Source organism: Camellia sinensis, chromosome 1 (genome assembly GCF_055761805.1).
Source record: "Camellia sinensis isolate YWXY chromosome 1, ASM5576180v1, whole genome shotgun sequence".
Taxonomy (NCBI): Eukaryota; Viridiplantae; Streptophyta; class Magnoliopsida; order Ericales; family Theaceae; genus Camellia; species Camellia sinensis.
Window position 1 is genome coordinate 97,004,528 of NC_138961.1, and position 64,701 is coordinate 97,069,228.

Here is a 64,701-nt window from a genome sequence, read left to right on the forward strand (position 1 = left end):
GAAATCTAGGCATAATTTCAAATTCAAACCCACATGTTCAAACACTTGTATCTTTCTCGTCGTAGCTCCGTTTCGCCTCATTTTTGAGTCGTTGGATTCACCTCATGGCTTAATTTTCATTTCACTCTTCATACGTCTCGTTCCATATCTTTTTACTTGTCATCAGAACTTTGAAAGTTGGCCAAAAATAAGATTTTTCTCTCTTTGGGCAAAATTTTCATATTCAAATCAACATATTCAAACACTTGCATTTCCCTCGTCGCAACTCCGTTTCACCTCATTTTTACGTCGTTAGATTCAACTCGTGGCCTAATTTTTATTTCACCCCTCATATGCCTTGTTCCACCTCTTTTTACATGCCGTCGGATCTCCGAAAGTTGACCAAAAATAAGCATTTTTCCTCCTTTTTTTTTCCTTCTTCCTCATCCTCCGCGACTCCTCATCTTGCCTTACTACTACTGTTTCATCATCATTATTGAAAGATTAGTCACTTTGACTCACTCTCTCTGTGTCTCTTTGTCTCTACACATACACACACGTATATATATTCATTGTGTGGTTGTTTTTCATTTTCAATTGAATTCCAGACAAGCAAGTGAAGAGACAAAGCTTGTTCTCGATCTTCTTGCTTGTTCTTGCTCTCTCAAGAACTATATATATATATATATATAGAGAGAGAGAGAGAGAGATATTTGGCATTGTGGGTAGAGGAAGATGGAGAAGATAGTGAACACTATACATGGGTTGAAGCCAGCGATGATGATAGTGGTGGTTTAGGCTGCATTGACAGGAAACAGTGTATTCTACAAACTGGTTTCGAGTATTGGAATGAGCATAAGGGTCTTGATTGCCTATCGTTTTGTCTTTGCTACTGCCTTGATTGTCCCTCTCACTTTACTTCTTGAAAGGTCCTCCATCTATACATATATATGCACTTCTGGGTTTTGATTTTTTTTTTTTTAGATAACGGGTTTTGATCATTTGAATATATATATATATAAATATATAAAGAACTGGGCAAATTAACAAACTGAAAGTTCAAAAAAATGCTTTTGAAGCAGTCGCAGTAAGGCAGGAGAAGGAGCTGTGAAGGAAGAGAGAGAAGGAAGAGAGAGAGAGAGAGAGAGAGAGCCTATTTTTGGCCAACTTTTGGAGATTTGACAGCATACAAAAAGAGGTGGAACAAGGCATATGAGGGATGGAATAAAAACTAGGCCATGAGTTGAATCTAAGGACGTGAAAATGAGTTACGACAAGGGAGATACAAGTGCTTGAACATATGGATTTGAATCAGAAAATTGTCCAAAGAGAGAAAAATCTTATTTTTGGCCAACTTTTAGAACTGCGACGTCAAGTAAAAAGATGCGGAACAAGTCATAAGAAGAGTGGAATGAAAACTAGGCCATGAGGTGAATCCAACGATGCAAAAATAAGACGAAATGGAATTACAACGAGTGAGATACATGTGTTTGAATATGTGGGTTTGAATCTGAAATTTTGCCCAGATTTCTGTGAGTTTAATATGACAGAGATGGACAGATGAGTCAGATTGAAATACGAATGAAACTCTAAGGTTTAATTTGTCGAAATTAAAATTCTAAAGTTTAAATTGAAAAATGCGCAAAATTCAGGATTTTTTTTTTTTTAATTAATCCTAAGAATTTTATATTACTTATCAACATAATTAAGCCTCCGTTTGGGAAGTGGGTTGACTTTTTGACTTTTTGGCTATTTTAACCTGAGACTAAAAAGCCTAGTTTGGGAATAACTTTTTGGCTTTTTGACTTTTTTAACCTTTTTTTTGTAAAAGAAGAATGTAATAATTATGAATTGGATTTGATTTTTTTTTTGTGACTAAAATAACCTATTTTGTTTTTTGTGACTATTTTAGCCCCTAACCCACCAAAACCAACTTTCCAAACTATGCCTAAATTTAATATATATATATATATATATATTTTTTTTTTTTTATTTATATAACAATAATTTATGTGGATGTGTGATCATGAGCCAAAGAGCATTGAAAGAAGGAAGGAGGGACGGTAGAGAGACACAAAGTCAAAAGAGATCTAATCTGAGATGAAGAAAGCAGAGCTTGTGTTCATCCCAAGCCCAGCGATCGGTCACCTTGTATCAATTGTAGAGTTCGCGAAGCGCCTTATCGATCGAGATGATCGATTCTCTATCACCATCCTTGTCATCAAATTCAAATCCTCCACCCGGTCAAACATTGACTCCTACACCAACTCACTCTCCGCCTCCGAACCACTCATCCGACTCATTGAGCTCCCTCAACTCAATCCACCCAAATCACCTGAACTCGCCAAAACCCCTGCAAACTATATCACTCTTTACATAGAAAGTTTCAAACCCCACATCAAACACGTCCTCGGTAACCTCATCGGGTCGACTCACTCTCACCCTAACTCGCCCCGACTCGTTGGGTTAGTCCTCGACTTGTTTTGCATTTCCATGATTGACGTTGGCAACGAACTTGGTCTTCCTTCTTATCTATTCTTGACCTCCGGTGCTGCGTTTCTTGGCCTCATGCTATACATCCCAACTCGCCACGACCGGGTCAGCACCGAGTTCAGCGAATCGGATCCGGAGTTTTTGATTCCGGGTTTTATCAACCCAGTTCCTCCACGAGTTTTGCCCTCCGCAGTGTTCAACAAGGACGGTGGTTATGCTGCTTATCTCAAGCTTGCAAAAGGGTTTAGGGACGCCAAGGGCATTATAGTAAATACATTACTGGAGTTGGAATCCCATGCTATTAGCTCATTTTGCGATGATCAAACCCCTCCAATCTACACCGTAGGACCGGTGATTGATGCGAAGGGTGAGGCCCAGAACAAACTAGGTTCCCCAGGGTCCCACAGTAAGAACGACAACATAATGAAATGGCTTGATGATAAAGATCCATCGTCGGTGGTGTTCCTGTGCTTCGGGAGCATGGGGACATTCGGTGCACCCCAACTGAGAGAGATAGCTCAAGCGCTGGAGCGCAGCGGGCATGGGTTCTTGTGGTCCATTCGTCTACCACCAACAACAACACCACAAGGAAAAGCTGGGAATCCGGAGGAGGAGATGTTGCCAGATGGGTTCATCGAACGGACCAGAGGGAAGGGGATGGTGTGTGGGTGGGCCCCACAGGCGGAGGTACTGGCCCACAAAGCGATCGGAGCGTTCGTATCGCACTGCGGTTGGAACTCGATCATGGAGAGCTTGTGGAACGGTGTTCCTTTGGTGACGTGGCCAATGTACGGTGAACAACAGCTCAACGCGTTCACGATGGTGAGGGAGTTGGGAGTGGCGGTGGAGATGAGGTTGGGCTATCGCGGCGGTGGATTTGGCGGTGACGGTGGTGACCTTGTAATGGCCGATGAGATAGAAAGAGCGGTGAGGTGTGTGATGGTAAGTGACAGTGAAGTGAGAGAGAAGGTGAAAGAGATTGGAGAGAAGAGCAAGAAGGCGTTGGTGGAGGGTGGATCTTCATTCAACATGATCGGAAGGCTGATGGAGGATATGTTAGTGAATGTTTGATTGCCATTAATACAATTTGAGAGCTCTAATGCGATTTTAATGATATTATAAAGAGTATTTATGTAAAAGTAAGATTCACATTTCTTTTTCTATCTCTTTATTCTCTCTTTTTCATCAAATTAAAATTATATATCATTATTTCACTCATACATACATTAATTAATAAATATAGTATTACTCTCGTCGATTTCACGATAAAGTACAGGTATGATTAGAAAATATAAATAATATGATAAATTGTAATGGGTGTAAAAACCGATAAATTTTCTTGAGGTGGAGGTGTGTTGCTTTTGCTGGCTGTCTTTGTCAATGGCGGGCCTAGTGGCGCTTGTATGTTCCACTCATTTTTCTTTTAAATTACGTAATTTATTACTTCAAGTAGTATTTAGCTGGTAAAGAAAAAATGAAGTTAAAAAACAAGATTATGTTAGAAATTTTAAATAATTTATTAAATTTTTTATATGAGTGTTAAATTTTCATAAATTTATATGTAAATTTAGGTGGACTCACATATATGTGAATTTGTATGAGTCTCACACTCATGTAAAATATTTGATAAAAAATTTAATAGATTATTTTGAATCAATAACATTTTTTTTTTAAAACATGAGTAATGTCACAATTACATCTATTTATACTTCTAAACACATTCCTTGGAGAGTGTGAATGTGTGAAATCCATGTGTATATGTGTACATACTACAACTATAAAAAAAAATGGATAATGTTAAATATTAATTTTTTACTAAATAAATGATCAAATATATCACATAAGTGTAGAAATATTTAATCATTTATTTGGTAAAAAATTTGAAACCTATAATATTTTTTATAAAAATCTCTTCCATTTTGAAATAGTGAAATTGCTCATTTTTTATTGTACCTAAATTGTCCTCAATAATGACCGTATGTTAGCTTTTTTTAAATTAGATTTTTGTCCTTTTATATTGGGAAAAATAGAAATTGGTTGCATTTAGATGAAAAGATTACAAACAATAGTTTCACTTTCTTTCTAATCTGAAGAACCAAACAAAGCACTTGGGGCTGCTATCATCGTGAATTTTTGCTTCATCATTTTTCTATCCATTTGAATAATACAACCTACCACATGGCACAAAATATATATATATATATATATATATGTGTGTGTGTCTCAAAGCCATAGATTTGATTCGCTTTTGCAAACCTATCCTCTAGCCTTTTCATAACCAGCATTATACCTTGTCGGATATCAAAAATGAGTAATGCTACGCATCATGAAATAATTATTATAAAAAATTTCATGAAACTAATTAAAAGGTGATTGCATATCATATAATAAAATACTACATACACTATAAACTAATATAATGATGGAAAATTCTCATGAAAACTTTTCATGATACTTTAACTACTACTGATGTTTCGTAGAAGCTCGTTATTTCTAAAAAGCTGGAAAAAAACCATTTCCCTCGTCTAATTACCAATAAACCAAGTCAAGCACCGCTACAAATTTCTGATGCTCAAAACAAGAAGTGGGAAATTCCGTGCTATGTTATAAGACATAATGTCCACAAACATTAGACCTTAACGTTCTAACTTATTCAATTAATGCATTTTCGTCATTTGAACATCCTTTTTGGACTAATTTTAAAGTGTTTTGGACTTTGACTCTCAATTTATGTGTGCTAAATACATTATGTTTATCCTCACAAGTCCTATTTATCACAAAAAAGCTACTCATGACATCCATAGAGTAGTTCAGGAGCTATCACTACAAGAATTTTCACTTTTGGCAACTAAATTTTTAGTCGCCAAAAATTAATTTTTTGTCGCCGAATGATTTTAGCAACTAAATTATTTGGTCGCAAAAGTAGTCACCAAAAACTTGTCGGTAAAGGTAATTAGCGACTAAAATTATTTTAGTCGCAAAATGTATACAATTCCCGACTAAAATTTTAGTCGCCAAAAGGTTAGACATTAAATTAAATTAGACCCTTTTCGATGACCAAACTTTTAGTCGCCTAAAATCTCATATTTTTAGCTACTAAAATTTTAATCGGCAAAAAGTTCATCTTTTGGCTTCTAAAAATTTTATCGCCGAAAGTCCCACATCTTAGGCTACTAAATTTTTAGTCGACAAAGAGTTTCCTTTTTAGCTACTAAATATTTGATTGCCTAAAGTTCTACATTTTTTGCTACTGAAACTTTAGTCGATAAAAGTGTTTTTATCCTTTATTTCTTTATTTTTAGCTACGAAATATTTTAATCGCCAAATGTTTAATTTTCTTTTGACTACTAAACTTTTAGTCACCAAATGTCTTTTTTTTTTTTTTTTTTTTTACTACAAAACTTTTAGTTGCCAAATGTCTTTTTTTTTTTGTTACAAAACTTTTAGTCGCCAAATGTCTTTTCCAATTTCTTTTTAGCTACAAATTGTTTAGTCGCCAAAAACATGATATTATGTTTTATCGCAAAATTATAATTTCTCCACAACATGTCTATATTCAATGCAACCTGTAATACGTATATAAACAAAATGATACATACTATCAATCATTCCACAATCTGCATCCATATACCAAAAATAAATAATTTTAAATGTCAAAGTCCATACAAATCAACTATTGTCCAAACTAAAATAATAATTCCATGCAAAATATATCATACAAAAATCAAAGCACTCCGTATACAAAAAATATATTTACTACCAAACGAAATTACATTTGGCATGGTACATATTACCATTGAAATCTGTACAAATTACCATCGAAATTCTTCTCCATACACCAATATGGATTATCCACAAGTCCATGCAACAAAGCCATCTATAAAGAAAAACAAAAAACGAAACATTAGAATTGGTTACAAAATATCAATTCAGTCAGCCATATGGAACATGTTCTAATATGCATTTAAGGTAGAACAATCGAGAAATGTCTTCTTGAAAATAAAAGAAAGTATATATATACATATATATGTATCATGCAATATTTATTCCAACCAACTGTATAAACAATGTAATATGTAATTTCTTCGTCCTATAAATATATAAAGGCAATTATTAGAATATGTAGATGTTATTTTCATAAAGTTGTTGCTTTTTAAACTAAGTGTTGCGAGTTTTTCGACTAAATGTAACGCGTATTCGAGGGCTGTTATGAATTTTTGCCCTCGGAAAGCTCTTTTTCGAGTAAGTTTAGGGCGTATTCGGCTCTAACGCCCAACCTACGGATCTGAATTACGTTCCGTCAGTTCTCACAAGTTCTATTTGTCATGGCGAAGCTATCTATGTGAGCCACATGATCGTTCGGGGGCTGTTTCGAATTTTTGCCCCTGAAACGCCATTTTTCGACTAAGTTTAGGGCGTATTCAACTCTAACTCCCAACCTACGGGTCCGGATTACATTCCGTCAGTTGTCACAACTCCTATTTGTCATGGAGGAACTGTCCGTGTGAGTCACACAGTGGTTTAGGGGTTGTTTAGAATTTTTGCCTCCGAAATGACCTTTTTCGACTAAGTTTAGGCCGTATTCAGCTCTAACTCCCAACCTACGGGTCCGAATTACGTTCCGTTAATTCTCACAAGTTCTATTTGTCATGGAGAAGCTATCCGTGTGAGCTACACGGTCGTTCGGGGGCTGTTTTGAATTTTCGCCCCCGAAACGCTCCTTTTCGACTAAGTTTAGGGCGTATTCGGCTCTAACTCCCAACCTACAGGTCTGGATTGCATTCTGTCAGTTGTCACAAGTCTTATTTGTCATGGGAGAACTGTCCGTGTGAGCCACACAGTGGTTCGGGTGCTGTTTTGAATTTTCACCCCCGAAACGCCCTTTTTTTACTAAGTTTAAGGCGCATTCAGCTCTAACTCCCAACCTACGGGTCTGAATTACGTTCCGTCAGTTCTCACAAGTCTTATTTGCCATGGAGAAGCTATCCATGAGTGCCACACGGTTATTCGGAGAATGTTTTGAATTTCCGCCCCCGAAACGCCCTTTTTCGACTAAGTTTAGGGCGTATTTGGCTCTCCCAACCTACGGGTCTGGATTACATTCCGTAGTTGTCACAAGTCCCATTTATCATGGGGGAACTATCCGTGTGAGTCACACGGTGGTTCGGGCACTATTTAGAATTTTCACCCCCAAAACACCCTTTTTCGACCAAGTTTAGGGCATATTCGGCTCTAACTTCCAACCTACGAGTCTGAATTACGTTCCGTCAGTTCTTAAAAGTCCTATTTGTCATGGCGAAGCTATACGTGTGAGCCACACGATCATTCGGGACTGTTTTGAATTTTCGCTCCCAAAACGCCCTTTTTCGACTACATTTAGGGCGTATTCGGCTCTAACTCCCAACTTAGGGGTCCGAATTACGTTCTGTCAGTTCTCACAAGTCCTATTTGTCATGGCAAAGCTATCCGTATGAGCCCCACGGTCGTTCGGGGGCTGTTATGAATTTTTGCCCCTAGAAAGCTCTCTTTCCAGTAAGTTTAAGGCATATTCCGCTCTAACTCGCTACTTACAGGTCCGAATTACGTTCCGTCAGTTGTCACAAGTCTTATTTGTCACGGGAAATCTGTCCATGAGAGTCACACGGTCGTTCGGGGGCTGTTTAGAATTTTCGCCTTTGAAATGCCCTCTTTCGACTAAGTTTAGGACGTATTCGGCTCTAAATCTCTACCTATGGGTCCGAATTACGTTCCGTCAGTTTTCACAAGTCCTATTTGTCATGGGGAAGCTGTCTGTGACAGTCACACAGTTGTTTGGGTGCTGTTTAGATTTTTCACCCCCGAAACACCCTTTTTTGACTAAGTTGAGGACATATTCAGCTCTAACTCTCTACCTATGGGTCCGAATTGCGTTCTGTCAGTTGTCACAAATCTTATTTGTCATGGGAAAGCTGTCCGTGACAGTCATATGGTCGTTCGGGGGCTGTTTAGAATTTTCACCCCCGAAACGGCATTTTTCGACTAAGTTTAGGGCATATTCGCCTATAACTCTCTACCTATGGGTCCGAATTACGTTCCGTCAGTTGTCACAAGTCCTATTTGTCATGGAGAAGTTGTCCGTGAGAGTGACACAGTGGTTCGGGGGCTGTTTAGAATTTTTTCCCCCTTTAATGCCCTTTTTCGGTTAAGTTTAAGGCGTTTTCGGCTCTAACTCCCAACCTACACATGCTAATTACATTCCGTCTCCTGTCACAGCTCCTATTTGTCATGAGAAAGCTGGTTGTGACATCCGTACGGTGGTTCGGAGGCTGTTTTGCATTTTCGCCTCCATAACGCCTTTGTTTGAATAAATTTTAATAAAGAAAGCTACATAAGTTTGTCTCTAGGTATCCAATTCCTTTAATTTAACCTGATATCCAAGTGCATTACAAAATATTCATATTTCCGAACAAATTTCATTTATTTTCTAGAATAGAATAGTGTGCACAATATGCCATAAAGCATTTTATTCATATTTCCTGTATAGTTCTACCGGAAAGATAGAAAAACGTCTCAACTAGTCCGAGAAAATCCTACAAGACCAAATGCCACATATATAAGGAAACTACTACATCTAACCATCACTAACAGGTAACTATCTTGTTGAATTCATAATTAATTTTCTTTTAAGGTTAGTACATCAGACTAGATTGCATTGCAACATATCAATAAACCCACGCTGAAGTCTTGTTACAAAGTTCTATAGATCTGTGAGTTGCTATATTGATTAACTTTTGTAGATCGTAACAAGGAGGAAATGAAATTTAAGATTTGATTGATCAGAGGAACTTACTAGTGTTATCTCAAACAGTTCACCAGAGTTCCCCAAGACAAAGATGTGCTCAACTTTGGTCTCATGTGTCAACTTGAGAAAAGCCTGCAGGCAAACAAAGTTATCAACAACCTTGATATAAGAAGGAACATTATTAAAGAGACAAACCAAAATCAAAATACAAACGTGAAGTGGTTTAAATGGATGTCCAAGTGGAGTGGTCAATTGAAATGATAAACGCAGAGCAGTCTCTCCAGCTAAATCTAGCCTGAAGAAAAAGCATAGCATGATGCAAATTTTAATTTGCTGAAGTAAAAAATATAATGAATAACAACATTAAGACAGAAAAATAACACATGAAGATCAATAAGTCATATTTATTTTGATTGTAATAGAAGGATTTTTCTCACACCAAATATCACATTCGAAGTATGAAAAGTCTTAATCACAAACCTCAAAAAAAATCAATAGGGAGAGGAAAAACATGGGGATCTTTAGATTAGTAGGAAATGACAATAATAAATACAATTACCTAAAATACAAAAACAAAATTGCCTACGTTAACACTCTTTGGCTATGCATCCAAGAAATGGACATCATTTTCTTGATCAAACTTGAGTTCTTGCATGAAGGCAATTGACAAGATCATTAGGATACAAGTTAGGCAAATTATGGTAATGAGCATCTGATAACGCCCTTTTTCAGTTAAGTTTAATGCATTTTTGGCTCTGACGCCCAAACTACGTGTGCTAATTACACTTTGTCTGTTGTCACAGGTCGGAATTACATTCCGTCAGTTGTCACAAGTCCTATTTGTCGTGGAGAAACTATTCGTGTGAGCCACACGGTGATTCGGGGGCTGTTATGAATTTTTGCCCCCGGAAAGCTCTTTTTCGACTAAGTTTAGGGCGTATTCAGCTCTAACTCTCTACCTACGAGTCCGAATTACATTTCGTCAATTGTCACAAGTCCTATTTTTCATAGGAAAACTGTCCGTGTGAGCCACACGGTAGTTCGGGGGCTGTTTAGAATTTTCGCCCCCGAAACGCCCTTTTTCGACTAAGTTTAGGGCGTATTCGGGTCTAACTCTCTACCTACCTATCCGAATTATAGTCCGTCAGTTGTCACAAGTCCTATTTGTCATGGGGAAACTGTCCGTGAGAGCCACATGGTGGTTTGGAGGCTATTTTGCATTTTCGCCCTCGGAATGCCCTTTTTCGAGTAAGTTTAGGACGTATTCGGCTCTAACTCCCTACCTACAGGTCCAAATTAAATTATATGACCCGAGTTTTTCTTAACCGCGAGAATATTAATAGTTCCATTATTTTAATATAAGAACTCAATGCCTTCTCTCTTTTCTTTTCTTTTCTTGTTCTTTTTAATATTTTTCTTAAATTGTCCAAGCACATCCTAAGGTAGCTCAAGAATAGGTTACTACGCCAATAAACCTGAAATTTAAACTTTCAGTCTTAAGTTATTAATAAAATTAGTAACTTATTGACAAGAATAAATGCTCAACAATTGTTTAACTTAAACCACAATTGCAAGATTCAACACATTAGAGAATCCCACATTAAGAGTTGTTGACCATTTTGCAGCCCATGAAGAAATATAGTACAGATGGAAAAGGACATTCAGCTCCATAAAAAAAAGCTAAAAAGAAAAGAAAAGAAAAGTGAAGCAAAGAAAAGCATATGTGATTGAAGTGAAGAATGCAGAAGAGGAACATCCCATGAAGATCTAATGGAATCTGAGAACAAAGACATCTAATAGGCTAACACAATCACCTCTAATGTAAAGTGTTTTAAAAAAGATGATTTTTACTGTCTGTTCAATCATTTGTGGTTAGGGAAGAATTACTTTGACTAAGAATAATTATTGTCTAGTTTGTTGCATTCAATGGTCATCATGGTGATGAAAGTTGAAAGACCAGTTGGCCCCAACCTTTTTTACATTTTCCAAAACTTGACATTTATTGACCCCATCCTTCTTTAGAACAGGGAACATAATCTTCTGGCAACTATTCAAGTCGTAATGTATCTCACAATCTCATAATGTTCCACAAGACACTCTGCTACAATCTGTTAACTCTTAAAATACCTTGCCTTTTAGTGTAGACATTAGGATTTTTATGAGATACAAACGAAGATTCTTTTGCACGGTCACCTTTTTAACACAACAACAAAAAATAGTACATTCAAGGGGTGGTAAATAAGCTAAACTGAGTTGAGTATTGACCATGCTTGAGCTCTGGTTGAGAATGTATCATTGCAAGATGGGGTTTATCTTGAAAGTGCCTGATTACAATCTACTAACTATTTCACATGTGACTTATCAAAATATCATTGGCTTAAAGACTGGATTAACACCAAATTTGGGATGTAAAACCTTGCAGTCTTTTTCACTAGTGTTTTTTATGTAGAGATCACTGTAGATGTATTGTTGTTCTTTTATTGCTGTATATAATTTCAAATTTACCTAGTCAAGCTTTGCTGAACCGAACCTCCTCTTGCTGAATATCATATCAACTGTTAAGGAAGTCAAATATTCGGCTTGTGCTAGGCTTTAACCACAAAACAAGCTATGACAAGCCTTTTGTGAGTTGAGTTTGAGCTACTTGCTGTTTGACTCCTTTTACTTATAAAATTCAGCACCCGTAGTGAACAATATTACCTCAGTTTTTAAGATATTTTTCCAAATTTTGATTTTCTTGACTTTGCCTTGCCACTTGTAAGTTTGTTGATTTTCGCTTATGTGATGACAGCCATCTTCCAAGCTAAAACAGATCAATTAATAACATGATGATCTTAATTGGAGGATCTGAAGTCTACGAGAAATGGCCAAGATTCACTGTGACAATGATCCCATAACTATTTGCCAATCTCAAATATGTTTTGGACTATTTTTTTGTTTTTTGAACTAGTTTTAGATTGTTATTTTCCGTGGCCATTTTTTGAGGGACTGGAAACCTACATAGATACATGCATACATACAAGTCCAATTTGTCATGGGAAAGCTGTCTGCGAGAGTCACACGGTGGTTCGGGGGCTATTATGAATTTTCGTCCTCGGAAAGGTCTTTTTCGACTAAGTTTCGGGTGTATTCGGTTGTAACTCCCAACCTACGGGTCCGGATTACATTCTGTCAGTTGTCACAAGTCCTATTTGTCATGGGAAAACTTTCTGTGTGAGCCACAAGGTGGTTCGGGGGCTGTTTTGAATTTTTGCCCTCGGAATGCCTTTTTTCGACTAAGTTTAAGATGTATTCGGCTCTAACTCCCAACCTATGTGTCACGACCCAAACCCGCCCCTAAGGGTTTAGTATCGTAACCGGCCAATAATCCATGATTACCAAAGGCCTGCTTAACAGTAATAACAATTATACAATAGGAGGGGCTGGCGGGAGCTTGTAAATATTAAAACATAATGTCCAAAGAGCTGTGAGGACTTAAATGCACAAACAACTTATATATATATATATATATATACCAATGCAGACATAAGTTCAAGTCTATATTCAATATATATGTAAAAACTGAAGTCCAAAACACATCTAAGTACAAAATAAAAGGCATGTTGGGAAATTAAATCCCAAAGCCAAAACAACTTATGAAATTCACTTGAGGTGGATTTAGACCACCCAAAACAAAGCCTTGACAATAACGGTTTAGAACCTCGTGGTGAGGCACAGTAGGTTGGCTTGACAAAACGAATTAGGCTGACGCCACTAACTTTGCTCTGGTGCCTGACCACCTACATATATACAATAAACTGTGTGCTAAAGCCAAGTGAATAACGAATGTGTAAAGGAGTTAAGAATGAATGTCCTTTCAATAATTAAGACAGTCAATTGCATCTATAGATCAGTTATTCAATCAATGTCTCATATTTCATGTCGTATCAGTCATTTAGAAGTCATAGCAGTCATATGTGGTACATCCAATAGCAGAATAGTACAGTAGGTATTAATAGAACGAACAATCAGTTGATGGCCATCAATACAATAACAGTAGTTCCAAGGATAGGAACTGACAGAGATCTCTGTAACAGTAACAATAGCAGTAGCAATAACAGTAGCAGTAACAATAGCAGTAGCAATAACAGTAGCAGTAGCAATAGCAGTAACAGTAGCAGTAACAGTAGCAGACAGTTACTATGGATGCCACGAGTACAGTTCGCAAAATAGGACAAACATTCATTCGGTAAATAATGTCAGTCAATCGTTCAGAAAATAATTATAATTGAACATAGCTTTACAACATTGTTACTCACAATGGGTTAAGTCGATATAAGGTCTCGGATGCCCACCTATATAAATCACATAACAAAAATACAATAGAAGCACCATTTAATATTCATTTCATTTTAATTCAACTCTCTTTATGTGTTTCTAGTTTATTCCATGACTATGAGAGTCCAATTGGTGCCTAAGAATACTTAGAATGTCATGAGGATGTAATTAGGCATTTAAAAGAGTTAGTCAAAAATTGCTGAAAATAGGGTCCTCGCTCGAGCGCCACTTTGGTCGCTCGAGCGGACTGTAAAATTTTAAAACACTTCTGAGAGCTCGATTTTCACGATCGAGCGAGACTTTTCTCGCTCGAGCGGACAGTGTGAATTCTGGAATTTCCAAAATTGTAATTGAAGTTCGGATTTGATATTCAAAGCCTCAAAACATTTATTTTTGATACACAAATATGGAGAACCAACGTATAATTCAGTAGACACTTTCAATTAGAAATCATTTATTCAAAATCATGCTCCAATTGTCCAAACTTAGTTTTAACTCATTTTCTTTATACCAAACCCACAAATTTTAAAACATGAATTAAACTTTCCATATTATTGAAAAATTCATAATGCATGTACAATTGAAACTCAATTTTATGTTAAGACAACTAAATTCAAATCCAAAGCAATTAATTTTCATAAATTTGAGCATAGCTCCAATTTCTCATTTTCTTGTCAATTTCCTAGCAAACATTGAACATATGTAATTCAAATAAAACCATCTAATTTAATACATTCCAAAATTTGTTTAAATTAAACAAAATTCTTAAATCACATTACTTGCATGCATGGTTAATAATCAAAATCAAAACCCACATTTCATGAACTCATGGCTTCCAAACCTTTCTTCAAAATCAAATGTATAATAAACTTGCATTGTTCAAATCCTTCCAAAACTCATGGTGCATGCAAATATACATCTCATATATATCAAGGTTTATATCAAAATTATTTTTTTTTATTTTTTTTTTATTTTGCATGTACAACCCAACCTTAAATTATGATCATAGAACTTCCAAAACATGTTTAAATTGAATAAAATAAAAACCCTCAAATTAGATTTACATGCATAGATTAAGAACCCAAAATCAAACTAATTCTTAATTTGATCTTCAATTTCAAATTTATGAATGAATCCGTCTATAGAATATTATAACCTAGAAAAACATTTGCCTACAAAGAATTTGGGAACTAATCGAATTAAACACACTTTCCATGAAATTTTCTTGAAACCCATTTTACCCCAAAACCCCTTCAACATTCATCTTTAATCATCTCAAAACTCATCTTAAATCAATTTCTATCTACGTTATTTAAACAATAGAAGAAAGAGGATGAGATTTCATACCTTAGGATGATTTTTCCACAATTTTAAGCTCGAATCTTGGTACAACCTACAAGGCTTTCTTCTTCCCCCCTTTTTTTTCTCCTGGTCTCTCCCTCTCTCAACCGTGCTGCCTCTTCCTTTCTCTTTTTCTAGTTCTGCTTCCAGCAGATTGAAGGCCACCCTTATGACTTCATTCATCATCTCTTTTTCCTTTTTTTTTTTTATTCATTAGTGGGACACTTGTCCTTATAACATGAACCCATGTGGTGGTATGCTAGAATTAGTTTAGTACACTAATCACACATTAGTTTAATTAAGTATCATTTAGTCTTGATTAATCATAATTAGCACATAAGTTAATTAATCATAACTAATTACAATTCCAACATGATTTAATTAATCTAATTTAACTTCCATTAAGGCCCAATTAATTATATTTAATTTTACCAATTCGAATCAGATTTTTAGTCAGACTTCCAAAAGGCTTCAAATATTAAATTAAATTTATTTCTATCCTCAATTTTGGTTTCTTAAATCATTAAGGCCTTCAATTTCAGCTTGAATCGAATATTTAATTAAACTCTCATATGGTCTGATACTCAAAATTTAAATAATTCAATTCACCATTCGTACTTTCTTGAGCCATTTAGGCTTTCAATTCCTAATTCCAAAATTAATCCTCAATAGAACCATATATAAATCAATCTCCATAATTTTCGTAAATCTCAGATTAAATTAGAATAATTGGCAATTAAATTTCAAATCTCCTTAATTAATTAAGTACTAATCATTATACATGGTGGGATCGTCACAACTTTCCCCCTTAAGAAGTTTGGTCCTCCAAACTTAAGACACTTGTACCAAAAATCAGTCATATAACTTGGCCTCACTACGTTTCCTCCCCTAGGTAAATTCTTTTCCAATGGACTTTCTTCACATAAAGTGAACTTATTCCCAATAACTTAATGGTTAACAGGGGAGCTAAATTCTTTTCCAATGGACTTTCTTCACATAAAGTGAACTTATTCCCAATTACTTAATGGTTAACAACCCAAATTGGTGATTCATAGTCGCCTCTATTGTTATCAATCACATAACCTAAACACTTTAGTTCATCAATCAATAATTCATATACTTCCAATAGTAGGAGATTTATTTTAAGGAATGTTCATGATTCTCCTTATTTTTCAAACAGATCAAAATATTTCGCTATTGACATGTTAGATTCTTCAAATTAAATTTAATAGTCAATGCATCACTATTCAAGAACATAAGTTCTTTACGAGTCATTCACACTATTGCCGACTCAACACATTTCTCAACATGTTCCACCTTTTGCCGGCTTGATACAGCGGGATAGCGGGCACCCAACATTCATGTTTTTCCACATTTGCCGACTTGATACGGCGAGGCAATTGGACACCCAAAAACATTTCTTTCCCTTTTTTTTTTTTTTAAACATATAATGTAGTATCCCCAAATAAGGTTTCACATGCTAATCCATTATAGAAAATCCCAAATTATGTGGAAATGTAATCACATATTAATGGTCTTAGTTTCAAACAAATATCTTGGATACCAATTGTGATGGTAATATCGAAACAGAGGGGCACATCGAATTCAAACAAAAATGTATCAGAGTCATAACAAAAGCATATTTTACAGATATTCGTTGAGTCTACCTTTTGTAAGTAACCGATATTGGGTTGTACTCATATGGTAGTAGACAATCACACAGATCAGAACAGAACTTTACATACTTTTTGTTAAATTAAGATTACCATTTTTGCCAATCTTTCTCATACTATCGTCTCAAAGTGGTGATTCAATTTCACAGCAGGTCTACATTTTACGCAGTCTCACTAACTTCCTTATTTATTTAAAACCACACTTATATATATATAATTCATATTACATTGTCTTTATGTAAATTCCAATTCGTCGACCCATATAGACATATTCATTAAGTTTGATCAATTGTCACGTGGTAACTTAGGGCTAAACTTTTAAATTTTCCTCAAATCATCACGATTAATCAATTACAATTCTTATGTTCCCAAAGATTCTTTAAGACATATACATTTGTCATTCTAACGATATTTATTTTTTCCAAATCATTTGAATCTTGATCTCATCTTTCTAAGTCTGACAATTTCGGGTCAAGTCTCAAATATCCAAGTAATGGTTCCTAACCTCATCAATCATTCATGTATGAATATTACTATATCAGCATTACATGAATATCATATTTTTCAATGTTATCAGAAGGCTCAATGACGATATGATTTCAGTAAATTGAGTTATACTTATTTGGGTACTAAGTAGGAAAATTTTCATTAGCTTAAATCATTTAATCTTTTACTTAGCTTAAGTCTTGGCAATAGTCTAACATTCTTTAACACTCTCAGGTTAAATTCCAAATAGTCAAATAGATGGGTTCTAATAACTTGAGTCTTTCTTTTCTGATTCTCATTGGTGTCAGTATCCTAACGGGGAGTACACCTTCCCTCCTATTCAAACAAGTTCCCAAAAGCATATACTTTCGTCAGACTAAACAATCTTGATAAGCCAGAAAGAAATGCATTATTTATTTATTTTTAAATCAAATTAGGCATATGCAGACACATCAAATTTAAAATTTCTTGCATATACTAGTCATGTTCTTATTGATTTCTCCATTAAGTACTCACTTATAATCTGATTGAGTGACTTGGAACATCCCTTAGGTTTTGGACAATCTTTCACTTGATGCCCTATTTCTCCACATCTAAAGCATGCTCCCGTGAGTCGATAACATAATTGCTTATGACGTTTGAGACATATTGAACATGTTGGGGAAAACTTACTTCTTTTACGACCTTGCTTAGGGTTGCTCGTCTCTCCTATCACAACACTCTCAAATATATTCTTTGGTGTTTTCATTGACTTCACACTTAGCTTTTTCTTTTGATCTTGTATTTTATCATGACACGTTTGCATAGCTTTCATCATATTCTCTAGCACTTCTTCTACTTTGTCTAGACACTTTGATAAGGATTCAACCTCCACTTCCTTCACACTTTTCACCATCTTTTCCTAATGACAGAAGATAAGGTTAAACATAAGAAGATGGTTGACAACACTTGGATTAATTTAACTGACTTAGATTATGACACAAAGCACATATCATATACAAGTAGACATACACATATAGGCATATAAGGTCACTGGTAGGGTAACCTGTTCATTCCCATGGAATTTACCAAGAATTTCCGATTCAAAGCTACGCTGGCCAAACGTGATTCCAATCGAACTTTGAAGGTCATTCAACAAAGGCATGAGACTCTACGGTTTGACATTTCACATAATAGGTTTCCGCCAAAATATGCCATCTTGCATATCAAATAACTCTCCCATCCTCAGTTACCATAGCTTCACATATTTCATTGGTTAACAAATTCCTCAATTTTCCAAGTATTCTCATAGTCCAATTTGACGTATAACTCGTATAACTTTCATAGCTTCCATTAAAGATTCTAATTTCTCATAATACTATGTTTCCACAAGTCGACATACTTATACTCACCAATGTACTAGTCAAATATTCTAATTTTCTTACAACAGTAGAAATTTCAAAAATTTCACCGTAATTCTTAGCTTTCAGCCTCATTGCTAAATTGATTCACTAGATTCCAGTTTTATCAAAAGTCCACAATAGCTCTTAATCATTGATTTCAATACTTAAACGTATTACACAAACATTTATACATATTTATGGATGCACAACTTCTTACTTACTACATACATGAAACTTAAATCTGTTCTAGACATTCTAATGCTCAATGGACACGTGTGTGAGGTATTAACTCGTGCTCTGATAGCACTCTATCATGACCTGAACTCGCTCCTAAGGGTTTAGCATCGTAACCGGCACTACAACAAAAAAGGGTTTTTACAGCGCGCAATGCATGGTGTAAAAACCCTTCTACGACGTGCAGCACGCGTCATATTATGACCAGTCATGGAAAGTCATTCACTTTCAACGACTTGCTTCGTACGCCGTTAAAAACTATTTAACGACAGATTTTTTGCGTCGTTATTACTTTTTCTACGACATGCTATAGCACGCCGTTAAAATCTATTTAACGACAAATTTTGTGCGTCATTGTTACTTTTTTTACGACTACTTTTGCACGCCATTAATTGGTGAGACAAATAACAACGCTGATTGTGCGTCGTAAAATATGTAATATAACGACTTATTATATCTACCGTAGAATATGCAATTTTTTTTAATTTTTAATTCAGCAGGTTCTATTTGACCAATTTTGTACAATTTAACAAATATTACAAACAAGCATTCACAAAACATCAATCAACTACCAAAATATTATTTGAAACATCAAAAAGAAACTATATCTATAAATTATAAACATTCAACAATTGTCTATACATTCCAAACATTCGAAAACTATATACTTAAATTCTAAACTGTACAAAAAGTTTAAACCATCTAAAACTATACATATCTAACTTTCTAAACATATCGACAACTATTATATTAAGAGATTATCTAAAACTACCGACAACAGTTCCTATAGCAATTGCTGCTTTAGCAAATCCACTTGCTCCTATCACAGGGACGAAGGTGCCCAATGTATGTGCTAAGGCACCTAAACCTGCAGCAATAGCTGGAGCAACTAACTGTAGACACCCCATTTTTGACCGTCCTCAAGACTTGGACGTCATCGTTTGAACACTCGGTGATCATCCTTGTTCGTGTTCGTCTTGAGTTTCCGGAGGTCTCGGCTACGCGCCCTGCCTCAGGATCTCTCGACTCGACTGTTTTGTGTCTGGTTTTGCACCAAACACTTGTTGTTCTGCTTCTGAGGGTGGGAAGTAGCTTGTAGGCCATCGCCACACCTCACCGGCCATGGCTTGAGGCCACCGGCCTTGTTTCCTTGCCACCGGCCATTGGTGATGGTCGGTCGGCACTATTGATGGTCGGTCGGCATTGTGTTTGGTCGGCCGGCCACTGTTTTTGATCAATCGGCCACTTGTCCTGACTGAGACCTTTTCTTGAGGGAGCTTGACCCTTTTGAACCTTTTTTTAGCTTCTCCAAGAAGCTTGAACCTTTTGACCTTTTTTTAGCTTCTCCAAGAAGCTTGACCTTTTTTTAGCTTCTCCAAGAAGCTTGAACCTTTTGACCCTTTTTTAGCTTCTCCAAGAAGCTTGACCTTTTTTAGCTTCTCCAAGAAGCTTGACCTTTTTTAGCTTCTCCAAGAAGCTTGACCCCTTTTTTTAAAGCTTCTTGAAGAAGCTTGAACCTCTTGACCCTTTTGCCTAGCTTCTCCAAGAAGCTTGGCCCTTTTGCTCCAAGCTTCCCTCTTGGTTTCTCTATAAAAGGAGGGCCTCTCCTCCCTTTTAGAGGGTTAGAAAAATCAGATATATATGATATATATATCACTCCCTCTCTATATCTCCATCTCTCTCTACATTTGTGTTGGTTAGAGGGCTCAAAAGGGTCTAGTTCTTGGCCATTTGAACTACACCTCCTAGCACAACACTTCCATCATCACTTGGAGCTTCTTGGGTCTTGTTTTCAGAGGTTGAGGGTTGCATTTTTGGGTCTAGAAGCTGCTGTCCCCTTTTGGCTTCAAAGGTAACCCTTTTTCCCTCTTTAATCCCCGTTTTTGCACACCATTTTAGCCTGTCTTGCTTGCTGATTTGGGCTTTGTGTATAACATAAAAACGTTCTGTTTTTTTGTGTTTAAGATACTTCATTAAGACCACTTTTGTGTTTGGAGTCGTTTACACCCTCTTGGGCCTTGTTTGGTCCCATTTTGTGCTATTTTTGGTGAGTTTCGGGACCACCTTGTTTGGGCCTCCTCACCACTGAAATCTTGAGGGATTTCAGTGGTGAGGATGGTGGTTTAAGGTCCTAGGAAGGAGAGGGTCATCCCCTCTCCTTGTTGTCTTCAAAAAGTGCCATTTTAGCCTCATGTGTGAGCACCATTTTTAAGTTCATGTTGGCCATGTCTTAAGTGTTATTTGTGCCTATTTTTCCATGATATAGCACTGTTTTTACTTGGTTTAGACACATCATGCTTGCTTTGCATACTTGTCTTGTAATGCCATGAAATTGCCTTAACATGTATCTAGCATTTAGACCACTATGCTTACTTGTTTTGGCTTAGCTTTGTGAAGCTTTTATGCATGTTTTAGTGTGCTTGAGATCTGTTTTGGGTCATTCGGGTCATCCATGCTTTGCTTTGTATAGCTACCATGTAACCCCCCTCGGCTTCCCTTGAGTTTTAGACCATCGTTGCATGCTTAGCTTGAAATGTTTACTTGGTTTTGCACCTTCTATAACATGATTTCAGAGCTTTCTATGCATGCCATGTATCCATGTTTATCCTCTTTTAAGTGCGCTTCGAAGTTGCTCTTTTGGTGCCTAAGTGTTGGACCTTGTGTGCATGCATGCTTGTATGTGTTTTGGCCCTCATTTCCATGACATTTGGCCGCTGTTTTGGACCTAGTAGAGAGCTGTCCAAATTAGTTTAAGACCATCCCTTTGGCATGTTGTTGCATGCTATACATGTTTGTATGTTTAGGCACTTAGTCTATTAACATGTTGCATGTTTAAGTGTCATCGCATTTGGTATGCTTCTTGTCTTAAGTTGCTTTGCATATTTACATGTGTTATACCTTTCATGTTGTGGCATGCGTGTCATTAACATTGATGTTATATGCCTTGCATGCTTACTTGTTTAGTTCATGGCCCATTGCACATGGTTTTGTTGTTTGCATGATCATGTTGCACACTTAGCTCACATGCCTAGGTTGCATTACATTGGCATGCATACTTTGCCTCTTGAATTGAGTATGATAGAGGTTGAGTTCATTGTTTGTTTATGTGCATTTCATTCCACATTGAAAATGCATACTTGATCTCTTGGGCCATCACGCATTGAAATGCGCGATTGGTGGTCCGAGAATCGAGCACCATACCCCTTTGAGTCTTAAATATGATAAGGGATGTGGTGGTGCATACATTTGCTTGAAATGCATTGCCATGCCATGTTTTGCCCTCTGCTGCTGTCAAACAGGTTTCAGCAGGAAGAATTGGCCGGCCGACAGTGTTGGGTGCCGACCGGCAAAACAGGTTTGGCCGAGAGCATAATGTTTAGCCGATGACCATTCTAAATGGCCGGTGATGATCTCACTCAGCCGGTAGTGTCCCACAACACTTAGAGAAGCAACCTTGGGAGTTGTGCAATTTTCGGAGAAGCAGAACAGTCAAAGCAGAGGCAAACTTGTGCATGGCAGTGACTTTCCGAGCAGAGCCGAGCGCGCATTGCATTGGACCCTCTTCCCGAGGCCGTTTACTGCTTTCATTAGATTAGTTAATTTGTTAATTAATTAATTGGTCTGTAGTAATTAATTAGCTTGTAGGTTAATTAATTTGTATTATTCTTTTGGTCCCTCCGAGCGAGGGCGAATTTGTAATAAGTGTGGGTGTGTGTGTGCATGTCTTCCAATCCCCACTTCTTTCTCCCTTTTACTTACCTGCTTTCGATGGTTAGTATTAGGGCATATTTAATTTAGCATACCTTATGCTATGCATGCGTGCATCCATACATTTGTCTTGCATATATCGGGCTCGGCGCATCATACTAACTGCATTGTACTTCAATTCCAAGTTGAATACGTGTTAGTTGTATCATCATCATATGCCATCTTAGAATAGCCGAGCCTGTCTAGATTGCATCTTTGCATGTGTTGCACTAGCCATTTTTAACATGAACTAGGATCATGCATGTGATTACTAACTAGTTTCTGTTTTGGCTTGGAGTACTCTGTAAGTTCTATGCTTTAGCATCCTTTCATGTGTGTGAGTGTTGCCATGACAGCATGATTACCATGAGGCTAGCTGCTTATGTGATATAATTGCTTGAATGCCTGTGGATGGAGGTTGAATTAACTAAATTGGGATAATGCATTAAAACTGTGAGTTTCAAGCCCACTAGATAGTGGCAAAACCATCTTTTCTAAAAGCCCGCTTGAGGGTGGCAAAACCTGCATTTTAGCCTACTTGCGAGTAGCAAACCATTTTCAAAACAAACATGCTATGTTTTATTCCAATTTAGGTGATTTGGTCTATACTTGTTTGCTGTGCGCATAACATAGTAATTCTAGGCTAATAACCGGAATAGGAACACATAACGTTTTCAAAATTGGATATCATGGTTAGTAGAGGCCGATCTTCGGATCGGGCGAGAGGGGGTGCTCATAGCTGACCTTCCCCAATCGTACCCAAGCTCCCGAGCCAAGGCAACTTTGGTGACGACGGACATGTGGCCTTTGGCACCGAGTCAGGGTTTCCTAAATTCCCCCATTTTAAAATATTTAGGTGGCGACTCTGTATCTGGCAAAGCAGTCCATGTTTAGCACTTCTTTTTCAAAAAATCTGTTTCTCAAAACGATTTGCCGGATTTGGACTCTTTGGTTCAGATTAAGAACCGTGACACAAATTGAGTCCAAACTGTAGCGGGGTCCCTCACGGGCGCGTCTACACTAACCCTGTTGCATTTCTTGTTTGCATGACAAAGGAAATTTCACATAAGTACAAAAACTAATGACTCAGGGATAAAAATATTTCTTGAGGAATCATATCTTGTCACACCATTCATCCATCCCAACATTCTCATTTCAACTTATTTTGTTTACTAAACATGTTATTTCTTAACTACCAATATTCAATACAATATACATCATAACAAGCCTAGTAACAATCCCACAAAATTGTCCCTTCAATCTAATAGGAATCTTAATATCGTATAACACTCTTGATCTGATGTAGTAAAAGCTTTTACTTTTCATATATAAAGGATATGAGAAGTAAAAGCTTCACTTCAAAGACTATAACAAAATGAACACCAAGAACTTCAAGAAAGGAAAAAAGCTTCAAAACAAAACCCATAGCAAGGGATATACCTGTCCAGGATGAGACATGCGGGCATCCAAGGATAGAATTTTGTATTGTAACTGCACTTACTACATGACCTCCAACATTATAGGTAGCCTGGATTAAATAAAATATCAGGCCATGGACTAATTGCCTATATGGGCTGAAAACTTGCCTGAGTTGGTCATCTGAAACACTTTCATTCACACCACCAACAAATATCTGGCCATGCAAATTGTTGTCCACAAGCATATCAGCCTCCTTCTCCCCAAAAGAAAGAAAAATTGAGAGATTAAAAGAAAGAAAAGAAAGTACGCACAGTTGTATTAGTTGGATCAGCCTCATCCTGAGTTCCTTGTGTATTCTGAAATGAAGCTGCAAATAAAAAAAGTAATGGCTCAAAAATGAATTTTCCCTCTACAATCAAACGCTATGGATCATGTTAAAAAACCATGCAGGAGATTTTCATCCAACATAATTGGTAAATTGAAGACATTACCAAAACATCCATAAGCACACAAAAAAAAAAAAAAATTGAAAAAAGACATACAAGCTGACAGAAGATCTGATGGATCACAAAACCAAATGAACACATTATAGCCACTTTGTCAAGATAGTAGCATTCAGGAAAATCTTTTAACAGCAAAAATATAATGCCAGAATGAAATATGCCATCTTGCAAACATAATGACAAGTGGCCATTGCAATAGTTTACTTAGTTCTTAAACACATGTACAGAAAAGGAAAAAAAAAACAGAAGAAAAAGATAACCAATAAAACCTAATTATAACATCAAAGCAGTATGCTCAGGAACGTAACAACATATGTGAACAAAATATAATAGACATTGTAGACACCCCATTTTTTACCGTCCTCAAGACTTGGGCGTCATCGTTTGAACACTCGACGATCATCCATGTTTGTGTTCGTCTTGAGTTCTCGGAGGTTTCGATTGCATGCCTTGCCTCAAGACCTCTCGACTTGCCTGTTTTGTGCTTGGTTGTACACCAAACACTTGTGTTTTGCTTCTGGGGGAATAGAGTGGCTTGTCAACCATCCCTACACCACACCAGCCGAGGCTTGAAGCCATCGGCCCCCTTTTCTTCCCATCGGCCAAGAGTGTTGGCCGATCGGCACTATATTTAGTTGACCGGCCATTGTGTTGGTCGATCAGCCATTCTTGCTGGCCGAACCCTGTTCATCTGCTTTATGCAGATATTTTGTGCCAGCTGTGCCAGCTGGCACCCACAATTAACCCCCTCCATACACATGTATGGAGGGATTTGCCTCTTGTTTAGCTTCTCTAAAAAGCTTTAGAATTTGAGCCTCTAGAAAGAGGGAGCTCCTCCTCCCTCCTCAAAGGTTTAGAAAAATTGGTTCTTGAGAGGATAGATATAGTTTTGTATTTATTTTTCTTGGTTTGGTCTTGTTTTGTGACCTAAAGTGAGTTTTGTCTTATTTTTGCACTAGAACACCTAGGATTACACCATCCTTGGGTTTTTGGGGCCTTAGAAGGTTGTTGTTAGGGTTCTTGGACTGGTTTTGACCAAAGAAAGATGCTAGAGCTTTGTTCCTAAAGAAGGTCTACAAGGGTGAGCATCCTTACTTTAGTTACCCCTTTCTTGTTTAGGCTTTTACCCATTCTTGCTTATTGTTTTAAGCTTCGACTATAGTTGATAAAAGTTCTGATTTTGTGTGCTTTAGAACTTTGTTTAAGGTCACTTTGAGGTTTGGGGTTGCCCCCTCCCCTCCAAGGCCTTGTTAGGCCTTGTTTTAGGCCATACCTTTTGGCCATTGTTTTGGTCTTTGCATGACCTCTCTACCACTGAAATCTAGAGGATTTTCAGTGCTGGAGAGGTGGTTTTGAGGTCCCAAATAGGAGAGAGTCATCCCCTCTCCTTGTTGTCTTTAATGCTTGCATAAATGGCTTATGTGGTAGCATGTGTGTTCAGCTTGTTTTAGCTTCATTTCAGTATGTATTAGGCTTTGTTTTTCCATGATACACCTCTATTTTGAGTTGGTTTAGACATGCCATGTATGCCTCATACACTTGTCTTGTAATCCAATCGTTTGGCCTTAACATGCATCATGTTGTAACATGTGTTTTTAGCATGATTTTGGCCCAATTCCTTGAAGCATTTAGCCTTGTTATAGCATGCTTAAGCTTTGTTTTCCATTGTTTTGGTTATGCTTGACATACTGTAGACACCCCATTTTTGACCGTTCTCAAGACTTGGATGTCATCGTTTGAACACTCGATGATCATCCATGACCGTGTTCATTTTGAGTTCTCAGAGGTCTCGGCTACGTGCCTTGCCCCAAGATCTCTCAACTTATCTGTTTTGTGCATGGTCATGGACCAAACACTTGTGGTCTTTGCACCTGAGGGCGGGAAATGGCTTGTTGGCTATCCCCACACCCCACTAGCCTTGGCATGTTGCCACCGGCCCTGTTTTATTGCTACCGGCCAAAAGTGTTGGCCGGTCGGTAATGTTTTTAGTCGGCCGGCCCTTTGTGTTGGTCGATCGGCCTTTTCTGCTGGACGAGCCCTGTTCATCTGCTTTATGCAGATATTTAGTGCCAGGTGGCACAGTCTTTATCCTCCATACACATGTATGGAGGATTTGCACCTTTGTTTTAGCTTCTTGAGGAAACTTAGACCTTTTGAACCCTTGTTTTAACTTCTTGAGGAAGCTTGAACCTTTTGAACCTTTTTAGCTTCTCCAAAAAACTTGAACCTCTTTAGCTTCTCCAAGAAACTTGAACCCTCTTGTTTCTCTATAAGAGAGGGCCTCCCTCTCCTTTAGAGAGGTTCCAAAAATTTGTTTAAGGCTCCAAGATATATCTCTCTTTATATCTCTATATTTTGGGTTCAAAAGGGTCTTGTTCTTGGCCTATTACACCACACCTCATAGCCACACACCTCCACCATTCATCTAAGGTTCTTGGAGGTCATTTTCAGAGGTTAAAGAGTTGGTTCTTGGTCCAAGAACCTACTGGTTTTGCAGCTGTGCATCAAGGGTAAGAACTACCCTCTTTATTCCCCATTTTTTCACACACTTTTAGCCTATCTTGCATGCTGTTTTGAGCTTAACTTATAACTGATAAAAGTTCTATTTTTGCATGCTTTTGAAGTTTGTTTAAGATCACTTTTGTGTTTGGAGTTGTTTACCCCCTCTTAGGCCTTGTTTGGCCTCATTTTTGTGCCTTTTTTGTGAGCTTCGGGACCACCTTGTATTGGCCCTCTCACCACTGAAATCCAGAGGGATTTCAGTGGTGTGGGTGGTGTTTTGAGGTCCTAAGAAGGAGAGGGCCATCCCCTCTCCTTGTTGTCTTCAATACTTGTCATATTTGCCTCATATGTGAACACCTTTAGTAAGTTCATGTTGGCCATGTCTTAGCTGGTATTTGTGGTTATTTTTCTGTCATATGCCACTGTTTTTGCCTATCTTGGTCATTCCATGCATGGTTTATACACTTGGAGTGTAAATTTTGCAAACTAGTCTTGTATGCCTCATGTTTGAGCATGTGTTTCTAGCTTGTTTTTGGGCCATCTCAGTAGATTTTTTGTGTAGTTTTAACATGCCTTAGATCTATTTTTGCTTGGTTTGGTTGGCCCTTGCATGCCTCATACACTTGTAGTGTAAATCACATACACTAGCTTTGTACGCTCCTTGAAGTAACATCTCATTTTAGCCTATGTTGTGTCCATTTCAGCATGTTCTTGAGCTTATTTTATCATGTCCTACCTTTGTTTAGGTTTGGTTTGGTTAGCCCTTGCATGCTCCATACACTTGCCATACAATCTCATTAAATAGCCTAACATGCGTTATGTTGTGACATGTCTTCTTAGCATGCTTTTGGCTTGACTTCAAGAAGATTTTATCCATGTTTTGGTATGCTTGAGGTCTGATTTTGGTTGTCTTGGTCACCCATGACTTGTTTTGCATAGCTTTGGTTCAATCTTGCTTGTAAGCTTTGTGTATTGAGTCATTTAGTATACATTACTTGGCCTATTTCAATGATTTGGCATCATTTGTAGTGTAATTTCAGTCCATGTTTCATGGTCATGCACATGCATTTATCACTCTTTAAATGAGTTTGAGAGTTGTGCTTGTATGCCTCATTTATGGACCATTGCATGAGCTTCATCTTTGTGCATTCTAAGTCACCATCCCAACACATTTTGCCACTGATTTTGGCCTGCATTAGGTCTGTTTGGGGTTGGTTTCGTCATTTGAGCATCGCTTTGCATGTCTATAGTGTATTGCATTTCACTAGCTTCGGTGTTTGAGTCTTTAACAATGCATTACATGAGTGTTTGCATGCTTCGGAGTCATTTTGGGGCCATTTAGTATGCCATTTCAGAGCTGGAATGTATGCCATTGTATGCCATGTTTCATCCTTGCATTGCTCTTGGAGAGTTGCATTTTGTGCCTTAGGCTTGGAGCCCTTGCATTATGCATGTTTGCATGAATCTTGGGCCTTGTTCTCATCTCATTCGGCCATTGATTTTGGCATGCTTGAGAGCTACCCATGTTAGTGTAGGTCCATCTCACCATGTTGTTGCATGCTTGTTTCATTTTGCATGTTGTTGCATGCTATACATGTCCACATGTTTAGGTTGTATGCCTATTGCATATTGCATGTTAACATGCTCATGTTGCATTAGATTTGTTGCACACTTGAGTTATTTGCATGCTTGCTTGCTTGCCTAGGTTGCATTGCATTGCATTGCATTGTGTGTGCATCTCTTGCCCCTTGATCAATCATGATAGAAGTTGAGGCCCTTTATGTGTTTTGTGCATTTCATTCCATATTGAGTTGCACACTTGGCTTCTTTGGCCATCATGTATTGAAATGCGTGATTGATGGTCCGAGAGTCGAAAACCATACTCCTTTGAGTCTTAAGCATGATAAGGAGGGTGGTTGTGCAAACATTGCTTTGAAAATGCATTGCCATGCTCTGTTTGCCCTCTGCTGCAGCAAAACAGGATTCTGCAGAAAGAGATGGCCGGTCGGCCATCTTCAGTGCCGGCCGGTTATTCATTGTTGGCCGAGAGCCTCACACATGGTCGATGACCAGTTTCCCATGGCCGGTGGCCTTGCCTTTAGGCCGGTGACCTTCCATAATGCTCAGAAGGTGGTTCAAAAACATCCTGGAGACTTGGGCAGTTTTCAGAAGTGCAGAGTAGTGTAAACAGAGGCAGCATGAGTATGGCGCTGGATTTCCGAGCAAAACTGAACATGCATGCATTCATCCCTCTTCCCGAGGCCTCTTTACTGCTTTCTTAGCTTAATTAATTCATTTAATTAGTTAAGTGTTGTGTAATAATTAATTAGCTTGTTAGTTAGTTAATTTGTATTATTCTTTCGGTCCCTCCGAGAGAGGGCAAATTGTGTAATAAGCGTGCGTGTGTGTGATGCATGTCTTCCAACCCCACGCCTTTCTCCTTTTTATTTAACCGCTTACAATGGTTAGTTTTAGGGCACGTTTCAATTAACATACTTATGATAGTATGTTTGCACACATTCATTCATATTGCATGCACTGGGCTCGGCGCATCATGCTAACTGCATTGTATTTCAATTCCAATTTGAATACATGTATCAAGTTGCATTTCACATGACATCTTAGAATAGCCGAGCCTATTTCTAGTTGCATTTTACATGTGTTGCATTAGCCATCTTAACATGAACTAGGATCATGCATTTGATTACTACTAGTTTCTGTTTTGGCTTGGAGTACTAGGTAAGTATTTACGCTTTAGCATCCTTGCATGTGTGTGAGTGTTGCCATGACAGCATGCTTACCATGAGGCTATGTGCATATGTGATATAACTGCCTGAAATGCCTGTGGATGACGGTTGGATTGCTTGAATTGGGACAATTCATTGAAATCCGTATTTTAGCCTACTTGCGAGTAGCAAAACTCAAACCATTTTTTCGAACAAACGGATATGTAATGCTTTGTTTCAAATTAGGCGATCTAATCTATACTTGTTTTGCTGTGCACATCACATAGTAATTCTAGCTAATTAACCGAAATAAAAACACATGTGTTTTAAAAAAAACAAGATATCATGTTTAGTAGTGGCCAATCTTTGATCGGGCGAGCAAGGGTGCTCATAGCTGACCTTCCCCAATCGTACCCAAGTTCCCGAGCCGAGGCAACTTTGATGATGACGGACACGTGGCATTAGGTGCGAGTCAGGGTTTCCTAAATTCCTCCAAAATAAAATATTTAGGTAGCGACTCTGTATGTGGCAAAGCAGTCCATGTTTAGCACTTCTTTCTAAAAATCTGTTTCAAAACGATTTGCCGGATTTGGACTCTTTGGTGATTTATCAGTCTTGCATTGCACTTTGCGAGACTAGATTCAGAACCGTGACAATTTGAGTCCGAACTGTAGTGAGCCCAAATGAACAAAACAGGGGGAATTTCCCCTGGGACGTTTGGGGACATCTACACATGCTTTGTATAGCCTCCATGCATTCTAGCTTGTTAGCTTCGGGTATGTGAGTCACTAGCATTCTTTATTTGGGTCATTTCAGTGATTTGGCATCACTTGTCATGATATTTCAGTCCATATTCCATGCTTGTATGCTTGCATTTGCCATCCTTTTAATGCTTTGAAAAGGAGTTGTTTTGTGCTCCATGTTTGGACCATTGCGTATGCCACCATGTTTAGGCCTTTGGGGTGCCATCTAAGCGGGTTTTTGGGCTCATTTTGACATGCCATGACTCTATTTTTGGTTGCTTAAATCATGCCATGTTTGGTTGTATTAGGTGTAGTGTAACACCTCTTTGGTGGCCTTGCATGCCTCATGATTTTCCCCCTTTGTCTTAGCTCGTTTTAGCTTTGGTCGTTGCATGTTTTAGGCTCACTTTAGCATGACTTAGGACTGTTTTGGGTCATATTTGCCATATGCTCTTTGTTTTGTGTAACTTTGGTTCAAGTCCCTCGACTAGTCTTAGGCTTCAGTCTTGAGCATGCCATGCTTGACTTGTTTATGTGGTTTGGCATCACTCCTAGCCTCATTTCAGGGCATGTAATGTTGTCACATTTGCATGCTTTTCATTCCTTTTAAGTGTTCTTAAAAGTTGCCCTTTTATGCTTAAGTATTGGACCATTTAGCATGCACGTTTGTATGTGCATTTGCCCTCATGTCCTTAGCATTTTGACCACTAATTTGGACCTATTTGAGAGCCGTCTATTTTGGTTTAAGTCCATCCTTTGCATGCTTGCCTTGCATGTTGTTGCATACTTGTCCCTTTATATCTTGTCACGTGTTTGCCTTACATGTTGTTGCATATTTGTCATTGGCATTGTTGTTACATGCCTTACATGTTTATTCGTCTAGATTGTATACCTATTGCACATTTCTTGTTTCCATGCTCATGTTGCATTAGCTTGCTTGCATGCCTAGGTTGCATAGCATTAAGCATGCATCCTTTGCCTCTTGATCAACCATGATGGAGGTTGGGGTCCCCTTTAGGTATTTGTGTGTTTTTCATTTGATATAAATTGCACACTTGGTCTCTTTGACCATCATGCATTGAATTGCGTGATTAGTGGTCCGAGGGCCGAGAGCCATACTCCCTTAAGTTCATAGTATGATAGGGAGGGTGGTCGTGCAAACATCGCCTTGTAAATGCATAGCCATACTCTGTTTGTCCTCTGCTGCAGCAAAACCAGTGTTCTGTAGGAATAAATGGCTGGTCGGCCACTTTCAGTGCCGGCCGACTATCAATATCCAGCCGATGGCCCCATCTTTGGTCGATGACTATCCTTCCATGGCCGGTAGTTCGGTCTCTTGGCCGGTGACCTCCCACTGTGCTCAGGGAGTGGTTCAGAAGCAGCCTTGGGACTTGCGCAACTTTCAGAGGCATGAAACAGTGCAAACAGAGGCAACAGTTGGCATAGCAACGGGTTTCCAAGAAAAGCCGCTCGAGCATGCATTCATCCCTCGCCCCGAGGCCATTTCAATGCTTTAATAACTTAGACTGGTTATTTATTCTATTTTGGTTATGTAATTAATTAATTAGTTAGGGTAGTTAATTATTTAGTTAAATTGTATTATTCTTTTGGTCCCTCCGTCGAGAGGGCACAATTGTGTAATAAGCGTGCGTGTGTGTGATGCATGTCTTCCAACCTCCATTTCCTTCTTCCTTTTATTTAACCGCTTACGATGGTTAGATTTAGGGCATATTTCAGTTAGCATCCTTATATTATGCATGTTTGCATCATTAATCTGTTTTTGCATACACCAGGCTCGGCGCATCATACTAACTGCATTGTATTTCAATTCCAACTTGAATATATGTATCAACTGATGCATCTCATATGCCATTTTAGATTAGCCGAGCCTATTCTAATTTCATTTTGTCTGCGATGCATTAGCCATCTTAACATGGACTTGGATCATACATTGATTACTAACATGTTCCTTGTTTTGGCTCGGAGTATACTGTAAGTGTTTATACTTTAACATCTTGCATGTGTGTGAGTGTTAACATGACAGTATGCTTGCCATGAGGCTAATTGCTTATGTGACTTAAACTGCCTGAATGCCTGTGGGTGAATGTTGGATTGCTTAAATTGGGACAATTCATCAAAATTCGTGTTTTAGCCTACTTGCGGGTAGCAAACTCCAAACCATTTTCAAACAAACAGGTATGCGATGCTTTGTTCCAAATTAGGCGATCTAGTCTATACTTGTGTGTTTGGCGCATCACATAGTAATTCTAGCTAATTGACCGGAATAAGAACACACATGTTTTCAAAACAAAATATCATACTTAGTACAAGCCGATCTTTGGATAGGGCGAGCGGAGGTGCTCATAGATGACCTTCCCCCAATCGTACCCAAGTTCCCGAGCCGAGGCAACTTTGGTGATGACAAACACGTGGCCTTACGCAACGAGTCAGGGTTTTCTAAATTTCTCCAAAATAAAATATTTAGATGGCAACTCTGTATCTGGCAAAACAATCCATGTTTGGTACTTCTTTCTTAAAAATCAGTTTTCCAAAACGATTTGCCGGATTTAGACTCTTTGGTGATTTATCGGTCTCACATTGCACTTTGCGGGATTAGATTCAGAACCGTGATATTTGAGTCCAAACTGTAGAACCAAAGCCCCCAGGGCGCGTCTACAGTTTCTGGCGACTCCGCTGGGGAGCTAGAGGACTTGACTCAAACTCATGATATCTTGTTTTGATTACACTTATGTGTTTCTTTGCATTGCATGTGCATTGGTGCGCCTAGGACACCGTGTTTACCGCATACTATTCCTAAACGGTTTACTGGAGGCTTGCTTTGAGAAGCATGCCATAAGGCTAACCGGTTGCGGGCTCTGCCACAACGGGAACACAAACCCCAGTTTTACCGAGGCACCCTTTTTTTGACCATTCGACCTAGTGCATATTCGGAATCCATAGTGACCATTCCAATCTAGGACAGATTGCTTACCCGATTATAGGTTGTTTGAAACCGTTGTGTGCGTAGTGAAACCCTAGTTCTTGACGAAACTAGGACAAGAAAACCCTACCCCAATATAGGGGTGTATTGGCTCTTATTTGCTTGTTATGTGCATTTTTAGAGTTGTATCTCTACAGGGAACGCATATATCAGTTTGCAAGTCTGGGCATCAGGCCTGCGGACATCAGTGTCAGTGTTTTAAGAATCAGTTATATCTGTGGGTATCAGATTCAAATTTGGGACAGTGATTTTGGGGAACGGTGATTAGTAGTAGAGTACAGTTATTCAACTATGCCTATGTCAGTTCTGATGAAATTGGGCTGAAATGCTGCCTGTTTTCTCTTTCAGTTCAAAATAGCCGATGTTCTCCTTCACTGAGGCAAGGCAAACTTCTGATCTGTTAGTCACCAATCCCATCACCTCCGTTCTGCTCAGCAAACTCATAATGATACAAAATTCAGAGGAAATTGTGGTTATGACAGCCGCGTTAAACCAAGGAATCATCTTGCTGGGTAAGACCGATGTTGAGGTACCACACCTGCCCAGGTCGCTTGCTGCGCGCCCGATCTGGGAATCCCGGTTGTTTCAAACTCGTGAACCCACCACGTTTGAGTTAATGGGAATGATTGGCGACCTCCAGAGATCTGTGACTGATCTAGCCTATGGGATGTCGGCTTCGCCACCAACCACATCATATGCCGGGAACTTCATGCCGGAGGAACCTCCATTACTAGGGCAAATTGTAATTGAGCTCAGCCAACCTGAAGCTGTCTCAAACTCCGGCAATGACATGTCAACAACAACAAGGCTCCACACTGATCAAGCAACCCAAACCGTCCACCAAGCTGAGGCTAGTGGAAAGGACAAGATGAAGGAAGACACCGATCCCTATGAACAACTTCTGAGGGCTGTTGAGGCTTTGAAAGCCGCGAGACTGAATAAACAGCAGGTGCTCGCTGTTGTTGTAAAAACTATGGATGATATTTTCCCCACTCAGATCGAGAGCAGTTCAAGCCAAAGGGAAAATCGAGATAGGGACCGTCGTACCAGAACCGTTCCTCCCAACCCTAATCCTGCACCTGGAAAAAATCCGAGAGCCAAGGCAGCACCTGCCGATCCTTTTGCCAGTACATCCAGCAAAGGTCCACAGACTTTGAAGTATCTGCCCCGAGGGCGCAGGGTCTTTCATGCCCTCTACATGCCTTTGTCCAAGGCTCTTCGAATCCTCACTGAAAAAGGTCATCTCAAGCCTCTTGACTCTCCCGAGTAATCTCCCTCTCTCACATGATGCTACCAAGTACTGCGCCTTCCATCAACAAACCGGTCATGGCACTGATAGTTGTTACCGTCTTCACATGAAATACAAGATCTGATTGATAACAAAGTCATCGTAGCACCAAGCTCTGCAAAGTCTATCGGCACTGGATCAGTGCACTTGGGGGGATAATGTGATGTGATCAGGGGGATGAACCACCTGCAGATGGCACCCAATTTACTCCGAATGTGGCATTTGGCACGCACTATTTTGAGCAATGTACAAATGCTGTTAATTTTGCTTTCTGACTTGGGTATTGGGTCAGTCTTGTTGTGTTGTATAGAGTCAGTCTTTTTGTGCTGAGTCAGTCGGCTCTGTCTTGTTGTATCGAGTCAGTCCCGTTTTGTTAGAGTCGGGTGATTTCGGGGGTGTTACGTCGAACATCACTTGCTTGTTTTGTGTTTGTCTTTTCGTTTTCTTTTGAGTCTGTTTCTGCCTTGGAGCCAGTTATGCCAACAAATTTTGAATGAAATAGCAGTGATTTTTACACTCTTGTGTTTGCTTCTGCCTTGTGCTAGTTGTGCCAGAAGTTCTCAATGAGATGGCAGTATTTCACTAGAAACTGTGTCATTTCTATGCCTTGAAATCATTGCATTGACCTAAGCTTTTTCAAAACTTTCTGAACACTGCAGTGAAAACAAAGAGGAAGGAATTCCTCGGGTTTTGTAAAATTTGATCAACTAAGAGAGAGAGAGGCATGCTAAGCCCTTAATGAATGAAATCATATTTGTTAATGTGAGTACTGAGAAGGATCTTGGCTTGATCCAGATTGGTTCTACACTATCTTCAGCGCGAGCGATTTGTCGCTTTCTTAAAAGATTTCAAAAAAAATGTTTTGCGTTATCTTGCGAAGACCTGTGTAGAATCGCTCTTGAGATTGTGCAGCTTAGAATCGCTCTCAGCCTCGAGACTCAACCCCTTTGCTTCCAAACCTTGAACCTTAATTCAAAATGCTCAAAGGTCAATCATGATGTGAGGCTTGTATGGCCAAATCAAAAGCAACCCTTGGACCAGGGGCAAGAAAGTCAGATATGATCAAAAAGAAGTTTACAAAGCTAGATCAGAAGCACCCCTCGAACTAGGGGCACAAGAATTACAGATGTGCTCGAACAGCGAAAAATTGGGACATTTCTCAAGCTAACGAAGATCGGCAAGAATGCCAAATCCCAGAAGGAAGGAAAGAAGAAACTATTGCTGAAGGACAACTGAGTTCCTATCCGCAACACTAGGGGCAAATTCAGCCCCCATTAGATGGACTTCTGCATCATCAGCGAACAACAGCCATTCTCCTGGATTCAGATGGCTTCGAGATCTCAAAACCATTTGACATGGGCAAAGCTACACTCTTGCCCTCGAGAGGCTCGCTGGGCCGAAAACCCAGAAGGGCGACCCAAGCAAAAATTAGAGCAAAAAAAAGAAGAAAAAAGAAGAAAAATGCAAAAAAAAGAAAAGAAGAAAAGATAAAAAATGAAAAGAAAGGGAAAAAGAAATGAAAAAAAAAATGATGAAAAGAATTGAAAAGAAAAGAAAAACAAAACTCGCAAGATTGAAAACCCGGAAGGGCGGCCTTGGCAAAAGTTAGAGCGCAAAAGGAGAAGTTAATACCCGAGAGTACCTTAAACCCGAACTACGTAAGGCTTGATTTCCATGTTTGGGATATGTAGGCAACTTCATTCTGAAGTCCAGCCATAAACACTTCCAAATCGACTGTGTCCATATAGTGGTTTTGATCATCTTTATCTTCTCTGAATCCGGGAGTTCAGTGGTGATTGTCACTATGAGAACTGGCTACAGTGTGCTAAGGTGCTATTCAAACAAGGGGCAACTTTTCGTTGCCATACAGTGTGTTGCGGTGCTATTCAAACAAGGGGCAACTTTCCGTTACCATGCAGTGCCATTTAGACAAGGGGCAATTTTCCATTGTTTTGGATCTGAGGTTGTGCATCTCAAGAGTAAATTCTGTGTCGGTTGAGCAGTGGCCATTTGCAAAAACAGTTTTGAGAATTTTTAATGAAGTTGACTAACTTTCTCGAAAATTTGTTCCATTTTTTTTTCAAAACTGGACCGTTTCTTGGACCTAAAAAAGAAAAAATTTCAGTGCTCATAGCCTAACTTGCGTGATTTTAAATCAGAAAATCGAACAAGCATGTTAATCTAACTATTATATTGATCAAAATTGTTTTAGTAGAAAGCCAAAACAAAAAATGGTCAAAATGATGAACTAGGAGTACAGTTGAGTCAGGTGTTCTGTCTTTTCCCCATTGTCACCACACTTGCCAGAAAGGGCACTCTACTTGCCAGAAAGGGCACTCTACCTGCCAGAAAAGGGCACAACTGAAGCTAACAGCAAAATGCCGAAAGCTATCTCATCTTCCGAGCAACGACGTATCAAACCAAGTGCGAAGCACTGTAGACACCCCATTTTTGACTGACCTTAAGACTCAGACGTCATTGATTGAGCACTCGGTGATTGCGCATGTTGTGCTCGCTTTGAGGTTACGGAGTCTCAACTGAGAGCCTTACCTCCAGACTTCGGGACTCTTTTGTGCTTTGCCTTGGTTTGCGAATCAGGTTCTGTTTTCTCTTCCCGAAGGGAGGGAGAGGTCTCATAGACCATCTCTCAGTGGCCGTAGGCTACTTTTCGTGGTCGTAGACCACTGTTCCCGTTTGGAGACCAGTTTCTAGTTTTCGAAGTCGTCGGCTGTGCGCCTCGGTTCGGGACCGCTTAACCTTCTCCGTTTGCTCCGATTTTTGGCACACACCTTGTTTCCTCTCTCTAGAGAGACATTGTGGCCCGAGAGACCACCTTTGTGGTCGCACGCCACTTTCGATGCTTAACGGCCTATTTTTGGGGCACCCGGCTGCGCGTTTTGACCCCCGAACCCTCGTTTTGCATCCGTCTTGGTTCATTTTTGGCATTGACCTTGTTTTCATTGTTTGGAAGGTGGTACAAGGGTGGGAGACCACCTTTTATCCATGGAGACCACTTTTCCCCCGCCGACCGATTTTCTTGACAGGTAACTGGTCTCCCTCATTTTTGGGCCACAATTATTGGTCTCCCACCACACCACTAGCTTGCATTCAATTGGGAGACCACCAAATGGGGCTGCTGACCACTTTTTGTTGAGTTGACCCTTTTGAACTGGCTGGCCGACCACCTGAACTGGCTGGCCGACCACCTAAACTGGTCGGCCCCTTTCCTCTTGTCTTGTCTCAATGAGTTGATTCCAGCTGTGCCAGTTGGGAGACACAGACTGGATCCTCCATACATATGGAGGATCTTCCACCTTGGTTTGAAGCTTCATGGAGAAGTTTTAGTTCCTCTTGTCTATAAAGGAAGGCCTCCTCTTCCTTTGCAAGGGTTCAGAATTTCTCTAAGGCATACACATATACCTCCCTTTTTATATCTCTATTTTGGCTCCAAAAGTGCTAAGTTCTTGCCCCTTTGCACACTACCTCTTAGCCTAACACCTCCAACACCAACCTAAGCTTCTTGGAGGGTCTTGAGAGGTCCTAAGGAGCTGCATTTTTTGTCCATAAGCTGCTGGAGTTGCTGAGCTACAAAGGTAACACCCTATTCCCTCTTTTGAGCTTTATTTTGCTCCATCTTTTAGCCATACTTGCAAGCATTTTTGAGCTTTGGTGTAAAATAAAAAAAGTCTTAATTTGAGGTCTTTAACATGTTTGTTTAAGATCATTTTTCTGTTGGGGGTCATCTACCCCCTTACATGCTTCATTTCACCTTGTTTTGAGCCATGCATTAAGGCCTTTGTTTTGAGCTTTGTTTGCCCTTTTGACCACTGAAATCCAGCAGATTTTCAGTGGTTATTATGCATTTTTGAGAGCCAAAATCAGAGAGGGGTGACCCTCTCTCTCCTTGTTTTGATTTCTAGCATATTTAGCCTAACAAATGAGCCCTTATTTGAATGCTTCCAAGCCATGTTTCAGCCCATTTTTGGTGAATTTTAGGACCTGCATAGGCTCTATCCAGAGCTTGTTTTTCCATATTGGGTGTCCATCTTGCATGTGTAGAATAACCCTCTTCATAGCCTATCAAAGGAGCATGTCATTCTTGCATGCATTGACCTTTTTTCAATGAGTTTTTGGACTTTATTTGGCATGTCATACCTCTGAATTTTGCTGGTTTAGTAGCCTCTTGAATGCTTCATATACTTGTAGTGTAAACCCTCTTCACTAGCTTGTATTGCATACTATTTTGGTCTTTGATTCTAGCACTTTTTGACCATGCCTTAAACTGATTTTGTGCATGTTTTGGACTGCCTTAGCTCTATTTTTATGCCTCATGGTCGAATGATGCTTGCTATGCATGGTTGCAGTGTTATACCCTTGCCTAGCCTTAAGTTTTGAAGCCTATTGCATGCTTATATTGAGGTGTTTTCATGTTTTGGGGCCATTGAGCATGTCATTTCAGAGCCTATACTTGTGCCATATTCCCATGTTTTCCATTCTTTAAACGTGTTTGAGAGTTATGCATAAATACCTCATTTATGGACCATTGCATGAGTTTCATTTCTATACATTTTAAGCCATCATTTTAGACCATTTTTCCACTGTCTTGGACCTGCATAGGGACTGTTTGGGGTTGGTTGGGTCATTTGAGCATTGCTTTGTGTACCTCTAGTGTAATGCACTTCGCTAGTTTCGGTATCCGGGCCATCTAGCATGCATTGTGTGAGGTGTTTGCATGATTCGGGACCATCTTGCATGTCATTTCAGAGATGAAAAATATGTGATTGTATGCCATATTTCATGCTTACCATGCTTTGGTGGAGTTGCACTTTGTACCTTAAGTTTGGTCCCTTGCATTTGTGCATGTTTGCATGTGTGTTGTTGCTTCGTTTTCATCATGTTTGGCCACTGATTTGAGTGTGGCTGAGGCCCATTCATTTTAGTTTAAGTCCATCTTGCATTATGTATGCCATATCCATGTTGTCGCATGCTTGATCGTCGCATTGTGTATGCCTTGTTCATGTCTTCGTGCATGTCCATCTTCGTATGTGCATTGCGTATGCCATATAGTTCATGTGCATTGGGTATGCCATTCTTAGTTCATAGCATTGTGTATGCTAGTTGCATGTTTGCATATCATCCCTCGCATGCTAGCATGATTAGGTTGCATTATGTTTAGGTTGCATGTTAGAGTTACATTCATGCATGCCATGTGTATTGCATTGTGTTTGAAGTAGTGTTTAGTCCAAACACGGGAAACGAGGGACATTTCGTACTCCAAGTGACGAAACGTGCCTCGATTCTCGGTCACCGGCACGCCGAATTATCCATGATGGAGTTTAGGCCTTGTTGTGTTTATATGTGCATTCATTTTACATCGAGTCGTGCAATCCGACTCCTCGGCCATCATGTGTCGAGATGCGTGATTGATGGCACGAGGATCGAGGACTACACTCCCTAGAGCTGATGCAATGACGGGAAGAGTGGTCATGCACACATATGTTAAAAATACTTTGCCATGTCCCTTTCTCGCTCTCTGTTGCAGCAAACCGAAAACCAGCAGCAAAAACTGGTTAGCAGCCTTCTGGAGCTTTATACAGTGTTCTGGGACCAGTTGCAAACAGAGGCAAATCGGGACATTGCGATAGATTTCCCGACAAGGCGACTTGAGCATGCATACATCCCTATCATTCGGAACAGAGCTGAGGCAGTCCATTTTGTTTAATTTGCATGCTAATTTCCTTAGTTAATTTGTTAATTAATTAATGTTGTGTAATAATTAATTTAATTAGCTTAGATTGGCTAGTTTATTCTGTACTATTCATTCAGACCCTCCGAGGAGGACAATGTTGTAATAAGTGTGCGTGTGTGTGATGTATGTCTTCCAACCCCACGTTTTTCTCTCTTTTATTTACCAGCTTATGATGGTTAGTTTTAGGGCATGTTTCAATTAGCATCTATATGTTCGCATGTTTGCATTTATTCATCTGTATTGCATGCACCGGGCTCGACGCATCATGCTAACTGCATTGTATTTCAATTCCAAGTTGAATACATGCATCGATTGTTGCATCTCATGTGCCATCTTAGAATAGCCAAACGTATTGTAGTTGCATTTTTGCATGTGTTGCATAGGCATTCTTAGCATAGTTAGAATTCATGCATAATTTCTAATTAGCTTCTTTCTTTGGCTCGGAGTACTCGGTAAGTGTTTATGCCTTAGCATCCTTGCATGTGTGTGAGTGACTGCCATGATAGCATGCTTACCATGAGGCTATGTGCTTATGTAATATAACTGCCTGAATGCCTGTGGGTGGAGGTTGGGTTATTTGAATTGGAACAATGCATTGAATGAGAGTTTTAAACTCACTTAAGAGTGGCAAAATCATGTTTTCTAAGCCCACCCGATGGTGGCAAAATCCACGTCTTAGCCTACTTGCGAGTAGCACCTTCAAACCGTTTTTCAAAACAAACATGAGATGTTTTGTTCCAATTCAGGCAACCCAGTCTATACTTATATGCTGTGCGCATCACATAGTAATTCTAGACTAATAACCGGAATGAGAGCACATATATTTTCAAAACTCGATATCATGCTTAGTAATGGCCGATCTTTGATCAGGCGAGCGGGGGTGCTCATAGCTAACCTTCTCCAATCGTACCCAAGTTTCCGAGCCAAGGCAACTTTGGTAATGATGGACACGTGGCCTTAAGCAACGAGTCAGGGTTTCCTAAATTCCCCCAAAAATAAATATTTAGGTGGCGACTTTGTATCGGGCAAAGCAGTCCATGTTTGGCACTTCTTTCTAAAAATCAGTTTTTCAAAAACGATTTGCCGAATTTAGACTCTTTGATGATTCATGAGTTTGTTTCAACTTTAGAAAATTCCAAGATTGTATTCCAGAGGTACCTTTTCAGGTAGGGGCGTTCGCGGATTGGTTTTGTGCGATTTGCGGTTCGATTTTGACCCGCCCGCATCTATGCGGTTTGAGAAAAAGTCAACCCGCAACCGCCCGCAGTGCGATTTGCGGTTTGTGCAAGTAGGGTTTGTAGATGTACGGGCGGTTGCGGGTGGTTTGCGGTTTACATTTTTTTCTTTAAAAATTAATTTTTGAGTTTTTTATTCCCATCAAATTTAGGCATCAGATTCATTTTATATATTTGTGATCATTTGACAACAATTTTCTGATGAGTTTACAAATAAAAATTGAATATCAATGTATTAAATGAAAGTACCCAAAACAAAGAGACTACATACTAGCATTTTTGCCATGAAAAAAATGTATATCAATGCATTAAAAAATGTATATCAATGCATTAAAGGTTGTACTCAATTAGAATTGCCAGTTCAGTAATCAATAATCAAACTAGAAGTTCCATCGACCACTAGAAAGAAAATTTTATTAGGAAAAAGTGGATGAGTCACCAATGAAAATCATATAAAAAACCAAGTTTAGGACTTGATAATGGCGAAAGTTGAGAAATACTTAAAAATAAGGATCATAGTGTCATAGAGAACATAAAGGTGCTCCTGTTAAAGTTACAAAGTTGGTATATAAAAAATAATAACAATAATAATAATTAAAATGCGGGCGGTTTTTGCGAGTTGCGGGTTTAACCCGCGACCCGCCTGCAACCCGCAAATTTGTCATATTTCAAACCGCATCCGCCCGCATTATATTTGCGAAACCGCCCATTTATATGCGGGTTGGGTGGTTTGAGCAGTTTGGATAAACCGTTGCCCACCCCCATTTTCAGGTCTTGTCAATGCTCCGAAATATGAGTGTGCCTCTACCTCAAGCGCAAGATCAAGCCTGCTTCAAAGCCAGAATGGCAATTAGAAATGCTCTCCCTGAGTACCATTCCCCACTAGAGACATCTTAGCTGTGTTTGTAGTGAGTTTTTAGGAAAATTTATGAATCTGGTCAGGAAAGAAAATGGCATTTGTGGTTTCTACATGCAGAAGTTATCCTTTGTCAGCGTTTCAGCATCTTTTTACTGTGAGTTGAAGGTAAGAGTTCGAAGAACACAACGGGAGATCCCCGTCAGAGTAGAGCGGTTTACCGCCACTCACTCCATGAGGTGCTTTCTAAAAACACCGTTTTGTTTGTTTATTGCATTCCCTAAACATCATGCTCTACATTACTTGTAACATGTTGTAACATGTATCATATCATTGCACTTATTGCATTTATTTGCATTCTCGTGTTGTCTTCTAATCATTTATCCTTTCACGCTATGCAACGTTTAGGATCGTTGTCCTCCGGGGCTATCTCAAGACACGTGAAACGCGGCCCTAGACGTGTTTTATCTCAGGTTGCATTGTGCGCGCACCTGGGCGGTTGTTTTCAGTCCTCTTCTCACGATTTCAGCGTGGTTAGAGTGTTCCTTTCCTCACACGATTTCAGCGTATTTGGAATTCATCTTAGGTTGCATTGTCATCCACACCCATTCACTTGCGTTGTCACGCACTTTCCACTTGCATTGTTATGCACGCTCCCTTTTTCCGAAACACCAGGATACGTCCCTATGTTTCTCCTTCTTTTTTCGAAACACCAGGATACGTCCCTATGTTTCTCCTTCTTTCCGAAACACCGAGATACGTCCCTATGTTTCTCTCTCTTTCCGAAACACCGAGATACGTCCTTATGTTTCTCCTCCTTTCCGAAACACCGGGATACACCCTATGTTTCTCCCTCTCTTTCCAAAACACTGGGATATGTCCCTATGTTTCTCCTTCTTTCGTTTAGAGTATTTGGAACACGTTCCAATGCTTATACCTTTCCGAAACACTGGGATATGTCCCTATGTTTCTCCTTTTTTCGTTTAGAGTATTTGGAATGCTTATACCATTCCAAAACACCGGAATATGTCCCTATGTTTCCCTCTTTTTTTTAGAGCATTTGGAACATGTTCCAATGCTTGTACCACTCTTTTTCCTTTCGCGTGCAATGCGTCGAGATCTTGTTTGAGACCTCGGGTGTCCCCAACGGTCGCTCTTAATCTTCTTCGCGTGAGACGCAGTGAGAATTGTATAATTTTCTTACATCCTTTCTGCATGAGATGTAGTTTGGTTCGTGTTTATTTGCTTGTATAGCATTCGCTTAAAATGTTACATTTATTTTGCATAATTGCTTTATCACAACTCTCTTTGTATGATCATAAGTTATGTTCGGCATTGTGCATGTCATTTGCATCTTGTCCCTGCCTGCGAGCACATCTCTTTATTATCTTGCCCATTTGTCTAAGTCTTCGGCCTTGTCAAAAATGGGTCGTCTTTGAGTTTTGACATTCACTCTCGTCACTTCGTGACTTTCGAGTTCTGTCAAAGATGGGCAACTATAGACACCCCATTTTTGACCGTTCTCAAGACTTGGGCGTCATCGTTTGAACACTCGACGATCATCCATGTTTGTGTTCGTCTTGATTTCTCGGAGGTTTCGGTTGCGCGCCTTGCCTCAAGACCTCTCGACTTGCATGTTTTGTGCTTGGTTGTACACCAAACACTTGTGTTTTGCTTCTGGGGAAATAGGGTGGCTTGTCAACCATCCCTACACCACACCAGCCAAGGCTTGAAGCCATCGGCCCCCTTTTCTTCCCATCGGCCAAGAGTGTTGGCCGATCGACACTATATTTAGTCGACCGGCCATTGTGTTGGTCGATCGGCCATTCTTGCTGGCCGAACCCTGTTCATCTGCTTTATGCAGATATTTTGTGCCAGCTGGCACAGCTGACACCCACAATTAACCCCCTCCATACACGTGTATGGAGGGATTTGCCTCTTGTTTAGCTTCTCTTAGAAGCTTTAGAATTTGAGCCTCTATAAAGAGGGAGCTCCTCCTCCCTCCTCAAAGGTTCAGAAAAATTGGTTTTTGAGAGGATAGATATAGTGTTGTATCTATTTTTTTTGGTTTGGTCTTGTTTTGTGACCTAAAGTGAGTTTTGTCTTACTTTTGTACTAGAACACCTAGCATTACACCATCATTGGGTTGTTGGGGCCTTAGAAGGTTGTTGTTAGGGTTCTTGGACTGGTTTTGACCAAAGAAAGATGCTGGAGCTTTGTTCCTAAAGAAGGTCTACAAGGGTGAGCATCCTTACTTTAGTTACCCCTTTCTTGTTTAGGCTTTTAGTCATTCTTGCTTATTGTTTTAAGTTTCAACTATAACTGACAAAAGTTCTAATTTTGTGTGCTTTAGAACTTTGTTTAAAGTCACTTTGAGGTTTGGGATTGTCCCCCCCCCCCCAAGGCCTTGTTAGGCCTTGTTTTAGGCCATACCTTTTGGCCATTGTTTTGGTCTTTGCATGACCTCTCTACCACTGAAATCCAGAGAATTTTCAATGGTAGAGAGGTGATTTTGAGGTCCTAAATAGGAGAGGGTCATCCCCTCTCCTTGTTGTCTTTAATGCTTGCATAAATGGCTTATGTGGTAGCATGTGTGTTCAGCTTGTTTTAGCTTCATTTCAATATGTATTAGGCTTTGTTTTGCCATGATACACCTCTGTTTTGAGTTGGTTTAGACATGCCATGTATGCTTCATACACTTGTCTTGTAATCCAATCATTTGGCCTTAACATGCATCATGTTGTAACATTTGTTTTTAGCATGATTTTGGCCCAACTCCTTGAAGCTTTTAGCCTTGTTATAGCATGCTTAAGCTATGTTTTTCATTGTTTTGGTTATGCTTGACATGTTTTGTATAGCCTCCATGCATTCTAGCTTGTTAGCTTCGAGTATGTGAGTCACTAGCATTTTTTATTTGGGCCATTTCAGTGATTTGGCATCACTTGTCATGATATTTCAGTCCATATTTCATGCTTGTATGCTTGCATTTTCCATCCTTTTAATGCTTTGAAGAGTTGTTGTTTTGTGCTCCATGTTTGGACCATTGCGTATGCCACCATGTTTAGGCCTTTGGGGTGCCATCTAAGCGGGTTTTTGGGCTCATTTTGACATGCCATGACTCTGTTTTTGGTTGCTTAAATCATGCTATATTTGGTTGTATTAGGTGTAGTGTAACACCTCTTTGGTAGCCTTGCATGCCTCATGATTTTCCCCCTTTGTCTTAGCTCATTTTGTCTTTGGTCGTTGCATGTTTTAGGCTCACTTTAGCATGACTTAGGATTGTTTTGGGTCATACTTGCCATATGCTCTTTGTTTTGTGTAACTTTGGTTCAAGTCCCTCGACTAGTCTTAGGCTTCAGTCTTGAGCATGCCATGCTTGACTTGTTTATGTGGTTTGGCATCACTCCTAGCCTCATTTCAGGGCACGTAATGTTGTCACATTTGCATGTTTTCCATTCCTTTTAAGTGTTCTTAAAAGTTACCCTTTTATGCTAAAGTATTGGACCATTTAGCATGCACGTTTGTATGTGCATTTGCCCTCATGTCCTTAGCCTTTTGACCACTAATTTGGACCTATTTGAGAGCTGTCCATTTTGGTTTAAGTCCATCCTTTGCATGTTGTTGCATGCTTGTTGCGTATTTAGTACCTTGCATATTGTTGCATGCTAGTATGTTGCATGCTTGTCGCATACTTGTCCCTTTATATGTTGTCACATGTTTGCCTTACATGTTGCATATTTGTCATTGGCATTGTTGTTACATGCCTTATATGTTTATTCGTCTAGGTTGTATGCCTATTGCACATTGCTTGTTTCCATGCTCATGTTGCATTAGCTTGCTTGCATGCCTAGGTTGCATGGCATTAAGCATGCATCCTTTGCCTCTTGATCAACCATGATGGAGGTTGGGGTCCCCTTTATGTGTTTGTGTACATTTCATTTTATATAAATTGCACACTTGATCTCTTTGACCATCATGCATTGAATTGCGTGATTGGTGGTCCGAGGGCCGAGAGTCATACTCCCTTGAGTTCATAGTATGATAGGGAGGGTGGTCGTGCAAACATCGCCTTGTAAATGCATAGCCATGCTTTGTTTGTCCTCTGCTGCAGCAAAACCAGTGTTCTGCAGGAATAAATGGCCGATCGGCCACTTTCAGTGCCAGCCGACTACCAATATCCAGCCGATGGCCCCATCTTTGGTCGATGACTATCCTTCCATGGCCGATAGTCCTGTCTCTTGGCCGGTGACCTCCCACAGTGCTCAAGGAGTGGTTCAGAACCAGCCTTGGGACTTGCGCAGCTTTCAAAGGCATGAAACAGTGCAAACAGAGACAACAATTGGCATGGCAACGGGTTTCTGAGCGAACCTGCCCGAGCATGCATTCATCCTTCGCCCCGAGGCTATTTCAATGCTTTAATAATTTAAACTGGTTATTTATTTTGTTTTGGTTGTGTAATTAATTAATTAGCTAGGGCAGTTAATTAGTTAGTTAAATTGTATTATTCTTTTGGTCCCTCCGTCGAGAGGGCACAATTGTGTAATAAGCATGCGTGTGTGTGATGCATGTCTTCCAACCTCCATTTCTTTCCCCCTTTTATTTAACCGCTTACGATGGTTAGATTTAGGGCATATTTCAATTAGCATCCTTATGCTATACATGTTTGCATCATTCATCTGTTTTTGCATGCACCAGGCTCGACGCATCATACTAACTGCATTGTATTTCAATTTCAACTTGAATACATGTATCAACTGATGCATCTCATATGCCATTTTAGATTAGCCGAGCTTATTCTAATTGCATTTTGTCTGCGATGCATTAGCCATCTTAACATGGACTTTGATCATACATTGATTACTAACATATTCCTTGTTTTGACTCGGAGTACACTGTAAGTGTTTATACTTTAGCATCTTGCATGTGTGTGAGTGTTAACATGACAACATGCTTGCCATGAGACTAATTGCTTATGTGACTTAAACTGCCCGAATGCCTGTGGGTGAAGGTTGGATTGCTTGAATCGGGACAATTCATCGAAATCCGTATTTTAGCCTACTTGCGAGTAGCAAACTCCAAACCATTTTCAAACAAACGAGTATGCGATACTTTGTTCCAAATTAAGCGATCTAGTCTATACTTGTGTGTTGTGTGCATCACATAGTAATTCTAGCTAATTAACCGGAATAAGAACACACATGTTTTCAAAACAAAATATCATACTTAGTACAGGCCAATCTTTGAATCGGGCGAGCGGAGGTGCTCATAAATGACCTTCCCCAATCGTACCCAAGTTCCCGAGCCGAGGTAACTTTGGTGATGACGGACACGTGACCTTAGGCAACGAGTCAAGATTTCCTAAATTTCTCCAAAATAAAATATTTAAGTAACGACTCTGTATCTGACAAAACAGTCCATGTTTGGCACTTCTTTCTTAAAAATCAATTTTCCAAAACGATTTATCAGATTTGGACTATTTGGTGATTTATCGATCTCGCATTGCACTTTGCGGGATTAGATTCAAAACCATGACATTTGAATCCGAACTGTAAAACCAAAGCCCCCAGGGCACGACATAAATATTTTTTTCATTATCGAACCCATGTCGACCCACCAAATCACAAAATCTTCCAGCCAGAGAGTTCTATAAAGTGGCCAAACAATTTTTATTTTATTATTATTTATAACCTACCAAATAAGTAAATAAACCTGCTACTATATCAAAGTCAAGACGGTTCATTGGCTCGGTAAAAGAAATGAGACGACTACATGACTTCCCTCGCTTGGTTGCTAACATATCTGATCCCCATATCACTAATATCCCTAAAATGTGAGCTCCACGAGTCCCAAATAATTGAACATTAACCATTTGTATTGCTTCTAAACTAACTACAACATGCAGGGGAAAAAATGAGCATACAAGACGAAAATTTACACAACATTTGCAATGTAGAAAATTGTTGAAATTCAGTATGCCACTATACAATATTTAGTTAAATAAACTATTATAACAAATCAAACCAAACTAAGCCTTGTATCCCAATCAAGTGAAGTCAGCTATATGAATCTTTTTTCGCCATTCAAGTTTGGTTAGCTAAATAAACCATTGTAAAAAGCTAAAGCATTTCCTAATTTAATGCAGTATCTAAATTGAAAAAAAAAAATTGTCATAGCAATGTTTCATTTCATCTTTTAAAAATTAAAAAAAAAAAGTAAAAAAGAAAAATCGACTGAAATAAGAGATAGCAGTGTTTTGTAAAGGCAAAATAATTAGCTGTTTAAGATAAATGCCCTGTTTGGTAAAGCTGTGAAAAAGTGCTTATAGCTTATGCCTTTGCCTTAACAGCTTATAACTTATAACTATAAACATAAGCTGATTTCTGACTTATAAATTAAGCATCTCCTGCCCCACTCAAAGAATAAACTGATTTCTCACTTACAAAAAACTATAAGCTGCATTGTTAAGCTAAACCAAACATATCAAAATAGTTTAAATTAAGTTGAAAGCTAAAATAAACAGCTTTTAAGCTGCACCAAACAGGCACAAATAGCCATTCGAGCAAACAAAACAATTGTGATCATGTATCAAAATTTCATAATTGGAAAAACTAATTTATTTTTCCATTATCTGATAAAAAGAGAGTTTCCATCATCTTATTTCAATGTATTAGAAACCCCTCAAACCCATTAAAGAGAAACCAATAGAAATCATTTCATAGAAAAAGAACCATTTCAAAACTATTTCACAGAAATCATTCTGAATTCTTTCTGCAAAGAAGCATGATCATGCCTAATATTCATCAAGTGCAGAATATTAAGTGAATATTAAGAATGGGTGATAGCTTATTCTCAATACACATCATAGCTTATTCTAGAAGAGATCATATATATGTGTAGAGACATGTGTAGACAACATGGACAAAATGAAAGGGGTGATAGCTTATTCTCAGTACACATCATAAATGCTATATTTTTTACATAATATAATTACCAATGCATATATGTTATGTCTTTTTCTTCACAAAGAAAGGAATGTAAATATAGCACACCTCAGCAAAAAATCCAAAACCTAGAGAAGAAAGAAAATAAATAAATAAAAATTAAAGAGACCTTGATTTTGAAGGTTGAGAAGCTTTTTAGTTTTAATAGAATAGAAAAAGCAAAGATTCAAACTAAAACAGAGCGGAGGCTACTTTGTAGAGCAAAGTAAAATAGTCATAGATTTAAAGATAATGACTTCTATAAAAAAAAAAAAATTACACTACTTTTGGGAATACAATAAATGAGAGAAATTGAAAAGAGAATACCTCTGTGCTGTGAAAATATAAAGGGTTCTGGGAGTTAAATATTCACAGATCCCATTGCTTTTCATTTATTCCGTAGATGCCACATGGATGGGCATTTGGAAGCTAAGAGATATCACAATTACAATAACTGATTAAATGAAAAATTAGAAGAAAAAAAATTACCTAGCTCTACGAGAAGTTTTGTACAAAAATTGTTTTTTTTCTATATAAAAGACTAATACGAATTTTTCCAATTGCTTCCCTGCATAATAAGATATTATACACCCTATTAATTTGTCCAAAACTAATCAAGCAATAAGCCATTAATCATATGAGGAAAAGGGTTTGTTTTCTGAAATAATATAGCTTTACCAGAAATGTTACCGGGACTCTCCAAATTTAAGCAACCAAAACTGCTCGACGAAAATGACAATTTTCTGAAGTAATATAGCTCTGCTTCTGCAAAACAAAGAGCACATCTCTACAGTTTTGAGCATATGTTAATGCTAAAGTACATCTGTGTTCGAAAAACAAGGACAAAAAATTTAATGTACATGATTTAGGTCTTTAGAAAAAATATATATATATTAAAAAGACAAGCCCAGCATGAATTATTGTTGTATTGATAAAATAACAAAAATAAAAACCAGAAGAAAACAGAATAAAATAAAATAAAATAAAAATAATAATAATAATAATAATATTAAAAACTAAAAACCTAACTACAGATGGTCATTGAACTTAACAGCACCAAACCCACATTTCCCACAAAGAAAAAAGTAAGGTGGGCTATTAAATGAGGGATATTAAAATAAATGAAAGTGTGGAGATAGTTGGATCATCACTGGTCATCCATGTTAATCATCTTCTCCATTGACAGCAATGCTTTATACTCTTGGAAATCTTAGCATTGAATATTGTGTGCAGCCACTAGGGTGACCTTCGGCCATTTCTCTTTCCATCTTCCTGCAGATTTGAGCAAATGTGAGCACGAAGTCAATAACAATGCCACCACACACAGAATCCATCACTCAGATGATATAAATTCAGATCATATTTGTATATATATGAGTTCAGTTGAAAAATAACTCATTGAATTTGACAGAAAGTAATGAACATGTTCCTGCAGCCATGTTTGGCAACACATATTTGCTCATAATCACATCCTTACAAGATTAGATTGGGTTATTTTCAAATTTGATCGATCTGATAGCAATTGGATAGCTACTTAGCCTAATTTCCTATATTCAAGTCAAAATATAAATGAAAATTAAGTCATTTGACTGCCATATGGGCCATTTTATATGGTTCATGAGAAGATATTGATACAACCAATTGGAGTGTAACAACATTAATAAAAGATAAAAAGAACTACAGATAGTGCTTACCAAACTAGATCTTCTCAAAATCATCACCTAAATTCCCGTCTCCATCATCTGAAAGACCAGAAAGACTATCAACATGCTGAAACTTAAGAACATTCAGAAAACAATAGAAAATTGTTCATTTGTAGCTTGCCTAGTCATTTAAAGTACATTGAAAATAAAACAAGTAGATGTGTAGGAAACAAAAATCCCAACAGCAAGTGTGACATACAAATGGCGTGTACCAAACCTTGCACAATCAGTAGAAGGTGACCCATAAATAAAAAGTACAGACTGAGAGGACGGTCATTAATTGGATTGGAACACGAATTAAGACTCCATGACATTACAGTTGATCATTGCATTATTTTGATTAGGTTTGTTTTTTGTGGTCCCTTGACAGCAGTTAAAAAGTATGAAGACTGATTAGATAAACTCTTGATTTTGTACGATGACGAGGAACCAAGGCTAGGCCACTTTGGACCCACACGTACTAGGTAAACCCCCAAATACCTGCAACAACCAGCAAGCCATTGGTATCGGGTAAGACAAGGCATTGCCAATTGTAGTGAAACTCAAGATCTCTGGGTTTATGGACCACTGGATTACCTTAGCAGATTAACGGATGTACTTGAATCATTTAAACATGCAACCTTTATAGTGACTCAGTTAAAGCAGAGGGTAATTCATCAGCACCATAGTGAAAAGGTGGCACATCTAGACGAAACATTTACACTAGTGTTCTCAGAAACATAACAAGACTTTCAGAAACATAACAAGACTTTAAATGACCCAGATACTAAAAAATGGATGGCGTGCAAATAAGTAAATATGTAATAAAATGGAAAAAAAAAAAATGTAGAAATGTCAACCGCAATCTTTATGTTGAAGGATGATGGCTACACAAGCTAACAAGTCAAGAAGGGCTAATGGTGTACCTGGGCCCTCATCATTGTCACCAAGATCTCCCAGAAGAAATACATCCAAGTCCAGCTCAGTAGATGATGAGGTTTTACTTTTCAGGTTCATATTCCCTGCTTCTGTTTTAGAAGTTGTTTGAACTGTTGAAGTTTCCGTCATTTTGTCATCTATCACTTGTTCAGCAGGTTTTAGCTTAGCCTCATCCATGTACCGCTTTTCATACCTACAACCATGAGATGGAATAAATTAAAATTAAAATTACTCAACCACTAAACCAGTACAGCTACTCCTAAGAAGCACGGGCACTACACAAAGAAGTTATGTCCTATTTAAGAAATGATCCCTTCCAAGGTAAAGGCTGAACTTTCAGCTATTTCTTATTCAATCCAAAAGCATCATTATAATTAACTGATACAATTGATACATGTCTATGAATAATCAGTATTCCAAACATTAGAAAATATTTTTAAGAAAATATTCTCTTCATCCCCCATTATCATGTTTGTCCATTGGAGTCAACCACACAAATCCAATTTATTATCCCTTTTAAGGCAGCAACTAAAAGAGATAATTGGGAAAATAGAAAGAAAAAGAAAACTAAATCTATCAACTGAAATAAAAATAACAATAAGAAAAGAAACATAATATCATTCATGGCTAAATAAATTAGAGCCTAACAAACAATTTGAACAATGTCATGATGAGGTTGTCAACCGAAAGCTAAAATTTTAATCCAAAAAAAAAAAAGAGTAATAGTTTCTTTGTAAAGGCTTTTCAATCTGTGCCATTGATAAAAAAGTCAGAAGATAAGGAAAATCTGAGAGGAAAAAAACAGAACAGAACCAAAAAAAAAAAAAAAGAACAGAAAAATTGCTCACAGATCTGGCACTTACAGATCTGGCAGTGCTGCCTATTAGAGCAGTTTTAAATGCCATCAAGATGATCAAGAATGAAGGACTGGAGCAGATTGATCCTCTAATCATCACTCAAGCTTCATTCAACAATTAAGCAACCAATGAATTAGGAAATCTTTCAAGAATTCACAATCCCTTAGCTCCCAAATCAAGATAGCAGAAAAATCATTATCCTCGTCAAGAATTTGGCTGCATCATCATTAGTACACATAAGTAGCTAATTAACGTTTCAGTATATATGGGTCATAGATATATTCCAGTCAAAAGAATACAAGTTTGCCAGTTTTCAAATGTCATTCTTTACATTCTCCATGAACTCATTCTGGCTCTAACATCTTCCATAACTGCTTTAATAATAATATCCACATGTTTCCTCTTTTTTTTCATGAAAAATTAGTCATTTCTTTCTCTATCTGTGGTAGAAGGCTATCCAAGTCTACAAACATATATTCCCCAATTCAATTAGCCCAAAAAAATAAGAAATTTAGTTAACACTTAGAGCTCAACCTTTATTGTTAAAACCTCACTTTCGTATAATATAAACTAGCAAAAATGTCAATACTCCTTATTTGCAATCTTCCCAAAAAATTTGCAAGTTAAATTAGATGGGAAAAAAAATGAATCAAAGGACACCAGGGTAACTAAGATGATTCAGTTCTATGGATATAGATAAGATGGTAGCATCAAACAAAAGTACACAGTTAAGCAGCCATTTCTTGCTCAATATCTATTATAATACATTTAAACCACTACATGAAAAATTTATTTTGTAATTCCAACAAACACACCATTCAGTCAATTAAACAAACACATAGGGGTGTTTGGGAAGAAAAAAAATAGCCCAATTTAGGCTAAAATTCACAAAAAAAACAAAATAGGCTAAAATAACTAATAAGACAAAATATCACATCAAACCCATAATCATTTCACTTTTTCTCTCACAAACATCACATCCAATCACAAAAAAATCCAATCATCTTCCCAAACACAAAAATTTTAGCCTACTAAAATAGTCAAAAACTAAAATAGCCTACTAAAATAGCCACTTCCCAAACGAGGCCAAAGTGCACAGTTAAGACTAGTACTAGTAACCCAAGAAAACCACGTTGAAGATGGCTATATCATACTTACATTTGAACAGAAAACAGAAACGGAGAGAAAAATTAGGGCAAAGATGAACTGTGTCAGGTCTCTGTTCAAGAAAATGTTGAAAGGGATGCCAAGGCTAAGACCAAAAGGAGGCAAACACTTCAAGCCAAAGACCAAGAACCTCCTTCACAAATGAGATGGTCGAAGAGTGTGTCTGAAAAAATTCGGGTTTATGAGAGAGATCAAGAGAACAATTGCGTAGACTCTAAAAGGTCTTACCCAACGCACAATTGCTTTGACTCAGCATCTGAAATTGCTAATTCTAAATCAGTAAAAGATGTGTTTGGTTGAGAGGGTTTACATAGTGATTTCAAAATTCAATGCAATGAAAACAGGACTGGTGATGGAAAGGTAATTCGAAGCAAGAAAAAAAATAAGAGGACTCGGTTTGAAGAAAACAATCAGAAATCTACTTTTTGTTTAAAGGAAAGTAATATTCTTGAAGATGCTCGGGATAATTTAATACCTCTGCAAGAGGGCATGCAAAGTCAGGACCGGGTTATAAGGCACGATGAAGAACACGATCAAGTTGGAGTGGGAATTTCTCCCTTCAGATCTGATATGGATGCATCCACAGGAATATACATACATCCTAGTGTTTTTAGCAACAAAGCTGCACATGGAAAGGCTGTTGTGAGTGAGTTGCAAACCAATATGGCTCTTGTCGAAGGTGACTGTTCAGAAACTCATCAAGATGTAAATTTAGGAGCACTAAAACTGATATAGTACCTGCAAATTCAGCACAAAAGAGAATACCTGGAGGAGGACTTCATGCTTCTGTTAATTTTCGCATGGATTCAGAGAGAAGTAATAGAGAATCAACTTTGCAGAACCACAAAGAAGAGATATCTCAAATTGCGCAATCAGCCCATTCGAGATCGCCGTTCTGACGGGTCCGACGGTAGACCTTTGTAGACAAAGGTTCTGAAACAGTTGAGGGAGTGTAGGATCTAGATTCGGCCATCATCATCGTCGTCATCATCATCAGAGAGAGAGAGAGAGATTGAAACCCATGTCTCATTTTGATTAGAATAAGGCAAAATAGTTATTTTTGGGGGACCCCAAATTTTTTTTCGCCGCTTCCTTTTCTTTTTTTTTTTCATTTTTGCGTAGTAAAAATGTAATATTTTTAACAGCAGGCGATATGTGCGTCGTAAAAAGTGTAATATTTTTAACGACAAGTGATATGTATGTCGTAAAAAGTATAATATTTTTAACGGCGACGGTTGTGTGTATCGTGAAAGGTGAATACTTTTCACGCTGGCATATGTGCGTCGTGTATAATTGATGTATTAACGGCACGCCATATGCACGTCGTAGAAAGTTTTATTATTTGCGGCGCGCATTGCAAGTCGTAAAAAAATTATCGTTATTATCTTTCACGGCCTACACAATAGACACGTCGTGGTTGGAAACGTATTTATAACGTGCAAAAAAAGCAAATCGTAAAAGTGAGAAACTACGGTGTGTATTTATTATATGCCATTGATGTAGTGCCGTAAAAAGTCAGTTTTGTTGTAGTTCGGCCAGTAATCCATGATTACCAAAAGCCTGTTTAACAGTAATAACAATTATACAATATGAGAGGTCAGTGGAAGCCTGTAAATATTAAAACATAATGCCAAAGAGCTGTGAGGACTTAAATGCACAAACAACTTACATATATATATATATATATATACACCAATGCAGACATAAGTCCAAGTCCATATTCAATATATATGTAAAAACTGAAGTCCAAAACATGTCTAAGTACAAAATAAAAGACATGTTAGGGAATTAAATCCCAAAGCCAAAACAACTTATGAAATTCACTTGAGGTGGATTTAGACCACCCAAAACAAAGCCTTGACAATAATGGTTTGGGACCTCGTGGTGAGGCACAGTAGGTTGGCTTGACAAAACGAAATTAGGCTGACGCCGCTAACTTTACTCCGGTGCCTGACTACCTACATATATACAATAAACTGTGAGATAAAACCCAGTGAATAACGAGTGTGTAAAGGGGTTAAGAATGAATGTCCTTTCAATAATTAAAACAGTCAATTGCATCTGTAGATTAGTTATTCAATCAATGTCTCATATTTCATGTCGTATCAGTCATTTAGAAGTCATAGCAGTCATACGTGGTACATCCAATAGCAGAACAGTATAGTAGGTCTTAATAGACCGAACAGTCAGATGATGGCCATCAATACAGTAACCGTAGTTCCAAGGATAGGAACTGACAGAGATTTCTGTAACAGTAACAGTAACAGTAACAGTATCAGTAACAGTAGCAGTAGCAGTAGCAGTAACAGTCAGTTGCTATGGATGCCACAAGTACCGTTCGTAAAATAGGACAAACATTCATTCGGTAAACAATGTCATTTCAGAAAACAGTATAGTCAATCGTTCAGAAAATAATTATAATTGAGCATAGCTTTACAACATTATTACTCACAGTGGGTTAAGTCGATATAAGGCCTCGGATGCCCACCTATATAAATCACATAACAAAAACACAATAGAAGCACCATTTAATATTCATTTCATTTTAATTCAACTCTCTTTATGTGTTTCTAGTTTATTCCATGACTATGAGAGTCCAATTGGTGCCTAAGAATACTTAAAATGTCATGAGGATGTAATTATGCATTTAAAAGAGTTAGTCAAAAATTGCTAAAAATAAGGGCCTCGCTCAAGCGCCACTTTGGTCGCTCGAGCGAACTATAAAATTTTGAAACACTTATGAGAACTCAATTTTCACGCTCGAGCGAGACTTTCCTCGCTTGAGCGGACAGTGTGAATTCTGGAATTTTTAGAATTGTAATTGAAGTTCGGATTTGATATTCAAAGCCTCAAAAATATGTATTTTTGGTACACAAATATGGAGAACCAACGTATAATTCAGTAGACACTTTCAATTAGAAATCATTTATTCAAAATCATGCTCCAATTGTCCAGATTTAGTTTTAACTCATTTTCTTTATATCAAACCCACAAATTTTAAAACATGAATTAAACTTTTCATATTATTAAAAAATTCATAATGCATGTACAATTGAAACTCAATTTCATGTTAAGACAACTAAATTCAAATCCAAAGCAATTAATTTCCATAAATTTGAACATAGCTCAAATTTCTCATTTTCTTGTCAATTTCCTAGCAAATATCGAACATATGTAATTCAAATAAAACCATCTAATTTAATATATTCCAAAATTTGTTTAAATTAAACAAAATTCTTAAATCACATTACTTGCATGCATGGTTAATAATCAAAATCAAAACCCACATTTCATGAACACATGGCTTCCAAACCTTTCTTCAAAATCAAATGTATAATAAACTTGCACGGTTCAAATCCTTCCAAAACTCATGGTGCATGCAAATATGCATCTCATATATATCAAGGTTTATATCAAAATTATTTATTTTTATTATTATTTATTATTGTTATTTTTATTATTTATTTTATTATTTATTTTTTATTTTTTATTTTGCATGTACAACCCAACCTTAAATTATGATCATAGAGCTTCCAAAACATGTTTAAATTGAATAAAATAAAAACCCTCAAATTAGATTTACATGCATAGATTAAGAACCCAAAATCAAACTTGATGGGCATAGCCCAAATAAGTGGCCCAATGGGCTGTCCAAACAATTCCTAACCCAACTTAGGCCCAGGGGCCAAACAAGAGGAAGAGACAAGCAACCTCATTCTGTGAAGTCCACGGCATGACAACACTACCATAGACTTACAGCTGATAGGACAGGTCGATTGACAGGGCAAGGTAAACAAAGAGGCCAGAAAGGTATGGAAGAAATCAATATATACAAGTAATCACTCTCTCTCTAACGACTTTCGACTTCCTCTCTAAGCTAAAAGCTTCCTTTTTTCTACTAGAGACTGCTCTAACTTAAACATTGGAGGGTCCTCAAGAAGGAACCCCACCTCCGGGGTCCTTCTCGATGGACTTGGTGCAGGTACAACTGGGAAAACGAGGTTCAATCATCCTGTGGAGCATTCGGACCCTGTCCGACCCATTCCTCATCCGACAAAACTACATTATCAGTTGGCGCTGTCTATGGGAAACTCTTCCGATTGGCGGTTGTGCTCATTGTCACCGGAAATAGTTTCCTTTTCACCCACCTTCAGTGTCGGAATGAATGGTTGCCACATGATTCATGGCTTTCCAGCGGCGGTGGCGACGTTTTCCCCGCCTACACCTCTCTTGCCGGCACCATGATTCTAGACCAATCCGTGGCCGACGATCTCATTCCTAGCCCTGTCCAATCGTACCTCAACTTGGCTCTCCGATGCCTTTTCACGCTGCTCTCGGCTCACCTCACCATTGTCATTGGTGAGCACTGCGGAGGTCTACCTACGCACCAAAATCAACCCCCGCACCAAGCAATTCAAAGTCGTCAAGAATTCAAAGTTCAAGAACAAATAAGCAAAAAGTTTATGAACAAAGCTCTGGACAAGTATTTCCCATTTGATCCATATCAAAGGCCCAGATTGCCCCACGTGAAGACATGGGCTTCACTCCTCAAGCCACTAACTCTCTCTCTTTTCCGTATGTCTGTGTCATGTCACATCATCACGTGCATCACTGCACCTTGAGCCCCGTGCACCGCCAACCAACCCAGCTCGGCAACATAGGTCGGTTGGCAACATAGCTCGGTCAGCAACATACGTCGGTCGGCAAACTAGTTACATAGCTCGGTCGGCAACATAGCTCGGTCAACAAACTTGTAAGGTCCCGGTGTCCCACATCGGGAATGGAGGGGGAGTTCCTGGGCTATAAAAGTAAAAACCTAGACCTTTATATAGCATCGAGGCCTTTTCCCAAATGGTGAAATCCCTATTAGAACTCCCCAGTTAAGCGTACTTAGGCTGGAGTAGTTCTAGGATGGGTGACCCACTGGAAAGAACAAATCCGTGCGGGCGTGGCCCAAAGCGGACAATATCGATGACATGTAAAGGGTCGGGGCGTTACAAATGGTATCAGAGCCGACTCTCCGGAGTACCGAGTGTGGGCCCCTGGCGTCTCTCGGTGCATGTGGGCGGGCTTGCGAGCTGGCAGGCTACTGCACGAGGACGTGCAGCCCTAAGGGGGATAGATTGTAAGGTCCCGGTGTCCCACATCGGGAATGGAGGGGGAGTTCCTGGGCTATAAAAGTAAAAACCTGGACCCTTATATAGCATCGAGGCCTTTTCCCAAATGGTGAAATCCCTATTAGAACTCCCCAGTTAAGCGTGCTTAGGCTGGAGTAGTTCTAGGATGGGTGACTCACTGGGAAGAACAAATCCGTGCGGGCGTGGCCCAAAGCGGACAATATCGATGACATGTAAAGGGTCGGGGCGTTACAAAACTAGTTCGGTCGGCAACATAGATTGGTTGGCATCATTGGTCGGTCGACAACTTGGTCGGCAACATAGGTCGGTCAACAAACTAGTTCAGTCGGCAACATAACTCGGTCGGCAAACTAGATCGGTTGGTATCATTGGTCGATCAACTAGTTTGGTCCGCAACATAGGTCGGTCAACAAACTAGTTCGGTCGGCAACATAGCTCGGTCGGCAAACTAGATCGGTCGGCATCATTGGTTGGTCGACAACTCGGTCAGCAACATAGGTCGGTCAGCAAACTAATTCGATCGGCAACATAGCTCGGTCGGCAAACTAGATCGGTCGGCATCATTGGTCGATCGACAACTCGGTCGACAACATAGGTCGGTCAGCAAACTAGTTTGGCCGGCAACATAGCTCGGTCGGCAACTTCAGCAACAATCGGGCGGAGCCCCAGCGCCTCCGCCATATCCGAATGGTCTACTTCTCCCTCCTCAAGGACATCATAAGTAAGATATTCAAACTTCTTTTATCTATGTTGCACATTTCATAACATTTCAGATAAAAAAGCCTTAGCCAGACTGAGCATGAAGACCTCAGCCAGACTGAGCATTACTGAAAGCCTCAGCCAGACTGAGCACGAAGACCTCGGCCAGACCGAGGTACATAAAGCCTCAGCCAGACTGAGCACGAAGACCTTGGCCAGACCGAGTAATTTAAAGCCGTGAGGGACATGGTATCAGATCCTACCCACGAAGACCTCGGCCAGACCGAGTTACATAAAGTCTCAGCTAGACTGAGCACTATTTAAGGCCTCAGCCAGACTGAGTACCAAGGGGGAGTCCTAACCAAATTACTAGGCTCTGTTTGGGAAGAAAAAAGTCAGGCTTTTTTGGCTAAAATAGCCACAAAAAACAAAATAGGCTATTTTAGCCACAAAAAACAAAACATCAAATCCAACCCATAATCATTACAATCCTCTCTCACAAAAAAAGCCAAAAAAGTCAAAAAGCCAAAAAGCCCTTCCCAAACCAGGCTAAAATAGCCCAGGCAAAAATAGCCAAAAAGCCAACCCACTTCCCAAACGGAGGCTTAAAGCCTCAGCCATACTGAGCACTACCAAAAGCCTCAGCCAGACTGAGCATGAAGACCTCGGCCAGATCGAGTTACATAAAGCCTCAGCCAGACTGAGCATTACTTAAAGCCTCAGCCAGACTGAGCACGAAGACCTCGCCCAGACCGAGTAATTTAAAGTCGTGAGGGGCATGGTATCAGATCCTACCTACGAAGACCTCGGCCAGACCGAGTTACATAAAGTCTCAGCCAGACTGAGCGCTATTTAAGGCCTCAGCCAGACTGAGCACCAAGGGGGAGTCCTGTCCAAATTACTTAAAGCCTCAGCTATACTGAGCACTACTGAAAGCCTCAGCCAAACTGAGCATAAAGACCTCGGCCAGACCGAGTTACATCAAGCCTCAGCCAGACTGAGCACTACTTAAAGCCTCAGCCAAACTGAGCACCAAGGGGGAGTCCTGACCAAATTACTTAAAGCCTCAGCCATACTGAGCACGAAGACCTTGGCCAGACCGAGTTTACAAAAGCCTCAACCAGACTGAGCATGAAGACCTTGGCCAAACCGAGTTTACAAAGTCTCAGCCAGACTAAGCATGGAGAAGACTCCAAACCACACAAATAACCACTCCTCTAACATGAGCACAAGCAACAATGAAGGAGTTCAACATCATGATTTGGGACCAAGCTCTAAATATACGTCAGTCTGCTGTTTGCCCTAGATCATTTCTAAGACCCCCACGTGGGAGACCAATCGACCGATCCCAATGGGCGACCGACAACCATATAGAAGACCTCCATGAGGAAATCCACTATATGGGAGGATAGCCACCATGCGAAAGACCACCATATGGGAGACCTCCATGCGAAAGGCCTCCATGTGGAAAACCACTATGCGGAAGACAAACATTTGGGAGGCCACCAGCTGCTCCACAGCTTCAATGCCATCAACATCAAATGGAGACTAAGCACACTATAAGTGGGCATATATTGCTTTCATAGCTGAAATATTGGCAAAAGCCTCCATCACCACTCTGTTCTGGAGCATCTCATCGTCATTATCAACATACTAAGACCCATCATTACTCATGTTATTATCATATTTGACTGATGAAGTACCTTCTCCGACCAAAATATTAAACTCTGAAGAAGGTCCACCAACATGGCCTACAAAAAGCCAGCTCACCGTTCACACGGACTCACCGAGCACCATCACATTAGATCAAGTAATGGCTCGACAGTGTGTCCAAGAACGCTCACACAACAACCAAGCCCTCCAAGGCACTACAAGAAGGGCCCCAGCCGAGCCTCCTAACCCAAACAATCCATCTCCATACTTCACGAAGAAATGCCGACAGCGTTAACCACTTGATTGAGAAAAACCAACCCATGTTCCAACGAGAACTACCAGTTTCTACCCCTCCGCCTCTACAAATCGTCCGTCAAAATTAGGATCAAGTCCAAAACGGCCGTCCTCAGCAACAATAGGGACCGCTTCTTCCACCACTCGCTCCGCGAGCAATAGCCGACCATCTAAAATCCATCGGCCTACTGCCAAAGAGCACTGGCCGACCACCAAAGTACTCCGCCAACCTCCAAAACTGCTCGCCCGACCTCCAAGGCTTCCAATAGTCATCGGCCGACCTCCAAAAATTAGCCAACCTCCAAGACTTCCAACAGTCATAGTCCGACCCCCCCGCCATCAGTCGACCTCCAAAACCATTAGCTGACCGTCCAACATGCTCTGCAAACCGAGTGAGACCCTGCGGGCTAAACAAACTCAACAAGACTGGGTCTAATTCTGCAAATAAGGTATTCAGCTTCTTCTACATCGACTGACCGTCCGAAGCCTCAGTTAAACTGAGCCCAAAGACCTTAGCTAGACTGAGTGTACAAAAGACTCCCAGACCGAGCACCCATAGAGCCTCAGCCAGCCTGAGCACATCAAGATCTCGGCTAGACAGAGCACCAAAAAGCCTCAGTCAAACTGAGTACAAACTTACGGTACGAGCTAATCCATCAGCCGACTGCCCAGGTCCTCAGCCGACCTTCCAAAGGCCTCAGCCTCGGTTGCATTGCTCTACACAAGGGCTAGCACTTTACATTCCTCACAATTTCGCACATGCCGACTCCTCTCGGTGCACGCAATCTGCGCCGCTTTGTGCCGGCCCAAAATCTCCAACTTTACTCCCTTTAACTCTTATTGCGCCTTGCCCAGTTGGTTTTTGAGCGATCCTACCTCTATCGCAGCACCCACTCATTTGCTCAATAAATTTGGCCACCGTCGCCTTGCCTCCTTCCGTGACTTGGGGGACTACTTTACTCTCTCTTATTCCCTTCGTTGGACTAAAGCTGCACTCGGGAATAGAGGACTACTGATGGGCATAGCTCAAATAAGTGGCCCAATGGGCTGTCCGAACAATTCCTAACCCAACTTAGGCCCAGGGGCCAGACAAGAGGAAGAGACAAGCAACCTCTTTCTGTGAAGTCCACGGCATGACAACACTACCATAGACTTACGGCTGATAGGACAAGTCGACTGACAGGTGTAGACACCCCATTTTTGACCGACCTTAAGACTCAGACGTCACCGATTAAGCGCTCGGTGATGTTGCATATTGTGCTCGTTCAGAAGTTTCAGAGTCTCGGCTGCGAGCCTTGCCTCCGGACTTCCGGATTCTTTTGTACCTTGCCTCGGTTCGCGAACCAGACTCGATTTTCTCTGTTTCTTTTCCTAAGGGGAGGGAGAGGTCCCGTAGACCATCTCTCAGTGGCCGTGGGCTACATTTTGTGGTCGTAGGCCATTTTGCCCGTTTCGGAGCCCGGTTCTCGGTTTTCGGAGCCGTCAGGCCGTGTGCCTCAGTTCGGGACCGCCTAACCACTTCCATTTGCTCCGGTTTTTGGCATGCGTATTATTTGCTCCCTTTTGAGGGACACTGTGGTCCGAGAGACCAACTTCGTGGTCGGACACCACTTCCGGTGCCTAACAGCCCACTTTCGGGGCCCCGAACTGCGTGTTTTGGCTGCCGAACCTTTATTTTGCATTTTTGGGCTCCGACGCGAACTTGAGATAGTCATATTTTGAGGTCCTTTTCATGTTTGATTAAGGACCTTTTGTTGTTTGAGATCTCTTCCTATCACTTGCTTCTTTAACGCTCTTTTAGGCCTATTTTTGCGCGGTATTTTAGGCTTACTTGTGAGCTGTTTTGGACTTAGTCGTAAACTACAAAGTGTCTTGTTTTGAGCCCCTCTTCAACTTTGTTGAAGGGCTCTCGGTCATTTGGGTCCAGCAGCTACCACTTGCCTTTATATCCCACTTTTTGACTTTTTTGGAGGGAAACTTGGATTGTTTTCCCTCCATTTTTTTCCCTCCATTTTTTCCCCCCATTTTCCCACCCCTTTTGCCTATATATACAGCACCCCAGGTCTGTATTAAGGGTGAGAAAAAAAAACTATTTGGAGCTCCTATATTGTATCTCTATCTCTCTATAATTCTAAGCTTCAAAATCTTTAAGTTCCTACACCCATTTCTTCACCACCACCAAGCACCACCACCACTACTCCATTCCAGCAGATAGGAGTGGCTTTCCAGTAGCTAAGAGGCAACATTTTCAGTCCTAGAGGCAGCAAAGGTTGGGTCTTCAAGGGTGAGCACTCTTCTCCCTCTTTCTAGCTCATTTTTGCCTCATTTTTTTAGCCTCTTTGCTTGCTGTTTTGGGCTCCGACCAAAACATAAAATGCCATTTTTTTGAGCTATATTCCATGTTTCATTAAGGGCTCAACCCTGTTTGAGCCCCCCATCTTGCACTTACTTCAATATCTTCCTTGAATGCTGTTTTCTTGCATGCTTTGGTAGCCCATTATGCTTCCATTTTTGGTCATTTTACAGAGCTAGAAATAGTCTTATTTTGGCCCATTCTTCATGTTTCATTAAGGGCCTTTGGCTGTTTGATGGATATTTAGTATACTTTGTGCTTTGGCCATCTTTTGGCCCATTTCTTGCATAAGAGCTTAGCCATATCTATATTTGTTTTTGGGGTTTTTACAGTTCTGTAAATATGCATATTTTTGGTCCCTCTTCAATGTTGTAGAAGGGAATTTTTCAGTTTGGGCTTTGCATATACCACTTGCTTCTTTGGCCACCTTTTGGCCCATTTTCTTGCATAAGAGCTTAGCCATATCTATGTTTGTTTTTGAGGT

General features: G+C 39.4%; 3 protein-coding genes across 17 annotated transcripts; 1 reads left to right on the forward strand and 2 right to left on the reverse strand.

The window, feature by feature from the left end:
* The first annotated feature begins 1,986 nt into the window (after window positions 1-1,986).
* LOC114268342 (UDP-glycosyltransferase 71K1) lies at window positions 1,987-3,611 on the forward strand. Its single transcript, XM_082881110.1, has one exon. The coding sequence runs from the start codon at window positions 2,080-2,082 to the stop codon at window positions 3,541-3,543; it is 1,464 nt and encodes a 487-aa protein (XP_082737236.1). The 5' UTR covers window positions 1,987-2,079; the 3' UTR covers window positions 3,544-3,611.
* A 2,457-nt stretch (window positions 3,612-6,068) lies between these two features.
* LOC145796106 (dolichyl-diphosphooligosaccharide--protein glycosyltransferase subunit 2-like) lies at window positions 6,069-50,239 on the reverse strand. 11 transcript variants are annotated; one of them, XM_082881120.1, is made up of 9 exons: window positions 24,164-26,797; window positions 24,020-24,066; window positions 23,874-23,933; window positions 17,743-17,971; window positions 17,587-17,663; window positions 13,552-13,587; window positions 9,467-9,548; window positions 9,302-9,385; window positions 6,069-6,349 (listed from the first exon to the last, which is right to left on the reverse strand). In XM_082881120.1, exons 5-9 carry the CDS (start codon window positions 17,613-17,615, stop codon window positions 6,263-6,265), a joined length of 318 nt encoding a protein of 105 aa, XP_082737246.1. In that variant the 5' UTR covers window positions 17,616-17,663; window positions 17,743-17,971; window positions 23,874-23,933; window positions 24,020-24,066; window positions 24,164-26,797; the 3' UTR covers window positions 6,069-6,262. The 11 variants fall into 11 exon arrangements, 7 of the variants coding, with proteins under 7 accessions (XP_082737246.1, XP_082737254.1, XP_082737250.1 ...); XM_082881128.1 differs by lacking the exons at window positions 17,587-17,663; window positions 17,743-17,971 and adding exons at window positions 49,925-50,003; window positions 50,114-50,239 and having other exon boundaries at window positions 23,874-24,066; window positions 24,164-24,219; XR_014336813.1 differs by lacking the exon at window positions 9,467-9,548 and adding an exon at window positions 49,763-49,877 and having other exon boundaries at window positions 17,587-17,971; window positions 23,874-24,066; window positions 24,164-24,219.
* Window positions 50,240-50,299: 60 nt separating this feature from the next.
* On the reverse strand, window positions 50,300-55,103 carry LOC114257493 (uncharacterized). 5 transcript variants are annotated; one of them, XR_014336818.1, is made up of 6 exons: window positions 54,846-55,103; window positions 54,556-54,717; window positions 52,920-53,129; window positions 52,044-52,249; window positions 51,130-51,177; window positions 50,300-50,707 (listed from the first exon to the last, which is right to left on the reverse strand). XR_014336818.1 is itself a non-coding variant. In XM_082881159.1 (5 exons), the coding sequence occupies exons 1-4, from the start codon at window positions 54,860-54,862 to the stop codon at window positions 51,134-51,136; spliced, it is 414 nt and encodes a 137-aa protein (XP_082737285.1). In that variant the 5' UTR covers window positions 54,863-55,014; the 3' UTR covers window positions 50,300-50,707; window positions 51,130-51,133. The 5 variants fall into 5 exon arrangements, 4 of the variants coding, with proteins under 4 accessions (XP_082737285.1, XP_082737282.1, XP_082737280.1 ...); XM_082881159.1 differs by lacking the exon at window positions 52,920-53,129 and having other exon boundaries at window positions 54,556-54,702; window positions 54,846-55,014; XM_082881156.1 differs by lacking the exon at window positions 52,920-53,129 and having other exon boundaries at window positions 54,846-55,014.
* Between the last annotated feature and the right edge of the window lie 9,598 nt (window positions 55,104-64,701).

Coding starts and splice junctions, on each gene's coding strand:
- LOC114268342 (XM_082881110.1), top strand. CDS start 2,080: ATGAAGAAAGCAGAGCTTGTGTTCATCCCAAGCCCAGCGATCGGTCAC.
- LOC145796106 (XM_082881116.1), bottom strand. CDS start 15,097: ATGATGAATGAAGTCATAAGGGTGGCCTTCAATCTGCTGGAAGCAGAA. Junction 9,386..14,917: donor TGTGGAAAAATCATCCTAAG/GTATGAAATCTC, acceptor GTTTGCCTGCAG/GCTTTTCTCAAGTTGACACA. Junction 6,350..9,301: donor AACTGTTTGAGATAACACTA/GTAAGTTCCTCT, acceptor TTTTCTTTATAG/ATGGCTTTGTTGCATGGACT.
- LOC114257493 (XM_082881149.1), bottom strand. Junction 52,250..54,555: donor TTGCATGCCCTCTTGCAGAG/GTATTAAATTAT, acceptor TCATGGTTGTAG/GTATGAAAAGCGGTACATGG.